The following is a 72,089-nucleotide window of genomic DNA, read 5'->3' on the forward strand; positions in this document are numbered from 1 at the left end:
ATGGGATTGGAATGGCTATTCCAGTTATTAGTCAAGCCCTCAGGCATTGCTAGGGGAAAAGAATTGTTGTTTTAGTTTTCTTCTTCAGAAACTTTCTATTTTGATCACAAAATGTATGAAATTATATATAAGTAGTTTCATTATATAAAGAGATTTAAAGAGTTTTCTTCAACAGTGGCTCCCTCTTCGCCACTCTTCCTTAGAGCTTTGACTGGTGAAAAACCCGGGCGACAGTTGTATGCAGAATCTCTCCATCTCAGCTGCTGAAGCTTGTAACTCCTTCAGAGTAGGTGGCCTCTCTCACTAACCTCCTCCTTGCACTGTCACTCAGTTTGTGAGGATGGGCAGATTTACACACGTGCCATATTATTTCCATTTCTTGAAGATGGATTAACCAAACTCTGGGGGATGTTCAGTTCCATGGAAAATTTTTTGTACCAATTCCCTGACTTGTACTTAATAATAACCTTTTCTCTGAGTTGCTTGGAGTGTTCTTTTGTCTTCATGGTTTTATGGTATCCAGGAATACTGATGAACCAGTGACTTGACCTGATAGACACAGGTGTCTTTATACTACAAGCACTTGAGACACATTCACTGCACTCAGGTGATCCCTATTTCACTAACTGTGAGACTACTAACACCAGTCGGCGGAACCTCTTTTGAATTAGGTCAGTCACTTTAAAGGGGGTGAATACCGTTTATTCTTTAGATGACCAGTCCCCACCATCTACTGTGATTGATCACAGTTACATAGACTGAAGCACTGACTGTTCTTGATTATATGAGGTGGCTTTGTAGTCAGTCGATCAGTGTCTGTCACATTTCTTCTGAGGCTTCAAATGGACAAAAATAAGTAGCCTTAGTGACTTTATCTATGATTTGATAGTAGATGCTGAACCCAACCACATTTATTTTTCACAATTATGAAAGATTTGAAGCAAATAATAAAACAGGAAAAACATTTGGTTTCCTTTTTTGTGCATTAGAGGGGATACTGGAGGCAAATCACAGTCAAATTTAACATTAATGTGAAGAGTGTTTCCTCAGGCGCACCACTTAACAGACAAATCAAAAGGCCTACAAAAGCAGATTTTATTGGCTAGATTTAAAAAGAACCTAATAAACGAGCCATTACAAGAACCTTTCATAAAAGGGCCCTTATCACAGGAAAGCCTGGGTCACATTAAACATCAATAATAAGGCTTATAAATGTAAACCCATTAAATATGGGTTTATTAGGTACAATGAAAACCTAATGGAGAGAAGAGGAAGTGATAAGATGAAAGAAAAGTAAAGACAAGATGGTTGGTTTGGATATGAGATAAAGAAAAGAATGAAGTACCTGAGAGATAAACGACTCTCAGCCTCTTTTTTCCAGACGGTTTTATCCTGATCTGTGATGTAGGATCTTGGTTCTTCTGCAGCTTTTACCAAGTGAGTTTAACTGCTTGATGAGGGATTAGAATGATAGTAAAGTCCATACATCCCACAGGAAACCAGGCTGTTAATCCCCAATTTATACTGAAAGTTTGCACACCATAGGGTTTTCTCTGCAGCACCGGTCACAAGATTATCTGAGAGGATTGGAAGATAATGAACAAGGGGAAAACACTTAAGGATTCTTCTACTTCTACACAAAATTAGACTTTCAAAAACCTTCTCTTGAAATTTCAGCGAAATTATTCATAGATGTGCCACAGTCATGCTTATTTCTGCCGATGCTGATACCAAGCATATGAGTGAGATGCCTATACCCATAGACTGATACACCAGTCATATTTTATGTTGTTATATCAGCTTTTTTAATGGTTGGTTTGTCTACTTTGCTTTGTAGTGTACTGAGACGTCCTACAGATGGCAGCATAACAGGATAAAAGAAGCACTAAAGCCATCCTTATTCACTCAGCAACATGCTTTATTGAAGTTACATCAGGGCAGTGTAAAAACTGACCAAGAAGGAATGCAAGAAGTATCAGTTCTGGATTACAGAATTAATGTGAATTAACGATGTAAATGAAATAAAAGACAGTTAGTCTGAGACCATTAGGTTGCATTATAACCTCTGAAAAACTGATGAGAGGGCCCTGGATGCAGGTGAGAACCTCAAACTCATTCTAGAAGCAGTGGCGGTGGAGGCCGCTTGGTGACGTCGGAATATGCAAATTAGATGAGTGAATTTACTCCCACCACAAACTTTGGGTCATACTGAAGATTTTTCTTATTTACAGTATGCCTTTATCTCTAACCACTTTCAAGCTACTGCCTTTTGAAATCTTGATATCACATTTGTATATTTTCTTGAAAAAACTGTGGTGCCTAAAGGGTTAATACTGGAAATCACTTTAGCTAATATAAGGAGGATATAAGGAAATACAAGTTGTTGAAAAATACAGGAGTTTTCGAACTAAAAAGCACAGCAATTACATATGTAACGGCAGCTTTTCAACGAAAGTCATCCGATTATAAGTTCCTGTTAGGAGCATGTCTAATTCATCAATCAAAATTATTCAACTACTATTAAAATTAGAACAACCTTCGATTGTGTTCTGGATGTGTCTATCCCTTGTTTTTATTGTCTTGTGGTTATATATGCGATGCAAATTTGAAAGGCTGTAAACGTTTGTTGTGTTGCATTAGTCTATCAGACACATCCTCTCCATCCTCACATATTTACCACCTGAAAGCTGTGCAGCCTCACATCTAATCAAAGGATTAAAGAGCATTTTTGTTTCCCCGTTCAAACCCCAGCTGTGAAATGTAATGCTTTCTACCAATGTTTTAATACTCTCTTCTTTCTCCCGCTGCGTCTCCCCTGTCACAGTTTAGTGAGATTTCATAAAATGAAACGACTACCAGTCTGAAGTTTCAGTCCCATGACATGAACAGATTAAATCACTGTAAACAACAATGATGGTTACATTTCTCTTCCCTGCCTTTTCATCTTTCACTCAGGAAAGTTTTCTGTTTACGTCTGTCTTCAAGGACCCGACTAATGCCATGTAAGTTAACTCAGAAGAAGAAGCACCTTAATGTCTCAGAAATAACATGTTTATTAAAACTGACAGGAGAAATGTGTAGAGGCAGATCAGCTTTGAAAAAGTTTTATTTATAAGGTTTGTCAGTATGAATCAAATACAAACAAAAACTTCATGATAAATCGACACATAAGTAGGGAGACCACAGGGCAGTGTACTGGGTCCCTTTGTGTTCACTCTTAATTGTAGTAATCTCAAAACCATAATTCTCAGTTTTATATTAATAATATGTTTCATTGTTTTGTAAGTGTGTCCTTTAGTATTTAGTCTTAATTGCTGTATCTGTATTTTAAAAAACACAGTTCTCTGATTGATATTAATAAACAAATATTTCAAGGTTTTGCTGGTGCAAATAACAGAACAGGGTTTTTGGGGCTCAAACCAAGGTAAACCTGTTACCACTCTGATCATGCACAAACCAAACTTTATATTTTATGTCAATATGCACTAATTTTCAAATTCGCCCATTGCCATATAATCCCTATAATCTTAGAAGTAAGTTTGTTACCTTTAGTTGCAAGCTGTTTTTAGATCAGTGGAGCTGAGATACGTGCTGCTCAGCTAACGCTATGGAGACATCTGGTATTTCCGGCTTTTCCTCATCAAACTCATCAAATACACAATCCAACAACTCCAAAACGCTCCCATAGACAAGTTGTGACCTCAAAACTCAAAAATGAGTTTTAAAGGTTTTGTCAATGTAAATCACACAATGGCAGACAAACTCTTAAAATATTTTAGCTCTTTCCTTTTCTTTACAACATTGGATTACAGAGATACCACAGGGCTGAGAGCTGGCTTCCCGTTGTGTTTAGTCTTATAATAACCTTATTAAAAAACATGATTTTCTGCTCTATATTAATAGAAAAGCCTTATTTCTATGGTTTTGCCAATCACACACTGACAATAAAGCTTTCAGATTATTTATGTTGTTTTCTTCTATTTACAATGTTGGATTACAGAGATACCACAGGGCTGTGGTATGGGTCTGGGGTATGTGGGCCTTTCAAATGAAGATTTTCCAGAGGCAGACCAAGAGTGATGGTAAATCTCCCAGAATGCCTTGCAAATCATCAGGATGACATGAGAATTACAACAACAATCTAGTTTCATAGTTAAATGTAGTTTCAGTGAATTAAGGTCCTTTTATTTTAAAGTATCAGTATGAAAATCTCTTGTTGTAGAAATGTCTAGTTTGGTTGTTTCTTTGTCTGCTTATGTAAATACTGTGACAACTACTGATGACCTATCAGAAATTTGTGGGCTATCCCATTTCAGGAAGGCTTTCAGGGGCAAGGGGGCCCTCGAAATCATAAGTTAGGGGTAAAAGTTAGAAATAGGACTGAGCCTTGAGTTTTAGGTAGAACTGATGAGATTTTGGAGGTCAAAGGTCAATTCAACCTAAAGATCCATGAGGACCAGGCCAGAAACATTAGTGCAACATGTTAAACAAGGTTGAGTTTGTAAAGAAGTTTTCAACTGTGATCATTTAAGGTATTGATTATTGATAAACCAAGCATCAAAAACAAACTGATATATTTTTGTCTTATGTTTAATTTTAAGGTTAAATTTTCATTTTTCACACGATAATTCAAACTCCAAATGATATTCATCTATTTTTATTTGACTGGTTATTGACATGTCAGTTTAAATGCAAAAAATAAGACAGACTCACAGATTTTCAATCTCATCCTGGGTGTCAATGACAATCTCTATTTGGACTTTATCTGGTGAAATGCAGTCTGGCACATGTCATCGCATTAGGCTGTGTGGGGAGAATTAGAGTATATAAACAAGGCCAGAACGGCATTAAATTTGCATCATCGGCTTTGAGTTGAAAATCATTGAAAAGTTCATTTACATGTAGTCAGAGAGAAAATCAATTTCACATGCTGATTCTGTTGATCCCCCTTTTGTGGATACAAATATCCATCAACAGAGAGGCAGGCAAATCATGCCCTGGAGACACGACTGTGCTTAGCAAGCAGCTGTAAGAGGGAGAGGGTCTGCCGAGAAAAACCCACACAGTTTTCAGAGAGGAACACTGCATCGAGCACACTTTTTTATCTGTCATAATGCTCCTGCATTTTTATGTAGCACTGCTGTAAGAAGATCTATTAAAGAAGCTTACAGTAGTGTAACCTAAAACAACCCTGATACTACAGCTACAACTGAAGCTAGAAACCCAAGGATGTGTTTATTTAGGGAAGATTTTCATTTTATGAATGATCTATGATGCCTAAATTCAATGCATTTCAAGCAAAAAGCCTCATATCTTTCACTTCTTACATCCTCAAAAGATAAGAAGCAAAACGGAGTCTCTAATTTCTGGTAGAAGACGTGTGAAACCTTTATAGAATTATATTTATGATTAAATCAGACTTACCAAGTTTGCTCCAGTTAGAATTTCCTAGTTAACGGATCAGTGGCAGATAAAAAGAGGCAGCACAGCCATCAGTAGCGCGTGTGATCAGAGAGGATGCAGATCAAGCAGAGAGCATCAGATAAAGATGCCTCCATTGAGGAATCACATGGAACACTTCCAAACAGACAGTAAGATTGGTTTCCAATTCCCTCCCATCAGACAAATTGAGCCCAGTGGCCAATTATTCCCATTGCCAATTAACCTTGCAACCAGCCCCCTCTCAGCCCCGCGTGAGTCAGCCTGCCAAATTTACTTTTGCCTGTCACATCGACACCACTGATGAAAACAGACAGGGAAATTCTGCGCCGCCGCATAGATTGAGCCAAATATCATTGTGTAATCCATACCGGCTCCTGCAGGAGAGCCACACACACTCAGAGGAAAACACACTGACACGGGCTCGCTGTGAACAGATGGCAGGATGAACCTGACTCAGAGAAACCTTTAAGAAAGCAGCAGAACAATGATTATTTTTGATGTTAAACTCTTACCTATTTATTCTACATTTCCTTCTTATAGTTGTTTTTTAGGTATGGAACAATAAAAGGTCAGCTGACTTTTATTTCTTTGCTATTTTTGGGGTTATGAGACAAACCCAGGCACTCCTTTGTGCCGTCACCATCAGCCCCGACATCATGCATACAGCATACTTGCATTAACTGATTATAAGTTTAGCTAGGCTATTAAGCCATGATTGGCAGCCAAAGGCAGAAGGGCTACTATTTATGACAGAAAGGTGGTGGAAAGAAAAGTAATTGCCCCCCTTGTTGAATCCTAAATTTTTGGAAAGCTGCGTTCAATTTCACTATCCACACATCTATCACTCTAGGACGGTTTTTGGGACTCAGTGAGAGTCATAATCCACAAATGGGGAAAACTTGGAACAGTGGTGAACCTTCCCAGGAGTGGCCAGCCTACCACAATTACTCTAAGAGCGCATTTACGACTCATCCAGGAGGTCACAAAAGAACCCAGCACAACATCTAGACTGGCAGGCCTCATTAGACTCAGTTAAAGTCAGTGGTCATGATTCAACAATAAGAAAGCAAATAGGAAAGCGACTGGGCAAAAATGGGAAAGCGACTGGGCAAAAATGACATCCATGGGAGAGTTCCAAGGCCAAACCACTGGTGACCAACAAGAGCACAAAGTCTCGTCTCACATTTTGTGAAAACATCTTGATGATCCCCAAGACTTTTGGAGAAATATTCTGTCTACTAACAAGACAAAAGTTGAACTTTTTGGAAGGTTTGCATCCTGTTACATCTGGAGTAAAACTAACACAGCATTTCATAAAAAAAACATTATACCAACAGTCAAACAACGTAGAGGTGATAGTGTGATGGTCTGGAGCTGCTTTGCTGCTTCAGGACCTGGACAACTTTCCATAATTCATGAAACCATGAATTCTGCTCTCTACACAAAAATCCTGAAGAAGAATGTCAGGCCTTTAGTTCATGACCTAAAGATCAAACAAGCTTGGGTTTTGCAGCTGTACAAGAATCTGAAACACACTAGTAAGTCCTAACCTTGCAAAGCAGATGGATGCCCCCGTTTCCATGCTTGTCACGGGCGTATCCATCTTGCAAACCGTCTTAACCATTTGGGCCCAGTTAGAAAGTGACAGGACCTTTAGCATTCGGTGCTAGTAACAGAAATGATTGGAGATTTAATGATTGAAAATTGATTAAAAAAAGGATTAAAAAAGAGATGTCTAATACCAGACATACCAGTGTGGATTCAATCTTCAAATACACCAGAAAGTCGCCAAAGTTTCAGGTTCTATAGAAAAGCTTCCATAAGGGCTACAAAGGAATGGATTGCATCACTGGAACAGCATAATGTCGGACCTCAATGGAGAAAAACTAAGTGGCAACAATTTGTGTTCCTCCTATTGTATATGGCAACGTCCATCTATGGGAGTTAAATGAGTCAAGTGAGGCCTGCAGGTCCTTAGATGTTGTTCTGGGTTCTCTTGTGACCTCCTGGATGAGCTGTAAATACACTCTTGGAGTAATTTGGTTGTCCAGCCAATCTGGGGAAGGTCTACCACTGTTCCAAGTTTTCTCCATTTGTGGATAATGTCTCTTACTGGGGTTCGTTGCAGTTCCAAAGCCTTAGAAATGGCTTTGTAACCTTTTTGAGACAGACAGATGTCAGTGAAGTTGTTTCTCATCTGTTCTTGATCTGTTCTATTTTGGATGGTGCCATGATGTGTTGCTTTATGACAGGGGTGTCCACACTTTTTCCACTGAGGGTCACATACAGAAATATATAAGAATGGTGGGGCCACTTTCATATTCCTCACCTTGAGGATATTTAAAACCAATAAAACCAACCTAATGTAGGTTAAGATATGCAAAGTTACTGAGTAGGCCTAAATAGCTTGTTCACTGCTGACAAGACAATCATTTTTAGGATTTTGGAGAGGCCAATCAGATTTCAGAGGGCCCTGTTCAGCTCCAGCAACTACTGGCTCTGCCCCTGAAATGTTACTGATTCTGTTTTTTGTTGCTGTAATCCATCAGGAAGTTATAAATAAAGACATTGCTATTATTTTGGTTGCAAATGTGTTTCCTATTTACAGTGTTGTCCCAATTTAGGCATTAAAAAACACACATACATCCTTGTCAAAATGTTTGTTTACTGAATCAACATTGTAGCACTGCCTTGTGCTGAAACTACCAAGTGCAGTACAGTCAAGCATAATGTAACTGTTCAACCGTGGGCCGTATTTCATTTGATAACAAGAATTTGCTGAGGGCCAGTCAAAAATGGAATGCGGGCCGCATTTGGCCCCCGGGCCAAAGTTTGGACATCCCTGCTTTATGAGATCTTTTAGCCTACTGCACTTTGACAGACAGGTTCTGTTTATGGAATTTCTTGATTCAACAGGTCTGGATGACTGGAAAAGGGTTATACAAGCCCAAATCTGTTTACCATTTTGGTTTGAACCATTAGATCAGGAAGCAAGTGCTTGGACAGCCATTGCAATGAATTTTATTTTCTCTGTTTTAACAAAGCACAGACAATTTCCTTGTACAATGAGCAGTGGCAATAAAGGTAATTTATTCAAAAAAATATAATTTATAATAATAATAATAATAATAATAATAATAATAATAAAAATAAAAATACAATAATAATAAAAATACGAATACTTCAGAGTTATTGCTGTCCAGCACCCTTTACCCTCCTCCTTTTATGGAGCCATAAAGCAGAGCATGTGTCTTTAGACACTCATTGAACACCTTCTCAGTGAAAACCAGTCATTTATATTTCTCAGTGCAGCATGAAATGTATCTCCATCTTCATTAAACCTAGGCTCTGTGTATGTGAGTAAGATCTTCACACCTATGTCTTCCTCCTACACACCAGGGACCTTCTTATATATGCCCTTTCACGGCCCACCTCCTCCTGCTGTGTTCCTCACATTTATATTCACTATCCTCCATTTAGCTTATGCAAACTTACACTAAATGAGTAGGCAGCCTTTGGTGCATTGCTCAAGGGCATAACGGAAGTATTCATGCTTGTTAATGGACAAGTTGGCTGCTGTGGGAATAGACAAGAAAATAAATGGAAGCATAAATGCTAATGCATTATATTTACTTTACATAACTTTAATTATGCTCTATATTCAAATGCATGTAAGAGCTGGGATAGAATAGTATAATGTCACATGGAAGGCTCTGTAGTCATCCATCAGGCAGCCTTGGACTGCAGAAATAAAATATTTGTCAGTGATTTGCATCCTTACTGCTGTACAAACACACATGGATTGTTTCATCGTTTTGAAAGAATGATGCAGTAGAAAGTGAGCAAACAAACACTCAATAATGCTCTAAAGATTTACCCACAGTGGAGCGTTCACACCACAAATGATATTAGATTCTTCTTCTCAGGAGCCTGGCAGAAGCTGCAACTTAACTTGATCTATGGATTTCATTTAACGTTATCTAATACAGCACGGCGAGGCTCATTTGTTCAGACCCTGAACGCTAAGGCTTATTACCGTGAAAGAAGGTGAAAATGGCTGCACAGTCGAACGTGGAAAGCTCCTTTGGTGAGCATTTCAGAGCCTTAATCTTAATTTTCATATTCCTACTTGTGAAGGTGCAAAGACGGAGAGAAGAAATTAAGAATCAAGGATATGCTTGTACCTTCATACATTACTTGTCATTAATCAATGAAGGAGTATTGCTGTAAACCACAGGTGTCAAACTCAAGGCCCAGGGCCCGAATCCGGCCCGTGGAACAGTTAAATCTGGCCTGCAAGATGATCTCTTCAGTCCTCAGTATGAGGTCTGCAGATTTCCTCAAGTACAAAAATGTAAAATTATCCTTGATGATTTAAGATATCCTTGTTAATTAACAAAATCTGAAAAAAATAAGGAGTTAAAATATTTATATAAGAAGTCAGGAATGTGGGAAAAAAAATTAATTTGTGTTTTAATTTCACATTTTCAATTTTGCACATCACAGTTAGGACTCATACTTGGAATTTTGACTTTTATTTCTGTACTTTGAGCATTTCAACTCATAATTTTGACTATTTGTATAATATTTTGAGCTTTAAGATTCATAACTCTATGTTTGAAGTCATATTTTGACCTTTTTAATCAATTATTTTGTATTTTACCTCATATTTTTAACTCTATACTTTGACTTCATAATCCAATAGTTTAACCTTTTAGACTCAATATTAAAATATTGAATCATATTTTGACTTTAATTGCAAATTTTACAAATTGATTACAGATTTTATTTCATATTTTGACCTTTTAAACTCCTTTAGAAAAAAAAAACTTTTTTTTTTTTTAATTGAAATGTCATGTTTTGACCCTATTTTTTTTTAAAGCTGTCTACTTGTTTTATTGCTGAACATTTAAAGTGTCTTTAATCTGTCTCAAAATCCTACTTGTTTGGAAAATCTGCCTTTGTGCTTCATCTGTTAAAAAGAGGAGATCCCTCACTTTTAAACAATTATTGGCCAGTCTCTAAACTGTCTCAGCCAAGATGCATGAATGTCTTGTGTGTGACTAACTAAAGGAATTTTTATTGACCAACACTATATCATTTATTTATTTATTTATAATAGTCAGTTATTTTATTGCGTCTTTGGACAGTAAGGAACACAGTGCTGCTCTTTTTTCGAAAGCCTTCCATTCTGCGGACCATGCCATTTTAAAGACAGACTTGGCCGTATCGGTCTGTCAGAGCTGTTACAGCAGGTCTGCTGGTTTGTAAATTACATATCCAACAGATCACAGTGTGTGCAGGCTGACGGCTTTTATTTCTGCAGTAAATATCTCAAAGAACAAAAGGGAGTGCCTCAGGGCTCAGTCTTGGAACCGCTGTTATTGTCCCAAGTGCAAAATGTCATTTATATGCAGATGACACTGTCATTTACTGCTCTGCATCAGCATCAGGCTCTCTGTTGCTTACAAAAAGCTTTTATTATACAGGGCACTCAGAGTGAGTTAAAATTGGTTCTGAATCAAAAGCAAACTCATGACGTTTCAAAGTCTAGGAGAAAGCCCCTGAACCTGCTTTCTATTACTGCATCTCACAGTGATGTGATTATAAATATTCTCTCTGAGTTTTAAGCTTCATATTGGCCAACTTGTGAAGAAGTTAAAGTTATGTTGGTGATTTTACTTCAGATTGTTTTGCTGCTAAGAAAAATCCTGTTGCTTCCTCTTTGAGTTTACAGGACTTCTTTAACCACTTGAAGGATTACTGGCATGACCTTCAGGCGTTATTAAACAGGAATCATCATACTTGTGTGATTTTTATTGAGGTGGAAAGTTCTGGAAGCTACAGTCTTGCTCTGTGACTCCATCACAAAGTTTACTTTTGCAACCTGTGCCCAAAGTCTGTCTTTAGATAGGAGTAATAGTTAGTAATAGGAGTTTCAGGTACGCTGCTCCTGCAGACTGGAATCTTCTGCAGGAAAGCTTATGTCTTGGAAAGCTGGTCTCCTTAAGCTGCTTTAAAATAAACTGAAGGCACTGGAGTAAGATGCATCAGGTAGATGTTTTGACTGATGACTGATTTGTGACTCACCTCCAATTTCCACATACAGCGACCACGCTGTGGTCCATCGGCGAATCACACTGCGGAGCACATAGCTCCCTCTCTGGTCTATCGGAGCAGTTCCACTGCTCACGCTCCAGTCTGGCAGCGGCGCATTCCTGGAGCACCAATTCCGCTCTGCTTCATTCCAGATACGCTGCAGGTCTATTATCGGCGCTGGCCGCTGCCAAACCCCGTCAATCCCTGTCGATCAGAAAGCTCCAAACAGGAAGTCACAAGCGTAGAATATCAGTTTCTTTCAAAATACAACACAATGCATCATCACTATATCAACATTACATCTCATTCTGCAGCGAGAGCAAAGGGTCACCGAGAGGTCAGTGGGTCACCGAGCTACAATAGCGGCATTGACAAGGAAAAGTTAACGTTTGAGGACATTTAGCAAAGAATTTTACATAAAACCACGGATCCATTAACCTGTTAACTTCTTGATGTACTCACCTTGTGGCGGAAGCAATAATATCATTGGCTTATACAGCAAAGGGTGATAAAGTAATCCCAAAAGGTAAAATCATCCACTGCTGACATACTATTCCTGTGTGAACTCACAGTTCTTCCGTGATCTCTACCTGCTGATCAGGGCTACGGACCGTGGCGCAGCGCTCTAGACACGCTTCCAGTGTGCGAGGTCACTGTGAGCAGCACAGTCATCGTATGTGAAAATTGTGACTCAGGATTTGTTGATCTGTTTGTACTGTTTTTACATTAAGTGCTTCATGTTTGAAATTCTGTTTCATGTGCCACTGCCTGTCTTGTCCAGGACACTTGTTAATAAGATTGTTAATCTCAATGAGGCTTTCCAGGTTAAAGAAAATTAAATAAAAAATCCCCATATACGATCTGGTAATTATAGGAATAATTGCTGTTCTTTGGCAGAGGTTAAGTCTGTAAACTGAGTCAATCACAGGCTAGGAGGTGTGTTTATGCTCAGCAGGGAGCTCAGAATTTGCAGTTGTTTGTTATTCTTATATCAGTGCCATTTTATAATTTCTCTTTAACTGACAATGACATCGACTATTTCTCTGAACAAAGTGAAGTCAAGTCCTCTTGTCTGATTTATGCAAAATAGAACGTCTTTAACAAAGAATATAATACAGGAAGTGTGGTGTTTTATTTTGTTGAAATGTTGTATTTATTAGACTCTGCTTACTAAAAGCCCCCTGAAGGCGCCGTAATCATTAGAGGGTCATGACACCTCTTGAAGTCTGTGTTGTGTCTGTCATAATTGTTGATAAGCAGTAGATGAGGATGTCATACTGGTGAAAAGAGCCTGAATGCTTAGAAAAACACTTCACTCTTCTCCTTCTCTCTGCCGGCTTTGAAAGTGCTCAGGTTTCAGAAAACAGCACCAAATCTTGCCAGCATTTTCTCCTTCCTGTTGGCAAGAACAATGTGGGATTCCTGCCATGGCAGAAAGCATATTGTACAAACACACAGACACCTACACAGGGAGTGGGGTAGATTAGAGACAAGAGGCTTAGGGCATGAAAAGCATAAATAAGATTTGTTGGAGCGTTCCCATACTGCGGCACGTTCACTGTTCTCAGGTTTCTTTATTAGCAGCTTCATATGTTTGCCTGCTGCGCATTTCTGTTTGTTCAGAGTAAAAAGCATAAGCGCTGTGAGCATTCACAAAGAACAAACACTACATAAACAATTCTCACATACTTCAGGGAAGCTTTAAAGCCTCGGCATGTTGAAGTGAGCTTTTGTGTTTGGTTATTAGTCATGTGAAATTGAAGAGCCATGTTCCTCAAGTGGAAGGATGTTGAGGACAGATTAAAACCTTTTCCAACAATGGCAGACCATGGTTCCAGTCTCTGTGGAGCCCCAGTCATTAACTTAATGATGACTCAATAAATCAAATATAATCATGTTAAAGAACAACTGTGTTATTGGCAGTTTCCCATCAGAGCCCTGACATTTTATTATAGTGCTTAAGTAGTGATTAAATTAATTGTAACAGGTCCTTGTACAACCCACTGCTCAAGATAAAAGGTAATAATTATCAAGTCCAAGAAAACTCAAGTATACTCTTCTGTGAAGAACAGGCTTCTAAAGTTGTCAGTCTTCACAATTGTTTTATTTTTATGATGGCCAAAGGGATCTCAGAGCTGTGATTCATTACCTGACCTGCTTTTAGCTTTGCTCTCAGAGTTCAGGACTTTAACATTGAATAAAAAAAAAAGAATAAAACTCACAAAGTATGAGACATTAAAATGTAATTATGTACAAGCTCTTGTTAGGATTTTTTTTCTAGAACGTACAAGTCTGTGCACATCGAAATTATGATTGCAAGAAGTGCAAAGGGTGCAAGGATGCTGACTCAACATGATAAGAAGTATAAAATATGGACGTGGCCAGGTTTATATACGGCAGATAAGATAATTGAAGAAAGTTCATTTGTGTAAATGTGTATGTGAGGTAAGTCATTTTAACCACAGGCATACTTCTTACTGTATTTGAGTTACAGTGAATAAAATAATAACTTACATTTTAGTTTGGGGAATTGATTAAATAAGTAGAAGTGCATTAAAAATAAATGAACTGCAGTGATTTGGTCGCAGTTAATAGATTTATCAGTGCAATGTGCATATGGGATGAGGTATTTACCATTACCTGCGAGGAGGACACAGCGGGCACTGTTTTGAATCATCAGTCGCCCATTTTAATGACGTAGACTGATGTGAAATTTCGCCTAAAATCAGGCCTGTTCCGAAAAAAATATGACAGACAAAGATTTCAGCGTCAGTGTGCAAACATTATTAGAACAACATGACCTCGATTTTCATTTTTAAAGTTGAAAATTTTGAAGAAAAAAACAGACTCAGTGTGCAAAGGCCTTGACTTTGTTTCTGTTTTGTGGTCATCAGAGTGACTCTGTGACTGTTGTGTGGTCATCAGAGTGACTCTGTGACTGTTGTGTGGTCATCAGAGTGACTCTGTGACTGTTGTGTGGTCATCAGAGTGACTCTGTGACTGTTGTGTGGTCATCAGAGTGACTCTGTGACTCTGACTGTTGTGTGGTCATCAGAGTGACTCTGTGACTGTTGTGTGGTCATCAGAGTGACTCTGTGACTCTGACTGTTGTGTGGTCATCAGAGTGACTCTGTTTCTGTTGTGTGGTCATCAGAGTGACTCTGTGACTGTTGTGTGGTCATCAGTGTAACTCTATGACTGAATCCACAGTGACATTAAATATGTCCACCACTGCTCCTTAAAGTCTCATTTCAATAAAAAAAAAAAAAAAAAAAAAAAAAAAGAAGGAAAACTTAGTAAACAATCCAAAAATCCTCTAGTAACCTTTTTTCCAGTTTCAAACTGAAACAAGTTCCTTTACCCATTCTTAATTTCAGGTGAAAGTCTTCAATCTCCCTATAAAAGCAGGTCTGTGCCCTAAAAGGAAGTCTATTACCCTCAAAACTTTAGTAAACCCAAAATGACACCAAAGCAGTTTCATTTGCAAAACAGCAGATTTTTTAAAATCAGATAAAAATGATGCAATTAATTCTGATTAACTACAGAAATTCTGAGATTAACAGTGATTTAAGAAATGTAATATTTTGACAGCCTTACTATTTGCTGACAGATTTGTCAGGGTTAATGTGTGCAGTAGGTGGGTAGGTCGGTAAGTAAATCTAGATGGGTAAATGTGGAATAAATTTTGTGTCATAAAGGCTGAAACAGTACTTCTTTTGTTATCTCTGAAAAACTCACAAGGAGAGTGTTGTCAGAGAAGCTGATTTTCACAAGATCTAATCGGATAAACGAACTTTGCAGGCATCATTCTTCAATCTTATGGTGAAAGTTGTTTCAACTTCATTATAGTCCAGTTATAATAAATCCACTGACTTCTTTGATCTGTATTTTTATAAGAAACACGGCCCGTCTGATGGAACAAGGAACAAGATAGACATCATTCAAGACTTCACTTTCACCAATGACTCATCTCATCATTTACTGAAAGAAGTACAACCAATAGTTTTAAAGACTTCAAGTATTTCAACTCATTTATCATCATATATGTCTAGTTTGACTGTATGATACCACTCATACCCTGCTGTCATGCTTTTGTAAAAGTATGACACTGTGGATCTGCAGCAAAAATGCAATTTGCTCTAACGTGACAGACCAAACTGACGTGGACAAGATTACAAGTTCTCTGACGTTATCTGTGACGCCAGCTTTTATGACAGGCTATTTTTAGTCTTTTTAGCAGGTAGCCAAAACACGATCACAATCCAGCATGGTTTTTGGCACATTTTTACCTTCACCTTGCTTAATGACATGGAGAAGCTCAACCTGTCCGTATGAAGGGGCAATGCTGATTGAAATTACTATAGGCTATTGGCACTATTGCCAAATATCTTGTACATCTCATGTTTAAAAAACAAAAATATCCCTTTAAATCTAAACAGGTATCTCTTGGTGTTTTAGTATTTATTTGTTGTCATTTTTGGGTTGTGGCATGTGATCATTCATGATTCGTTCCTCTCAGTGAATCTCTTTTCACAGACACGTCTCCATGCAGCTGTCGACTACATTTGCCTGTTTCTGTTGGTAGGATATAAACTCAGTTACCCTGCTGGGAAAAATAAAGTTTTTGATGCTTGAATCTGGGATTTTAAAATATTAGATCGAGAGCAATTTTGCAAAAATTCATGATGGAGGAACTCAAAATTCATAACATTTGGCTCTGTTTTTTAATTTACCAACCTGTGGGGGAAAACCGATTTATCTAATTGTTTAATTGCATACAAGATTTGCTCTTCATTTTCTACTTCCAAATAAAGTATTCTCAGTTGGGTGTTTGATTTTCAGAAAATGACTAGTGGTTAGGATATTAAAAGCAGATTTAATGTTTTTCAGGCCATAAAAATTGATTGAACACAAGTTTATAGCCATTTTTATCACCAAGAAACTCGAGCTTCAGCAGAAAGAGGTCATAAATCTAAATGAGAGAGGTGAACTTTACAAAATTGAGAACAATGTTACATCCTTTAAACAACAGAATGCTCTCTTCATTTGAAAGCAAACTCTGTCAGCCTTTATAAGCTAGACTTTGAAATACTTTAAAATTTAAAATTCAAGTCCTAGGATATTTTTAGTGAACACCTTAGTATGTTTTACTTTTGTCACTTGTATGTATTTTTTTCGTTATTATGGTGAAAATCAACATCCCTTTAGTAACCTTATATTGTCTTTTTCATGTTTGTGGGAAAAAGAAAGAACTAATAAATATAAAAACCTAAAAAACAAAATGTTTCATAATGGTGCGCAGATGGTCTGGCAGTCTAAGGCACAATCCATGTACGCTGGCGGCCCAGGGTCGAATCCGGCCCATGGCCCTTTGCAGCATGTCACCTACTCTCGTCCCATTTCCCACTCTATCTATTGTCCTGCTTTGTCAAATAAAGTCACTAAATGGCCCCAAAATAGATCTTTAAAAAAGGTTTAAAATTGTTGTCAACACAGGTTTATCTTATAATTTCGACATAAGACCTAAATAATCACATAAATTGGTAACAAAGCGAATTTTAGCAGTGATGAGGCTTGCAATAAAAAATAAGAACCAATGTATGTCATTTAGGTTTAATTAAACTGTTACCCTGTTGTAAAACTGACAATAATTGCACAGATTTCATTATTTACACCACTTATTTTCTTTATATTTCCACCAGAAAATGTAAAAAAAATCAAAAGTATTAAATGTCTAAATGAATGTAAGAAGAAATAAGGCTCACAGTGAAAATAAAAAATGATATCAACCACACTGATATAATAAAACAGTTGTAAGGTCACAAAAATGATCAAAATCACTCCTATTTTGAGAATTTCCAACTTCACTAAAGAGAACAGTTATCCTACATTATTAAAAGTTATTTGTCAAGAAAATACCCTTAGTATGGTTGCTAGATTGATTGGCCATATGTTTTAATAGACACCAGTTTTCACCCTTAAAGGGGCGTATGTTTAGATATGGTTCCTCTATTTTTCACACTAAAATTTTGGCACTAATATTTACCTTTAAAATGTGTGAGTTTCTTCAACTTAGCACAGTAGTTTGTGTGGACCATAAGAGACGTAAAACTGCATTTTTCAAGTTCTGGGGGAAACAGGAAGTTTGAGACACTTTAGGTCTCTGCTGATTGGTCAGATGGTGTGATGTTGAATCCATGATGTTGACTGATCTCTTCTTATTGGCTGAGAGAAATGATGGTGCTTCAGCGGTACCACAGAGAGATGGGGGGAGGCCACAAAGGAAGTCCACCAAAGTGACCATATATGGTTCCTTTCTCCATAAAAGGTTAAACAGCAAAACAGCTGAAAACACAGAAGTTTCTTATTTCTGGTGCCTTATAGTACTCACAAAATATTAACTTTTTTAGCATTCAAATTAAATGAAAAAGAGTTAATGCCATTGTGATGATTCAATGCCATCCCATTGGTTGCTCACTTCTCTAAGTCAAACTTACAGTATCATACAGTATCCAGTCCAGCTGTTTGTGATGCTTCTGAAAGACTTTTCCATGTGTTTATCTTCGTCTAATGAATCATGAGATCATATTGAGGGCTGGGAGAGATGAATACATAAATGAGTGAAGCTCAGAGGACTGAGCGGCCCCGTTCAGCCAGGGGGCCTTCAAAGGGAGCCATAAAACACTCCACTAAGCATCACACATGATCAAAGGCCCCCCCCCACCCCTCCTCGTGATGTAAAAACACACCACTGGACCGTATTAATCCCCCCGTCAAACCCGCGGTTTGTTTTGGGAGCATAATCACAGAGCAAACAGTGAGCTACTTAAACCATCTTAATGATTACCCCTGTGATTTACACAACTTGACACAAGGCAGTGCATATTAGCTCAGCATGCAGTCAATATTACTTTCTTTTTATGCTGCCTCCCAAATTTGCAGTCTGGCATCTCACATTGGAATAAAACGAGGGAAATTATCCTCAGCCACCTTCAGAGAAGTGCTGCAGCAGTGCTCCTGATTGTCAAAGGTGCCGGGCTTTCACACTGAAACAGGACGAAGGCAGTGAAGTGGTACCTCGCAGGACCAAAAACTTTTATGTAGCTCAAAGCCTGCACCTTTCAGAAAATACTTGAGAGATAATTAGAGATGTGCTGTTTTAGCAGCAGCTCTCTAAGGTCCTCTGCTCACAGTTTGTTGAATGTTCCTTTATCCAGGCTTAAACTTATTAGGACTGTTTCAAAGTTTTCTCCTAAAATTTAGAGCTCTCTCTCTCTTTAGACTTTGCATCAATGGACAGTGTTAAAACAAGACTTTGCTACACCAGTTCCAAAAACATTGAGGCACTGTGTAGAATGTAAATAAAAATTGTAATGCAATGGTTTGCAAAACTTCTAAACCCATTTCACAATACAGTATAAACAACATATAAGATTTTGAAACTGGGATATTCACCATGTCATGAAAACTATTAGCTCATTTTTAATTTGATGGCAGCAACACATCTCAAAAAAAAAACAGAGACAGGGCAACAAAAGGCTGGGAAAGTAAGTGGTAATAATGAAAAACAACTGGGGGAGCATTTTGCAACTAATGGAGCCTTGCATAGTTCATGTAGGATACAGAAGTCATTCGCTCAGCCATGATCTGCTGACAGCTGCTGATCCTGATTATTGCCTCCCAGCTTCCACAGCCAATCACAGCGCTTTCTCTCAATATGGCAGTCCATTTAAATATGCTTGCTGATGCACCAGGCCTCCACCTCCTCCACCCCAGCCTCCTCTTTTATAGCGTAAAGCTTGTTGCACCCTCATTCAGATTTATGCTACTATGGATTATTTGCATCTGAACTAATTTTATTGTATTCATTGCACATTGTTATAACTGTATCTTGCCATATGGGGTTTCTAGCTATGCGCTCACTTGAAAGTAAAAGCAACCCGCGTGACTAACCCAGGCAGCAACTTTTGAGCAAAGACTTTGCTGCCAAGTTAAACTGTATATCTATTTTGCATAAAAAATGTTAAATGTATGACGGGATTGTTCCTGACTGAAATTAGGTTAATTGGCAACAGGTCAGTAACATGACTGGGTATAAAAGGAGCATTTTAGTTAGGCATAGTCTCTTAGAAGTAAATATGGGTAGAGGTTCACCAATCTGCAAAATAAAATTTGTCGGAAAATTGTGGAACAATTTTACAAAATGTTACTCAGTGTAAAATTTTATTGACTTTGACCAACCTACCATCCAAAGTCCATAAAATCATCAAACGATTTAGAGAATCTGGATAAAATCTGTGCACAAAGGACAAGGACAAGGTCAATACTGGCTGGCATCCTTGGGCCCCTAAAAACAGGGATGATTCTGTGCTTGAAATCACTGCAAGGGCTCAGGAACACTTCTGTGTTCATCAGCAGGGGTCACCATGTCATCCACAAATACAAGTTAAAGCTGTATCATACAAAGAAGAAGCCATGTGTGAGCATGATCCAGAAACACTTAACTCTTCTCTGGGTCAAAGCTCATTTAAAATGGACTGGGCCAAAATGGAAAACTGTTCTGTGGTCAGATGTAGCGAAATATGAAATTCTTTTTGAAACCATGAACCATCCAGCTTGTTATCAGTGCACAGTTCAAAAGCCTGCATCTTTCATGGTGTGGGGTTGCATTAGAGCCTGCGGCACAGTCAGCTTCAGTATCTTGAAAGGCACTATCAATACTGAGAAGCATATAGAGGTTTTAGAAAGAAGAAAGGATGCTGCGCAGTGGTAAACATGGCCCTGTCCCAACTTTTTTGAAATCTGTTACCGCCAATAACTTCTATATAAGCTAATGTTTTTTTCATAAAATGGTCAAATGTCTCAGTTTCAATTTCTGTAATGTTTTTATGTTCTATTGTGGGTAAAGTATGGGTGATGTATGAGATTTGGAAAAACAAGAGTAGGTTAAAACCTAGTATATAGCTGACCGCATCTATCTGGGATTCTTGTTGAAATGCCTGACTGAAATGTGTGTCATGGCAGAGTGATGCTGTCATGATTGTTAGTAGTTTATTTATTTATTTTTTTTTTTACGATTTATTTTTGGGCCTTTTCATGCCTTTATTCTATAGAGGAAGGACAGTGGATAGACTCGGAAACAGGGAAGAGAGTGGGTAGAGACATGCAGTAAAGGGCCACAGGCCAGATTTGAACCCAGGCTGCCGTTAGTTGTTTGTTATTTTTAGCCAAAGGTATAGTAAGTGGTTACTGAAATGTAAAAAGCTATATGTTGCCCTCTCTCTCTATCTGGCCCCTTCTGTGTGTGTGGAGATGAATCCTGAGCAGCGTGACCCCTCCCTGCTTTTGTTCTACCGCATCTGATTGGTTAAACACAGACACACATCGGCTCAGCTGACAAGACAAGCTGTCGGTGTGGCTTTGTGCCCTGACAAGAACAGCGCCTAGGTCAGAGTAAACAGCAACGGTCCTACTGCGACACCCAAGCTAACAGCTAACACAGCTAGCGGAGTAAAGGGGACAAGCTCACCGCCATGATCGGAAAAACATGCCAAAATAGACCGGGAGTGGAAAGAGAACTTTTTTTTCTGTCACAGAAAGCTTTCAGTGTTGCTCTTGTTTGGATTTAGACACGCTAAGACAGAACGTTCGGACAGAAGCTCTGCTGGGGCTCAGTCTCAGCTAAAGACGGGCCTGCTAGTCATTAGCTGGGACACAACAACTCATTAGCTGTATACAACAACTAACCCTTTCCCCATAACTATCTCATTGTCATGCCAAAGCGTTGGGGCAGAAGAGCGGCATCTTCACTTCGCACTAGCTGTGATGAAGAAATGTGTTGTTCTGGCTAAGGCCGAGCTAATGTTTGGCTGGTCCACAAGCATTGACACAACAAGTTCCCTTTTCCCTCTCAACTATTACATAGTCATGCCAAAGCAGCTCAGCAGAGGAATAAAAACACCTTTTCCAACATGAAAAGCTTATAGGGTTGTTTTATTCTTTTTACACAGAAATGTGGCCCAGTTCTGGTGAAACAGAGGCTAAAACTATATCTGAGTATTTAGAGCAGTGGAGGCAGCCATGACAGGGCTTTCGGCACAAATAAACCCCGTCCACAAAGCAACTCTGTATGTATGAGCCATACATAATGTTAACTGGAGCCTAGTTAACTCAGTGGTTAATCACTGCCAGTCCAAGCAAACGTAACTCTGTTATGTTAGGCCTTTGGAAGTCGGCTCACTCTACTGAGTCAGTCAGTCAGTATACGGAAAGTGTAGGGCTGACCTCAGCAGTCAGCCAAAAAATGCTTTCTAAATACATTTTATATAGCGCCCCAGCTTTTTGGGGATTTGGGTTCTTATGTGTATTTATGCTGTTTAATCTCTTATTCATGCTGTAAAGAAGTAATGTTACAACATGCTATCTTTAAGGGTTCAGGCAGTTGGGATTCTTTGTTTTTTTTTTTTCTTATCTTCAACAAATAGAATAAGAACACCACCAAGAACGTGTTCGTCCACCTGATAACAAGCTCTGAGTCATCAGTCGTAACTGGAGAGCTCGGCTCACACAGAGGCTGAAAACAAGAACTGAAACAAGTTTCATTTGAAAATAAATGGTTCAGTTTTAAACAACAGGCAGCAAATATTACACAAATGGCAATAAATCATGAATATACATAGGACTGTTTTCAGCGGTGGATCAATAACCCAACTGGTCTGTGGGTGTTTATGAGATTGAGTCAGAATAAAGTGTGTGGCTGTGATTGCACAGTACATCTTTATTTACAATATCACTATATATACATGACCAAAGGCTGCAGCCCATTATTATTGTCATTATTGTTAATCTGCAAACTATACTGGGTCTGTTTTTAAGTCTGAAACAACAAATTTAAAGCACAATACCATTTCAGACTTAAAAACAAAATTAAGAAGTGGTTGAAATAATTGCATACACCATTCTTTTGAGCCGTCATTTGCCAAATTACTCCTCCTAACTGTTAAATGGCTTATAAATAAGTACTGAAGTCACATCTAATTCACTCTGTTTTCACTGAACCACTTGGTGACAGAGGTAAGTGTGGTGGACAAAATATTCTTGAAGGGTTAAACAGCTCTTAAGAAACACACCTCTGCACAGAGATGGAGGGAGATTCAGGGTTTCATTTGTTTGATACAGAAGATGTGCCTCTTTCCAGTCCGCTTTATATCACACCCTTTACCCTCACTAAATATTTAATCCACTGGCCGATAAAGATGTTTGAGGCTTTTCCGTGGCTCATATTAATTTCTGTTACAAGCAGAGGAGAGAGACAGCGATGTCTCCTGTTCCTTAAAGTTTCCCTTTACATCCTGACCTGCAGACTGATCATTTTAATGCCCTGCACAAACACTGACACCTATTAAATGACCTAGAAAAAAACATTACAGACAGAGAGCAGGCTTACTTTATACGTTCTCATGGTTTATTACTATAAGCAGTAGGTTAGACTAGTGGTTCTCAACTAGACTAGACTCAGGACCCACCAATATCTTTAATGACAAATTGGGATCCAACTTTCCAAAAGTGTTCAACAATGCACGTTAGGGCTGGGCAATTAATCGCAAATTAGATTAAATCACAATATAGCCTGCTGCAATTTACAAATCGCAGAAGTTGCAATATTACTTTTAGTTGAAATGTGTCAGGATGCCAGTTTGATAAATCCTTTTTTTTGCAGATGAAGAGATTTATGCACATTATGCAAACATTCAAGTGTCAATTTTTTAATAATCCTCTTTTTTTGTGTTTTATGTATGTTTTTCTTAATCAAAATGAGTGACATAAAAATTATGATGCCCTTAAATAAAGCTAATGACATCACTTTTGCAATATGAGCAAAAATCGTCAGCTCAATCCATCTAAAACTGATAAAGACTAGCATTACTTCACAAAAGTCATACCTCAGCTGCAATATGCTGATAGCCAGCCTCACCTCCCCCACCCCAGCCCCCTCCTTTATAGCTTAAAGCTTGTTGCACCCCCATATTCAGATTCATACTACTGTGTAATAATTGCTTCATAATGTCAGTGTTTTCAATACACATGGTCTTATTTATGGAATTATTTATTGCTTAAATTCAATGAAAAATACATAAGATTAACCCAAGATAAATCACGTATTAAATCACAATCGCAATATTTTTTTGGGGAAAAAAAAATCGCAATTAGATTATTTTTGCAAATCGTTCAGGCCTAATGCACGTGCTCTGTTACCACAGTTTAATTCTCAAGAATTGTCAATGTTAATTCATTGATTTTGATCACACGTACTGGCCCCTTTAAGAAATACAGGAAGTTAGTGACAGGAAATCAGGTTAAGGAAGTAACATGGGAAAGAAAGAGATGCACATGCTAGAGAGAGAACAGCTATCGTCCTACTGTCTGCTTCCATCGGCAAACATCTGCTTACATCTTCTGCCATGCGCAGCATTGTCGGTATGTCATGTCATCTTATATCCTTATGTTCAATTCCTGTTCATTGTTTGCCAAACAAAATGGTTGTTTTGTGTTGTTTGATGTAAAATGCTGCAATGCATTACTCAGTTCATTTGATGACATAGAATGGCTACTAATTTAGTTTAGGCTGATTTAATTACCTCCGCCAAGGAGGTTATGTGATCGGCAGGGTTTGTTAGTTAGTTTGTTTGTTAGCAACATAACTCAAAAAATTATGGACGGCTTTCGATGAAATTTTCAGGAAATGTCAGAAATGACATAAGGAAGAACTGATTAGATTTTGGGATCACCATGTCCTGGATCACCGTCTGGATCCAGGAATTTTTTAAAGGATTCTTTACTATTGGGAGATAGGGCTAATGGTGGAGGTCTGCGCTCTCCCAGTGCTTTTCTAGTTTTTAATGTATTCTTTGTTTATTGTGCAGTACTTATGTGAGCCCCTTTAAAAGGCTTTAAAAGGAATAATATAATTAATGATGAAAGTAAATTTTCAGTGTGTATCCAAGAAACTTACAGCAATTCTTAGTTTCAGCCTTTTTCTAGTCAATAAACCCGTGGACAAGCTGATAACTGTCTCCAGAGTTTTGATGAACAGACGGTGTTTAACTGACTGCCAAGCTGTATTCAGTAAATATATCGAGGGTGGTACAGCACCTTTAGTAAATAAAAATGTGCCACGTAAGATCTTGGATGGAATAGAATTTATGACAGGAAAAAGAAACAGGACAAAACTGACGTGTTGAAATCCCTTTCCCCTGAAATTGTGTACATTTTTCCAATTTTCAAGAGAAATTATCTCATTAACATGGTAATAACAGCTTTTAATTGCAAGAAAAGGAGATCAATGAGTTTATATATTGATTAAACATTAACATTTACCCATTAACATAATAAAACCAAGTAAAATAAAAGGTATGGATGGATGTTCTTCATATAATTTTACTGCCATTTTTTTTAAACAAACATTCACAACCCACTAAAAACAACTCCACAACCCACCAGTTGGGAACCACTGGGTTAGACTATAGGTAGGTACAGCCGCCTGACCATTACACCAACAGGAACTGTAATGACGTTAACTCCTTAAAGCCTATTGTATCATATTTGATACCTGTATGATACCTCTATCTTATCAATTTGACCATAAATGACTTTAAAAAAAAATTCTGAATACAATCTGATAAATGACAAAAATGCCCTCAAGTGGATTATCAGTTACCAAAAACACCTTTCTGGCCATAATTTGTGTTTTCAGGCTTTAAAGGTTTAAATTCAAGTACATGCACTAGCATTAGTGCATGCTGGACAGGGTAGACATACGCCCAGCCGTGATCAGCTGACAGCCAGCTGATCCTAATTACCGCCAGCCAGCTCCAACAGCCAATCCCATCTCTTTACACAGTGGTGTATTTAAATATAACGTACTGCTCACTAATCACTGCTTGCATTAATGCTGATGCACCACACTGCTGCTGGCAAAGCTTCACCTCCTCCACCCCAGCCTCCTCCTTTATAGCATAAAGCTTGTTGCAGCCTCATTCAGACTCATGTGTCTATGGATTAACTGCTTCTGAACTAGTTCTCAATGTGCAGTTGTCATATATGTAGGAGATATCTAGCCATGCACTCCCTGGAAAGCCAAGTCATGATGCCTGACTAACTGTGTATCCATTTTGCAATAACATGGTTAAATGAATGACGAGAGTGCAACTGACTGAAATATTGTTTTGTGGTTTGTCTTTCCACCAACCAACAGAAAAGTATTGACAGTAAGGTATCAGTATCTATGAAAAGTTAATGATCTTCATCCCTAATCTGGAGTCACTAGTCAGTGAACAGCAGTGTATTATGGATGTAACTGGTACAACATGAAGACCAGAACAAATCTCTGCTAGCTCTCTAACGATGTACAGGAGGTGTGTCCACATCCAATTATAGTTCATTGTGGGGGTGGGCAGCAGGCTTACACCTATGCTCATTAATTCACCATGCCTGACACATATTATACAGAGGAGAATATACTCTGGAGCTGTAAAATTAAAGTGCTCATGCATATTTCTTTAGTTTGACTTGGTAGAGTTTTACGCTCCTGGCCCTCCTCTGTTTACACATCATTTCCTGAAAGTATCGTGTGGGCACTGAAGGCTTAAATTAGCATTAGCTCAAGGTTAATTGTGTAGGAAAAAAGGGGATACCTCCATATAAATCAGCTTCTCTGGCATTGTGCTATAATTGTTATGGCTCTACACTACAGTTCATTAAAATTACCTGGAATCTATAAAAAGTGATGCCCGCTCTAAGGCTTGTAAAACAGTCCTGCAGCAGAGAATGTAAAGAAGTAAATATTCTGTATCCAGCACAGCGTGAAGAAAGTGATGAGCCTTTGCAGCCTGCCTCGACACTGTCAGACATCCGTGATAACAGGCGTGAATAACTGCTGAGCACATGACATTTCTGTAAGAGTCTTTTGAAAAGTTTTCCAAACATGTTCCTGCAATCTTAAATAAAAAATGGCTGCAGTCATTGAATCAACAAGCATGATGGGAGGCAGAGAAGGTAGAAAATGGAAATGTTGATTTCATTCCCATCATGTTATTCTCTTTGGGATCCAATTTAAGTTCTGTCAGGCAGTAGATGAGGTGAAATTGACGTTCGTTTTAGAGATGGCTGATATACAGATAGCCAATCAAAAGTGAATGTTGCAGGTTTTCTTTTTTTCTCTTTTATACAGACTGCACTTTTCAACAAATTAAACCCAGTCACATCATTTCTTTGCCTTGTGCAGAGGCCCTTTTTCACTTCCCTTGAACCCTTATAAACTATAAGTCACAGAGACAAGATCAGTCCGACACTTTTATTTGTTCATATACCTTTCCAGCCAACTCATACTGAGATGTTTGAAGAGTAACTAAACCCCAGACCACATTATTCAGCTATAAACCTGTGAACAGTGCTGGAAAGAACGTATTTCCCTTCCTGATTTCTTATTTTTTGCATATTTGCATCACTTCAGTGCTTCAGATCATCAACAGATTTTAATAGTTGACTAAGGTATCCTGAGTAAAAACAAAAGGCAGTTTTTAAATGATCATTTAATTGATTACGGGAAAAAAAAACATCCAAACCTACCTGGCCCTGTGTGAAAAAGCTGTGAGATCATGAATTAATTGGGATTAATCACATTTGAACATTTAAAAATTTGGGCCCAATTTCATTACCCACACGCAGGCCTGATTGCTGTTTAATCAAGAAATCCCTTAAATAGAACCTGTCTGACCAAATGAACTAAGTTAAAAGATATCAAGAGGAAACACATCATGGCACCATCTAAAGAAATTAAAAAAACAGATGAAAAACAAAGTCACTTCCATGTATCATTTCCAGATAGGGGTTACAAAGCCATTCCTGAGTGTTTGTGACTCCAGCGACCCACTGTGAGAGCCATTGTCCACAAATGGAGAAAACTTGGAACAGGGGTGAATCTTGCCAGGAGTGGTCGGCCTACCAAAAGTATTCCAAGAATGCATTAAAGACCCATCCAGGAGGTCACAAAAGAACCCAGAACAACATCTAAAGACCTGCAGGCCTCACTTGACGTAGTTAAGGTCAGTGTTCATGATTCAGCAATAAGAAAGACAAAAAATGGCATCATGGGAGAGCTCCAAGGCCAAAACCACTGCTGACCAAAGAGAACACAAAGAGTTGTCTCACATTTCACAAAAAACATCTCGATTAGACAAAGTCTGGTCTTAAATCTGATGAGATGCTGTGGCATGACCTTAAACAGGCTGCTCAAGCTCCAAAACCCTTCAGTATAGCTGAATTAAAACAAAAAGAGTGGGCCAACATTCCTCCACAGTGATGTGAAAGACTCATGGCCAGTTATCAGAAACGCTTGCTTGAAGTTGTTGCCATCAAGGGTGGCACAACCAGTTTTAGGGAGCAATTACTTCTCTGTGGCAGTGACAGTTTTATAAGAACTGGAGATAATTTTTTTTAAAGACAAGAAAAGACCCTCCCTGAAAGACTTCTTGGTAGGAAAAGTAGTTTTGCTTTTCTTCTAACCAGTTCGTTTCACATATTGGCTTCACAGTTAGCAACGATAGCTGCTACAGTGTTGAGTTTACCCTCTGGAGCTGCATATGCCTGCTAAGCCATATGTTTCGCCACTATGATTGGCCTGTAATAAATGAGACAGAATGTTTGACCAATCAGCCTCCAGGATTTTTTTAACCCCCTTAGACCGGCATTGTTGTATACGCCAGGAAGAGACATGTGTTATTCAAAGTTAAATAACTTTTGAACCATAACTTTCAGGCACCTACTTGTTTTTCCTCTGAGCGCCCTCCATTTGGGACGTTGCACTGACACTATCAATGTTGTCGTAGCTCTCACAGAGCTTTTTATAGCGAGCCTGGAACTTGGCTGACTTTCCGAGGTCTTTAAAGTTGAAATATACACCAGTATCTCCGGTATTGGACATCTTTTTATCTATAAGCCATTTTTCGATCACCTGCAGCTAGTGGGTAAGTCCGCTGCCATATTGTCTGTTTGTGTCCCAGAATGCATTGTGACTGGGCTGTGACAAGCAATGGCAGGCTATCCATCATCACGTCATACTTTGCTGAACAGCATATGTGCAGACTTGAAACTGAAGGAGAGAGCCTGAAGGACTCAAATTAGAGAAAAAAAGACAGAGATGCTGTAATGTGTCCCTCAGAGTCACTGCAGACAGGAACTGCTGTAAATAATTACTCAAATCCACAAAAGCACAAAGACTTGTTTGTAAAAAATTAGTCATTAATGTTTGCTGTGTGAAATACATAAAATTTGTTTAGTTTTAATTTTCCATTTTCATTTCCCTTTGTCTTCATAGTCAATTTTTTTTTTCAAAATTCAAGTGACATTGCTGCAGCACACATATTCATAACCCATAGAGCTCTCAGCTATTTTTGACCATTGTGTCTCGCCTGGACTTTTTGTCTTAAAAATCTTGTAAAACATCAACCCTGTGGTGCACAGTCAAGCTCTAAACATTATTAATTTTTTTATGGAAACCTGGGCTTTAAGAATATGTGTGTTGCAGTAATGTCACATGAGTTTTTCAAAAGATATGGGACTATAAAGACAAAACAAAACAGAAATTAGAAAATATATTTTTATGTATTAAACAGTAAATATTAATGACTAAGGTTTTTGTTTTGTTTTGTTTTGTTTTGTTTTGTTTTGTTTTGTTTTGTTTTGTTTTGTTTTGTTTTGTTTTGTTTTTAACAAACTTGTTCTCCCATCTCTTTGGGACTTAAGAATTAGAAAATAAAAATTTCTGTGAAAAAGTCTTCAAAATATTTGCATTTTTACAACAAAGTCCTTGCGTTTTTGGGAATTTGAGTCATTATTTAAGTGACTCTGAGGGACAAATCACAGCCCCTCTGTGTCTGTTTCTCTCTTTAATCAGCCGTTCAGGCTCTCTTCTTCAGTTTTTAAGTCTGTGCACATGCACAGTTCAGCAAAGCATGATGTGACGATGGAACAGCCTCCAACTGGTTGTCACAGCCCAGTTGCAATGCATTCTGGGATGCAAACAGATAATATGATAGGCAGGCTAACCGGCCAACTGCAGTAATTACTGAAAAATGGATTATAAATGGAAAAAAAGACATCCAATATCGGAGTTACTGGGGTGGATTTAATCTTAAAAGACCCTGGAAACTCAGCCAAGTTCCAGACTCACTATAAAACGTTCTGTAAGAGCTACACAGGTGTGAGGGCTAACAGTTCAAAAGTGATTCAACTTTGAATATGTCTGTTGTTATCGCATACTACAATACTGTCCACAGAGTTAAAAATTATGCAATATATGAAATAAATCATAACTATGACTCAGTAACAATTAAGAAAATGGAGAAATGAAGCCTGAAGATGTGACCTATAAGGTCCAAAGATGTCCATATGAGGTGCTGTGTATTATTCCCGCAGCAATTTACCAAGGTTCTGCCTGCAGCACGTGGGCTTTACGGATTAAAGCCCAGGTTGTCCTGGGAAAAAAGGATGTTCAGAACTTGACTGTGCACCACAGGGTCGAAGTTTTACAAGTGTTTAAGACAAAAAGTCCAGATGAGACACAATGGTTAAAAACATAGTTTAGGGCTCAGAGGGTTAAAGGTTCTGGCCTTCCTGAACACACTATTGTTGGTTGCACAGATGGATGTGAGACTTACAGGATGCTATGCAATGGATATCAGTTTAAGGATGATAACCGACTGTATTACAATATAAAGAGTTTATGATTTTACCTTGCCCATTCAGACCCTGGTGCTCTGCCACGTGACGTTTATTACAGCACATACATCATCGAAGAAATATGATTTCTACCACCCCAGCCCTTCTTCCTGACCTGCCACTGTACTGATCTGATAACTGTATACCTCATTAAGGAATGTAACCTTCAGAAGGTAGTTTTAATTTTAAATTCCAGGGTAATTCCAGCCAAAACTTTAGGATCTAGTTCCCCTTCAAGCTCATCAGCTTTTCCAAACCAATCAGTTCAAGCTTTCATGAAAATGTGAAGCCCTGAAGGTACGCTGATGTGATCTGATTGTCCAGCAAAGGGTTAACTGTCAAACCACTGGATTGGAATAAATTGAAATGATAAAATGTGCATATAGAAAGAGACCAGGTGTACGAGGCACGGAAAGATGTTAACACGAGTCAATTAAGTGTGCCTCCCACCTGTGATGGAGAGCAGATTCATTTCTATTTAACAACAGAGGAAATGAAAGTTCATTGGACAATATTGTTGTGAAGCGCAGCCAGATGGGACTGATTTCAAAAATAGTAACAGGCGAGGAAAAAAGAATCAACAGGGGAAAATTAGTCCATCACTGTGTGACAGTTTCACAGGACATTGTAAAATGAAGCGTCCCTCTGGTGGAACTGTAATGAGTTTGTTAAATTACTCATGTTTAACCTTTCTTTGACTTTGATTTATGAAAATAGACCCATTAAAAGTTAAAATTGTCTTTGTGTTTTTCACATCGTTTTACCGCCAAGAAATTATGACAGACATTAGAAGAATTTCCAACTTTTCAGCCAATTTATTTAACATATTTACTGATTAAATGCAATCTAGCTCTTCATTACAGCTCTGCTTACAGTAAACAGCAGCAGAAGCATTGTGTTAATGTAGAGTCATCCTGCAACAAATCAAGGAGCAAGTACTTCAGTGTCACTACTGGAGCCAACATTTCCCCGATAATGGCTCAGCTCCTTTTTTTTCACTCTATAAAAGACAATTTTTTCTCTCAAATGGCTTGACTGAGTTCATAAGAAGAAGCATAGATGTGACACTTACTGTAAGAGTGAATTTATTTAAACATTAAAACCTAAAAGATAAACTGGATTGGTTAAAGAGTTGACAAGGCGTAATGGTTGCAAATTATTCTGCTGCGAGACTCAGACTAAGCGGTGGGAGATGATGGAAATAAATGAGATTTAGGACCTTTAAAGTTATATTAAAATCACAATGGAAAGAGCACGAAGCAGGATCTGTGCTCAGCTGACTTCATTTGTTACAGCTAACAGAGGGCACAGGCAGAAATTAGTGCTGGGGCAGTTTAAGTTGAAATGTGACAAAAAGGATTGAAATCTAAATCTAAAAACACTGTGGTCAGTGTGGGGTGTCTTACTTCCTTTCCTCTGCATAAAGAGCTGTCTTAGCCCGGACTGATATGAAGAAGCAGAGGAGCATTTCACACTGAAAACAATCGGCAGAAATGAGAAAAGGATGAGATACAGTGCTTAACAAATTTATTAGACAACCTGTCATAAAAACAAGGAAGAAATCTTTCAAAACTTGTTTGAAACTAAAAATGTTATTTATTTGGCAAATAACAAACTGAAACAACGAAATCATCTTTCTTCACACATAAAAACCAAGAAACTTCATATTTTGTATGGCCTCCTTTGGCCTTACATTTTGCCATTGTTTTTATCTACTTTTCCACAGTCTCTTTTGTTATTGAGTTCCAAATAGTTTCTAGCTGTTCCCACAGACTTGCTTTAGATGAAACTTTGGTGCCATCAATCTTTGAATGTACTAAATCCCAAATTTGTTCAATAGGATTCAAATCTGGACTATGACTTGGCCAGTCCATCAGTTCCAGTACTCCAGATTCATTTTTCTTGCTCAAATAGTCTCTGCACAGCTTTGAAGTATGCTTGGGGTCATTGTCTTGTTGGTATATGAACCCACGACCAATCAGATTCAGTCCAGAAGGGATTCCATGATGCACTAAGATGTTGTGGTAGACGTTCTTGTTCATGATACCGTCCATTTTTAACTAATTCGCCCACGCTGTATCCACAAATGGAGCCCCATACCATAATGGAATCTCCACCATGTTTCACTGTGGGTGCAATGCATCTGGCATCAAAACGTTCTCCAGCTTTTCTGCGGACATAAACACCACGATGCTGACCGAAGAGTTCAAACTTGGACTGGTCCGTCCAGAGTACCTTCTTCCAGTCATCAACAGTCCAGTGTTTGTGCTCCCTGGCAAATCTGAGGTGTTTCTGGATGTTTGCAGGCCTCAATAATGGCTTCTTAGCAGCTATTCTTCCCTCTAAGCCTTGTTCCATCAGTTGTCTGCTTATGGTCATTCTGGAGACTTTCTCAGACTCTGATCTAGAAGCATTCATCTCTGTCTGAACATCAGCAGTGGTCTTCCTTCTGTCTCTAGCACTTCAAATCCTGAGGTGTCTGACATCTGCTTCAGTTCACTTTGGTTTCCTGCCTCTTCCTTGGCACATTTTGTAAGTACCAGTCTGAGCAATTGACTACAAAGCATACTTGACCACACTGTGAGTACACTTTATGTCTTTCCCTATTTGCCTCAGAGACCATCCAGCATCATGAAGTGCTTTAATTCGGACTCTTTCATTTTCAGTCAGCTCTCCACATTTTACCATTTTGAACAGGAATGAGGAATTTCAAACTGAATTCATCTTTTTATACCCAAATTTGAGCCGGCTCACTGGGCTTCTCTGAGAAGTCATAGATAAATCAAGCATAACATTCAACCACTAAAACTTATTTTTCTGTTCAGGAATGCAAGTAAATAACTATAATTTGACATGTTAATCAAGAAATATTAATGTGCTTTATTTTTTTTTTTTCAGGTTTTTGTAAATCGGTAAATTTGAAAATTCATGGATAACAGTAATAATTATATTTTAGCATTAAAAATATCATTCCGGTTAAAGAGCTTCTACATATTGGTGTATCAACCATTGCAGAAACATAAAAAATTATTTTGGTAATTACCAATGCTGTTAATTTAGGGCAACTGTGGCATAAACCTTACTTTGGGTGGTGGTCTAATACATTTGTTAAGCACTGTATATACTGTAGAAAAAGTCACTTAAGATGGGATATATTTGGATGTATGGGCAACAAAAGGCTACACAAGTAAGTGGCATTGTGGAAAACAGCTGGAGGAGCATTTTGCAGCTAATTAGGTTAACTGTCAACAGGTCACTTCAACAGGAGTGTTCTTAGGGTTACAGAGTCTGTCTTAGATGTTAGTAGGATGTGCTCCGGGAAAAAAGGTGGAGAACCACTGCATTAGTGCCTATGGTGAGCAGCTTCCACATCTGGAAAGGCACTATCAGCACTGAAAAGCATGAAGACGTTCATTATATGTTCCTATCCAGATGTCTCTGTCATTGAAGCCTTGCTTATTTCAGTAAGACAGTGCTAAACCACATACCACATCTATCACAACAGCATGGCTTCACAGCCGAAGAGTCCAGGTGCTGAACCAGCCTGCACCAATAGAAAACATTTGAGGCTTCATGAAACAAAAAAATGAGGCACAGAAAACCCAGGACTGTTCAGCAGCTAGAATCCTACTTCAAATATGAACTGAACAACATTCATCTCTGAAAGCTCTAGCGACTGGTCTCCCAGATATTTATAACCTGACACGCCAGTTGGATTTGTTTCACATGTCCATCTGGGAAAGCTTCAATAGGAAACGTTTGAGAAAAGGCAGAGGCTTTGAAAAAAACTCAGAGGGTGATTGGGTGAATGTTCTGTCCGTCACATCTCTATGGGCCAATCAGAGCAACAAAACACGTGACATGGCCGCTATCGAGCTGCGTGTGCACAGGTACTGAGGAATAACGCGAAACATGGAGACTATAGACATGTAAGTACTCGACTTTGTTGTTTTGAAAAGAAAACAACTCACTGCTGTTCTTTGTTCTTCTTTTAACAAAGAAATGTGGTCAAGTTCTGATAAAACTGGCGCTTTAGCAGCATCCATGCTAATCCCCTCCTCCATAACTGCACCAGCTCTTGCTGCTGCTTGTTTACATCACGACTCTGCTGCACCTAAAAGTACCGCCCCTCGTCACTGATTGGTCCTGTCACTTTCTAACTGGGCCAAAACGGTTCGGATGGGAGCTTTGCAAGATGGATTCGCCAGTAAAAACAAGGAAACAGGCGTAACCATCTTCTTTGCAAGGTTAAGATGTTTACAGACTGCTATTAAATTCAAAAGGAGCTAATATTTTTCATGAAATGGGAAAATGTCTCAGTCACTAGAACTTGTTGTTGTTTTTGTTCTATGTATGTAACTAAATTAGGGTTTGTGAGATTTGCAAATCCTTGTGGCCTTTTTTTTTAAATTCACATTTTCATAGCGCTCTAACTTTTTTGGAGCTGGGGTTGTGTACACCTGGTGCCTTGGTAGTCAGCATTAGAATTACTAGTCAATTGAGCAGTTCCCAATATTTAAAAATATTTTAGGCCTACAGTGCGAATGCCGAGTCAAACATTAAACCATCACCAGATTGCTCATGGCCATGCCCACCATGGTCTGATCCCGTCTTAAAAAAAAGATTGGATCCCTCAGATGGGAAAAAAATGCTCAGTTCTGACTCTATTACAGAGATTTGCATTCAACCATATTAGAAATAAGTCACCTTAGATTATCACTTATATCTGTAGTAATAAAACCCTGCTGTATTTAAAGAAAGGTTATGATGGGGCCACTGGAAAACTAACTTGTTCTGTTTGATTTTCCAATGTGCAAAAATTAAAAAGCTGATTTAATGAGATTTTTTAAAGAGCAGTCTTGTGTGCACTTTGCTGAATTCAGAGGATATTCTTTCTCAACAAAAAGATCTTAATCAGATAATGATTTGAAATGGTTTAGCTGGGAATTACAAAGCTGTGCAGAAGAATCAGACATCTCAGATACCTCATTTCTACTTTAATTCACTGGATTAGACGGTAATCAGACCTTTTGGTCCCACCGCACACCTTTACTGTGTCCTCCAGGCTCAGTCAGACTGTATCAGTACACTTTAGCACTGCTCAACCATAAAGACGTCTGAAGGAAAAACTTCCACCTTAAAATGTTAGTCTTCATGTTAATTACTCAGTCTCTCTGTGATTTTCACATGTCAGAGAATTAAAAAATGAGTTTAATAAAATATGTGACATGCACTGAAGATCCGCTCTATGAATGTTAAAATAGGACAGACTTCTATTTATATTGTCTTTGTGAGGTGTGTGTGGCCTCTTTAATACAGAAATGGGTCATAAAGTGTCTGTATACTTTTATATAACTATCAGTAAAGAGGAGGTGACTCCAATGCGTTAAAAGTATGGCTCAGAGAGTTTCTTTTATTAGCAGCATTCATTCAGTCTGCGGTTTCTTTGTCCTTTAAAGGAGTAGCCTACTTTAGCCTGAACATGCTAACACATATTCACATTTTACACAAACTCTATGAAAAGTGGAAGTTTCAGAGCGTTGAAGCAGAAACGAACAGAAAAATCAAGTGTTACTATACTACAGACTCAGCCTACATTCACTAACAGTGTCTTGTTTAAAGATTGGTGGCTCATCCATTCCCTTAAGCAGCTCTGTAATGCAAACATGTGAGACATCCCCTCAGCGACCACTGAGTGGGCCCTTCTCTATAAACCAGGACTACCCACAGAATTGGCTGGGCCCCCCGAAAACCCAGAACATGGGTCCTGATCTATTGATTATATGCATGTGTGCTGGATCAGTAGCGCTGAAAATGTGTCAAGCTACCATTGTGTTAATCAAATTACTCATTCATGCCACTTTTTAACCTATATTCACCATTGTTTCCACAATTTTTTTCTAGATTTTTGTCCACATATTTTGTTTATTTATTTCAAGGATAGCCCCTTGAGATGCATCATCTCATTTTCAAGGGGGTCCTTACAAAACAAATACATTCATCAGTAGTACAAAATCATAATTAGAGATAAATCCAAAACACAATACAGAAACATTTAAACGTAAAGACACCCACTCCACACACACACTCACAATCACTCACACTTAATGCATATGACATATGACTCTTTTTTGCCAATTTCAACCAATTTTGCCACTTTTTAACCACATTTCACTGTTTAAGCCACCATTTTTCCCCACTATTACTCATTTTCCCTCTGTAACTCATTGTTGCCACTTGACACCCTTTTTTCCTACCTTTGCCTATTTTTGACACCTTCAACCCATTCTTGCTGCCTTTAACCACTTTTCAGTACTTAAGCTACCCATTTTTGTTACTTCTCCTCTCATTTTTGCCTCTATAACCAATTGTTGCCACCTGACACCCATTTTTTGCTCCTTTTTTGGCTCTGCAATTCATTGTTGCCACTTTTCACATGTTTTTTGCCCTCTTTTTGGCTATTGTTTTCACACCTCCAGATGATTCTTGCCACTTTAAACCACTTTTAACTGCCTAAGCCACCCATTTTTGCAACTTTTTTGCTCATTTTTGCCTCTATAACCCATTGTTGCAACTTGACACCCATTTTCCCACTTTTAGCCCATTTGTGACACCTTCAACCCACTCACGCCCCTTTTAACTGATTTTCACTACTTAAGCTGCCCATTGTTGCCCGTTTTTGCCCATTTTTGCCCCCTTTTTGATGATTTTTTTTAAACCTTCAGCCCAATCTTGACACTTTTAAGTGCTTTTCACCACTAGAGCCACCATTTTTTCACTTCTTAGGCTCATTTTTGTCTCTGTAAACAATTGTTGCCACTTAACACCCATTTTTTCCACTTTTAGCTCATTTTTGGCACCTTTAACCCATTCTTGCCACTTTTTAAAATCTTTTCTGGACCCATTTTTGCTACTTATTTTGCCACGTTTTGCTCATTTATGTCCCTCTAACTCAGGGCTGCCACTTTTCACCAATTTTTGCCCATTTTTGAGACCTTAACCCAGTTTTTGGCCACTGTTTAACTGCTTTTCACCACTTTAGTTAAATAATGTTGACCATTTTTTGCCTCTCTCCACCCATTGTTGCCACTTTTATCCCATTTTCACCTCTCTGTAACCACCCTTCACAGCTTTTTTTGGTTAAAAAGTGGGGAATATCCCAATCAAAAAGCAGGATTCATGCCCAGTGGGTATGGGATTCTAATGATAATTGCAGAATGCATCAGGTACATTTAAACGCAAAATCTGTAAATTGCACCACGAGGAGACCCTGCATCTCTTTGGCGGCTCTTTGGCCTGTGCATGTCCTCAAAATTTCAGAAGTGGGATGCACTGTGCATGTGACCGCATGGGCAGAACAAAGGCAGGGAGGATGTGACAGAGCCAACACAGCAGCAGGGACAACAGGTGTTGAAAGTTTTGAAGACAAACAAATAAAAAAGCATCCACAATTATGTACATCTACAAAGTGTCGCGGACACTTCAGAGTGACAAACATTTCTGTCAAACTAGCTGGTGACAGATCAGATCTATTTAAAAGAAATCAGCGTTGAAACCTGTCATAAAAACAAGATGTACTGGATCAACCAGTGACCCTCTTAACTGGAGAAATGCAGCCAAGTGCTTCATTAGCGTTTGTTTGGTTTCACATTAAAAACATCTTTAATGAGGATGCTTTGACATCACACTGAACAAAGAGGAGAGAACTCTTAATTTTAACAGCTTCTATGACTCCAACATCTATGAAAACATCGGCCAAAACTCACGTTAACAGGGTCACCCATCATCAGAAACACCTGTACTGCTATGTCCATATATGGAAGAAAGTTTTTTCTCCATACATTGCATTTAAAGGCTGGTTTTAGCCTTCTCTTGGGCACCGGCGGTAGCAGCTGGTTGGCAGACTTTAGTGCTTTGGCTGGACTGTGAGCACATAAATAAGATGGTGCCAGACCATGAAGAGCTTTAAAGGCCAACAATAAAATCTTAAATTCGATCCTGTTGTGAACAGGAAGCCATGGAGGGAGAGCAACACAGGAGTAATATGGTCCTATTTTTTCCTGCCTGTTAGGAGGCGAGGAGCTGCATTTTGAATCAGCAGCTAACACTTTATGGATGAATGGTCCAAACCCACATACAAGGGGTTCATCAAGTCATGATGAAATAAACTCATGTATTCCCCTCTATGAATCTTTAGGAGGGAGATAGGCCTTAACTCAAGCTATTGACCTCAGCTGAGAGAAGCTGGACTCACAGAGGAGATCTGCCCCTCTACATAAAAAGTGTCTGACTTTGCTTCCTTTAATATTTCTCCGTGGCTTGTCAGTGCTTGATTCTGATTAGAAAGTGAGTCAGTGACCATCATGTTAAAATGCCAGACTTCTCCATTAGCTATAAGGTGACTTGTAAAAATACAGTCGTGTGCCTACGTTTAAGGCATGTAAGGAACTAAGGATCCAAAACTTGGGGCTGGAGAGGTGGGAGAGGGTAGTCAAGGTCAAGCTCGATGGCATCTCTTTTGTCAAGGTCTTTTCACCTCTGGTAATATGCCCGGAGACCACTGGCAGTTTTCAGGCCCTTGGGAGTCCCAGCCATGTTTGTGCTGATCCTGCCTTCCAGTAATGTTTGCATCCTCTGCCTTGAGCATGAGTCTTATGGCTTGCAGTGCATCTACAGTGTTGTGAAAAAGCATTTTCCTCTTCCTGATTTTTTTTTTCTTTTTTGCACAATTGTCAGTCAGACATTACCAAAGTCAAAACAAAACACAGTTTTTAAACTATTATTTCATTTACTAAGGAAAAAAATCATCCAAACCTAGCTGGCCCTATATGAAAAAGTCATTGCCCTCTTCACCTAATAACTGGCTGTGCCATCCTTGGTGGCAACAACTGCAAGCAAGCATTTGCAATAATTGGCAATGAGTCTTTTATATTATGGAGGAATTTTGATCTTCTCTTCTTTGCAGAATAATTCTAATTCGGCCACATCGGAGAGTTTTGTTTTTGGTGGATTTTCTGGTGAGTTTGGGATCATTGTCCTGCTGCATAACCCAAGTGAGCTTGATTTTAAGGTCACAAATTGATGGCCGAACATTCTCCTTCAGAAGTTTTTGGGAGAGCAGAAGATCAATAGATAGATACTTTATTAATCTGAGTGCAATTTAAGAATTCATGGTTTCAACAATTACAGCAGAGGTAAACTTTTTCTTTCGGTCTCCCTGTGGCAGATTAAGATATTTGAAATATTTGCATGGAACTCCACTCATCATGTACACTTAAACAAATACTGATATATGCCAAACACACAGTCCCACCCTTTGCTTTTTAGGATTTATTTCAAATGTCAGCAAAAAGTTCAGAGCAGCAACTGCAACAGGAAACTTCCAAGCTGAGACAGCCATTGTTAGCTCATTATCAATGTACATCTTTGACCTGTATTTTGTCTTGATTGAAGCAAATGCAGAAAAACCTATCTCACGCTGATAGGACGTCACTAAAGGAAGGATGTGGCTTGTTTCATGTACAGTGAGATCAGGGATCAGATATGACTCATATTTTCTTGTCTTTGTTTTAGTATTCCAGTTGTCTGGTGTAAAGTCGTTGTTATCTTCATGTTTACCTGGGAAGTCCTCTCACACAGTAAGCCACACTCTGGAACCCAAGAGGTTTTTGGCAAATATAAGACGAGCCCTTTTGCTCTTTCTAGTGTTTTGGCCTTGGAAGTCTCCTGTGGATGCCCAATCTCTTTCTTATTATTGAACCATGAACACTGACCTTAACTTACTTAAGTAAAGCATGCAGGCCTTTGGATGTTGTTCTGGATTCTTTTCTGACCTCCTTGATGAGTTGTTGATATTCTTTTGGAGTAATTTGGTAGGCTGGCCACTAGTATTGTAGTACTCAAGAGCGGTCTTGGTCTTGAGACCAGTCTCAAAACCACATTTTGAATGTCTTGGTCTTGTCTCAGACTCAAGAGCATTTTTACTCGGTCTTGTCTCTGTCTTGGACTGGCCGGACTCAGGATTTTCCATCATTATCTGTCTTTAACTGTTTAACCTTGTCATGTTTTTTAAAATTGATTTTTATGGTCTTGGTCCTGTCTTGGTCTCGGCTTGTCTAGGTCTAAACCCCCTAAATGTCTTGGTCTTGTCTTGGTCTTGGTGAACTCTGGTCTCGGGCAAGTCTTGGTTTCGGATAGTGTGGTCTTGAGTACAACACTAAAGGCCACTCCTTGGAAGGTTCATCACTGTTCAAAGTTTTCCCCATGTGTGGATAATGGCTCTTGCCTTGGTCTTTTGAAGTCCCAAAGCTGTGCCTAATGCAATGATTTATTCACATAGGACCAGGTAGGTTTGGATGGTTTTCCTCAATGAATGAAATCATCATTTAAAAACTGCATCATGTATATATACCCAAGTTAATTTTGTATAATGTTAAAATTTGTTGGATGATCTGAGACACTTGAGTATGGGGGGAAATACTTTTTGCAGCACTGTTATGACAAAAACGGGCTTTCTAGGAGGCCTTTTTTTAGACAGTGATTTTTTTGTATTAATCTTTAATTCTTCTTAACAAGTATGTATAGAGAAGATGGGCCATAGTCACAGTGACAAGAAAGACAGTTTTAATTTACCCAGTGTTGTACATCCACAGATGGCCATAGCTTGGCAAACCAATCAGTGACATCACTATTGCTTTAGCACTTATTTCAAATTGCCTGCATTTTCACTTCCAAAGCAGTCTTAGATCACTTCTAAGTGCTTCCTCTTTAAAATCTGTCCAAATTTTGGAGATCTTGTGTTGCTGACTCAAAGCAAACTAATGCTTCTGCAGAAACCAGTAAATATTATGATGCTTCAAGTAAAATTAGACTCCTGTTTTGGAAAGCAACCCTGAAATTTGGATCTGTGAAAAATTGTGAGAAACTGTTCTTTAAAGACTAAAAACGAAAAAAAAACAAAAAACTTTTTTCACGGCTAAAATGTAACACAAGTAGCTTTGATGGACACATATAGAGGCTGAGACTGAACAAAGTGATTGTGTTTAACTTCTCTCTTAATTAGGATTGATATTAGCATGATCACTGTACTCTGCTGCCATTAACCAATCTCTCATCTCCCACAGAGCTTCCTTTCTGCTCGAATTGTCAGATTTCTGACACGATTATTATGTGGTGGATTGCCAACGAAGCCAGCATGGCACCGGGAGCACAAGTAAACGAAATTAATTAAAATCCTGGCAACATGTTCCTTCCTTCCTTGTGAAGTAATGGTAATCTATCGCTCAGTGGGATGCAGTGTAGGGGCGTCTGTCTGCTTCAGTGTGTTTGTGAGAGTGGCTGAGAGGCAGGGAGACATCTGTTTTTCTTTTTTTTTCTCAGCACTGTCTGTTCTTTGAATAACAAAATCCGACATGTTTTCTCTCCTGTATGGATTTTTTTCAGAACATGGCTGTGAAATTTACTTCACGTGAATTGGGGATTTTGGCTGCGTATTTCTGAGTATAACCTGCCCTGATTCAGTGTGAGTTAAAGCTAGAGGAGGGAGATATGACCTGAAATTTATTTCTCAGCCTCTTTTTGCTTCTTGCTTTAAGAGTCTTCTATCTCAGTACTACAAAATTAAACAGAGTCATGTATTAAAATGTGTATTCAAGAACTACAACCCTGCTTCTACCCCTAAAACAAGCCTGCCATGACATGCTCAACTCATGCAAAGGACTTGGACTTGACTGGAAGTCTGACTACTCATAGTGCTTTCCACACTGCAGGTCACACTTACACATTTACATCCACTCACTCTGCATTCACACACTGATGGAGAAGGCTGCTATGTCGAGTCAGTCGCAGCAGTGAGAGCAATTTAAGGCAAAGCGTCTTGCCCAAAGACAGACGGACATGTGACTGAAGGGACTCAAACGGACCACTGACTCTATCTACTGAACCACAATCACCCCCACATCTCTGCATAAGATCACTGAATGATACTTTTATAGGCCTCAAAGTTCTTTGGTTGGCTAGTAGCCACCACAGTTTCTTGATATGGGTTATTCATAATTAAAGCTTCTGAAACAACATTACAACAGGGGACTTTTTATTGTGAAGAACTTGCCAAAGTAACACTTTTATAACTGAATCAAGTGAGTTCAAGCTGAGCAGCTACAGTTAACAGTTAGCACCCAGAGTTACGGTATTTACAGCTGCTTCTTTGACCGCAATCAGAGCCACAGCCTTCTTTTTTTTTTAATCATCCTGGACTTAACACCAGCAAGAAATGAGTTTAAACACACATTTAAGGGGTTAAGTCGTTCTGTCTGTCAAGTAGGCAGTGCAGGTTCCTATCCAACCTTTGGCTCCACTCCCACATGTCATTAAACTCTCTCTTACCCTGATCTCTGCCACTGGGAGGTAGAGTCCACCTTAGACTGGTTTACAGAACTGATATGTAGAGACAAACAACTAATGCTCACATTCACACCTACAGGCACTTTAGAGTCACCAGTGAATCTAACAAGCATGCTTTTTTTGGTGTGGGAGGAAGCTGCAAAATCCACACAGCAAGGTTCTGTCTGATTCAAATCAGCAACCTTCTTCTTCTGAGGCGACAGCGCTAAACACTGCATCGCATGCAGCCTCAAACAGTCCAAGAAAATGAATCTTTAACCCTCCTATGACCTCAGGGGTATTTTTCAGCCCTTTTGGGCTGTTTCTTGTGGATAACTTTGGTTGTATTGGTGTATAAACAGGGGCATAGCTCAGGGAGGGAAAAGGAACTGAACCCACGACCACGGTAGGGAGGGGCCCTTAACCCCTTAAAGCCTGTTGTATCATTTTTCAGAATAAAATCTGATAAATGATAAAAATGCCCTCAAGTGGATTATCAGTTACCAAAAAGACCTAATGTAGCAAATGACATACAAAAAATATATATGTTACATTTTATGGAAATTTTGATTTTTTTTGGATTTCAGTAGAAAGTGAAATAAACATTTCAGTTCCAAAAAATGAGAATTTTCTGGTTATAATTTGTGTTTTCAGGCTTTAAGGGGTTAAGAAGCCTGCAATGAATAGTGTTTTTTATTATTATTATTATTATTGTTATTATTTTGTAATTAGTGTCATTATTGAATCAAAAGCAAGTAAATGAATTGGTCTACAGACTAAAATTCGTATCAGACAGATTGAAATAAAATACTGGGAGTCCCCTGCTGCTCCGCCAAAATGTCCAAATGCAATAGTCCAGCACTGCGAAATAATGCAAATAAATTTAATTTAACTGCTGAAAAAATGTTGCTCATAAATCATGAATGAATATTATGGTTTAAAAGTACATCTAAATGCATAGATATTCGTTAAAGTGACACATTTGTTGTTGGCTAGCTGGTTAAGGGGGGGCATGTGTAATATTCTTTCTGGTGGCCAAAAATCCCTAGCTACACCTCTGTGTATATAGAATACATTTTTCTGAGGGTGTGTGTTTTGGAAGGAATTTTGGCATTTCAGGGAAAAATATGCTGTGTAAAACAAATAGCCAGACTTTTTTTTTTTAAGATTTATTTTTGGGCATTTTTGTGCCTTTATTAGATAGAGGAGGACAGTGGATAGAGTCAGAAACAGGGTCAAAAGTGGGGGAGTGACATACGATAAAGGGCCTCAGGCCGGATTCGAACCGCCTTCTTCAAATCCCACCAGAGATTTTCTATGGGGTTCAAATCAGGTGAATGTGATGGCCATTGTAGAATCTTCCAGCACTTCTTCTGCAGCCAGGCCCTTATTTGGTGACCTCAAACCTGGAAAAAGCACAAGTTTACCTGCTGTTAGTGCTGACACCCACTCTGAAGAGGTGATTCTGTTTGGTCGGTGAGTGTAAGTGTGCCTGGCTCCACTCTTTAAATTTCAGAAGAAAACTTACTGTTGTCCACCTGTTGTTTGTCTTAAATCACAGTTACATGCTCCTTTTATTTACCCAACACCATGGATAGAAGGTTTCACTGTGTCTTATGTGTGTGCTGCAATCGAATGCAATGATGATGGGATTACAAAAATCCATTTCATGGCAGAGGTAATACCAGTGATGGTACCATGGAGCCTAAAAAGAGGAAAAAGATTACTCCCTAAACGTGCACGCCCACTACCTATCTCATCAAGGTTACATTGTGGAGACCCAGCAATCTTGTGCTGTTATAGAAAATGAACTGGGATGGCAGAGCAGCCAAAGTGGGAAATCAGACAGGTCCTGGTACATCGGACAGCTTGTAAAAAAGCAGTGAATCAAAGATCTCTGAGCCTGCAAGAGACAAAAGCCAAGACATGTGATTGCAATCAGAGACAACAATGTTGGGGGTAATAACTGGTTGGATGTCGGCTGCTCCTCAGCATGTCTGTAAGATTTTTCTCTTGGTGACAGTACACTCACCCCCAGAGCTTGATTAGGAGTGTCAGGTGAGGGGCAGAGGAGGTGGGGAAACATCATTTCACCCTAACTGCATCCTAAGCGGCAATGACTCATGACTGTTGTGCTGTCCTGTGTGTAAACAGAGAAACTTTGGGAGATTGATGGTTGCTGCGGTGCTGGGTGGTGGTAATAGCAGGCTATCTTCGGGCCTGTCCAGCTTCTATTCAAACAGATCCCTCCCTCAGGCCTGCAGATAAAAATCCCATCATGGAGCGAGGTGAAAACTGATAGAAACAAATCTGGAGTTTCCACTGCGCCTTTTGTCTGCTCTGTGGGGGTCTATGTAAATCACATTCAGCTTAAAGCCTGCACACTTCTGCATGTACTGCAAGAGTCCATTATGTCTTGCATGGTTCAATTGATTTTGAAGATAATGGCTTATATATCATTTCTCTTGCATTCATCCCAGCATAATTAATGTGTGTAATTAAGATTTCCATTACAACAGAGCAGCTGTTGTTAGCTTCATGCTGATAATGGACTTAGATCGGACTAAGATAAATTTGCTTTGTTGATTAGGTTAGGAATTGCTCAGCTGTTTAGTTTTAACTTTGAGCTCCTTGTTGTTCGTTCTGTAGGCAACCAAACGCAGAGTGACACTTCTTGTCTTTTGGAGTGTCTGCCTGCTGTAAATGAGATCACAGAGATACAGAGAGCCGCTGCTGAAAAATGATTAATGCAAGCTCACTTATGTTCCCCATGTTTGCTTGAAATGGGCTTCGGCTGATGGATTATTGGATGTTTGACTGTTGTGCAAATTGGAGATGGAGTCGTGGGAGGTCATGAAAAGTGCTTCAAACTGTTCCGCCCTGAAATCACCTGTAATTACACTGAATTAAATAATAACCCTTTTTAGGAGAGCAACTCTGAAAGGTGGAACCAGGCGAATGAAGCACCAAATTATTTCATCATACAAATGAGTGGAAAACTGACCAGAAGTTCACCGGGGTCGAAAAGGTCCAACTGTGTTTAAGTCCTACCTGAAGTGCAACAAGTTGCTCCATTTTAAGTCAAAGAGCACATCAATAGAAGATTATTTGCCATGACAACTAATCTTACAAGCTTAGTATTGGTAAGAATTTTTAGTCCTGCATTTTCATCAGGGGAGACTGCCACCTCATGTCTCTAGTTTGAGTTAACATTTCTCACCAGGTGATATTCTCATAGCAGCCATGTTCCTGGCTCCAAAATGAGCTTCTGCAAAGATGTGGATCAATCACAGAGAAGTTAAAGGCCCCACGGAGCACATCCAAGCAGCGATGCATGGAGCGCCATGCTACACCCATCACCTTTGCCAACTTTGCTTTTTTTTTTTTTTTTTTTTTTAATTTGAGGTGTCTTTCTATGAAAAACTGAACTCCATAAAGTGTAGCTACTAAACAGTGAACCAACCTGTCATTTCCATGGATTAATTTCACAAAATTAGTGCAAAAGCTGTTTTAAAAGTACTGACATATAGAGGCACATAAAGCGTTTGGGGAGCCTGTATTGGCCTGTTTAAGGTAATTTTTTGGAAAACTGAGTTGAGTTTCACCAGCTGCACGCAAGCCTGATCACCACCAGACCTGCTGATTCAAGACATCTCTTAAATAGAACCTGTCTGACAAAGGGAAGTAGGCTTAAAGATCTCAAAAAGCAACACATCATGTCACCATCTGAAGAAATTAAAGAACAAATGAGAAACAACCTCACTGACATCTACTCATCTCAAAAGGTTACAAAGCCATTTCTAAGGATTTGGAACTCCAGCGAACCACTGTGAGAGCTATTATGCACAAATAGGGAAAACTTGGAACACCAGTGAACCTTCCCAGGAGTGGCTGGCCTATCAAAATTACTCCAGGATTACTCCAGTCTGATATTGGACATCTTGTTTTTTTTACCCTCCTATAATCAATTTTCAATCATTTCTGCTAACGCTAAATGCCATTTTGTATCCCACAATTCTTTGTGATGGCCTGTGACGACCAATGCCAGGCTGTTCTGTTGTTACATCATGCTTTGTTAAACTGCACAGCTAAGACAGCGAAAATCCTGGTGGAGACTCATAATGAAGAGAAAGAGAGTCTAACACATCTAAAAAAATTAAAGAACAGATAAGTCTGGAAAGGGTTACAAAGCCATTTCTAAGGTTTTGGGACTCTAGTGAACCAGGGTGAGAGCCATTGTCCACAGACAGAAAAATTTTGGAACAGTGGTGAACCTCCTCAGAAGTGGCCAGCCTACTAAAATTACCCAAAGAGCACATCAAAAACTCACCCAGGAGGTCACAAAAGAACCCAGAACATCACCAAAAGACCTGCAGGTCTCACTTGACTCGGTTGCAGCCAGTTATGAACAATTAGAAAGGGACTGGGAAAAAGTGGCACCCATGGGAGAGTTCCAAGGCCAAAACCACTACTGACCAAAAAGAACATGAACTGCCATCAGTTCATGCCCTCAACTCAAGCATTCTTGGGTTATGCAGCAGGACAATGATCCAAAACACACCAGCAAGTCTGCCTCTGAATGGATTAAAATAACAAAATGAAGGTTTGAGTAGTATATTGTAGTTGAATATTAATTTTTTGAAGATTTTCGAAGCTCAAGAGCTTGTACTTTTGAAGGATATTACAGTGGTGGTATGAGAGCGGTTTCCTGTCTAGTATTTTTAATGCTCTTTTATACAGGGATTCAGCAGGTTTAAGAGATGATGTTCCTGTAAGTGACCAGCTAGTTATACAGTAGTCAATGTGTGAGAGTATCATGGCTATGACTTTATAAAAACAAGAAAGATGTGTTTAAAAAATAAGTACAAAACAATTAACTGTTGCGTTGAAAATGTCCTTGGAGAAGGTGCAAATCCTTACCAGGAAAGGACAAAATGGCGGTTTCTCCATGCACATGCTCAGACAGGGCAGTATGTGGTCCTCATTTGAACACATTTTTTTTAATGTTCCTGGTACACAATTAAAATCAACTTGCCTGAACACATTTTTAAGATTACTTTTACACAATAAAATCCCTTTAGTTTAACACAATTCTTTTTATATTTTAACACATTTCAAACCAACTTATTTGAACACAGTTTTGCTATGTTACTTTTGCACAATTAAAATCAACTAACTTGAAATGGAGACAGCACATTTTGAAATTAGTCAAAAAATAAGAAGGATTGAATTACACATTTAAATCAGTGAAACAAACTTAATAATTGTACGTTACAGATACTAAGGGTCAAAATCTGTTTTTTCAGTGTACAAAGAGAAGTGGGCCAAAATTCCTCCATAGTGATGTGAAAGATTGCTGCTACTTAACAAACATCTCCAGTGCTTTTGTACTGGCTGGGGGTTTTCTAGTTGTAGTGATTGGAAATAATTTCTAAAGTCCTGTTCAAGGGTCCAAGGCATTTTAAATTATCTTCAGTTCTTTAAGGTTGTGAAGGAATTTTTGTTTTTGCTGTCCCAGGGCCTGTTTGCCCTCAAGGCCTCTGCACCAATCATGTGACTGAGAGATATGAAGAGTACTTTTTATATCAAAATATGCATTAGAATCACATCTATACCACTGGATTGGCATGTGAAGTGTGCTGCATTTGGAAATAGATGCTACTGCCACTTCGTGTTAAACACTGTAATATGTGGTTCAGCAGTGGTCCTTGGCAGCTGTCTCATTAGTGCAACAGTATCTGCATCTTATTTTCTCCCCTGAAACCCTCTGTGAGTGTACGCTGTCATATCGTAAAGTAGGTGGACTTTCATGTGTTTTCCAGAGTGGACCGTGTTGGTGCAGCGTGTCGACGAACATGCATTTCTCTCTTTTAATGAAGGCGTCTCGTTCTTTCATATTATAATGAGAATCTGTTTTTTGTCATGCAGCATATGTTCATTGTGTGTCCTCCTGAGTGTACCTTCAACGGCGTGTCATATTATTCTGCTGCTTTCAGGTGTTAAACTGCTTTAGTTCCCATCATGCATTATTTGTGTATCCCATCAGGTCTACAGAGCCATAATGCGGTAGCAATTGTTTCCAAGGAGCCACATCAGATTGATTTGAGTTGGTTTAAACTGTGTGTATTCTCATTTTCCACAAGTTTGACTTTGCAGATATAAAAAAAAAAAAAAACACATTCATCACAAGCTTTGGTAAATGTCACATCACATTTCTGTCAGAATTTGAGCCATTCACACCTTCAGTACATGAGGAACTTGTGCGTAGCTGTCACATGCTGTCAGTCCGACTGTCACAGCGGTTTGTGAGTGAACAAACACAAAGATAAATAGGAAATTGTACGTGTGGGGTGAATAACGACGGGTTTGCTGTAGCTGTCACACTCTCACATCATATCACAGCATGCATACAGGAGATTACCACTGGGAAAGTGACATGCTGATGACATGCAAATCTGTACACAATTACTATTACACAGACTTCATGGGGACAGAGGCAGTCAGAAATCCTGGAGAATAAAACCACGTTTAAAAAACAGTTGACTGATATTGTGTTCAGCAACCATTTTTATGTTTTATTCAAAGTTTAATTATTTCAGACAGGAGTTTGTACAAGAAAAGACAAAAATATTATTCTAATACCATGACATGACTCAAAGTGTGAACCAGTATTACAAATCAAGCTGACAGTGTGTCCTGAAATATTATAAATCATTTACTTTAAACTTCTTCCCAGTAATTTCTGATCCTTTTCTAGGAAAAAGCAGCAGGTTTAACCAAATAAAGCTTTACAGTAGCATCAGCTATGGTAGCTGTTGATTGGTGATTGCTAGATAACTGTGTACTAATCTCATACCGTGTCCTTAAGATAGGGAGAATTATCCTATAAATTAAATTAAAACTGAAGAGACATGAGTCAGTGTTGTTGTTCATGCTAAGCTTGCAAAGAAAATCCTTCAGATTGTCATTGAGACATTGCATACACAAGCAAGGGATGTACATGAGTCCCAAACACTGTTGGCGGTTACCATAGCAAAGTAATCCAACAGAATACAACCCCAATTCCAAAAAAGTTGGGGCGTTGCGTAAAATGTAAATATAAACAGAATGAAATGACTCCCAAATCTCATAAACCTACATTTTATTCACAACACACATTTCACCATGTCATGAGAAGATATTAGCTCATTTTGTGTTTGATGGCAGCAACACATTTCAAAAAAGCAGGGATTGAACCACTAAAGGCTGGAAAAGTAAGTGGCATGAATTTAAAAAAAAACAGCTGGAGGTGCATTTTGTAACTAATTAGGTAAATTGACAACAGGTTAATGACATGACTTGGTATAAAAGAAGCATTTTAGAGGCCGAGTCTGTCAGAAGTAAAGGGGTAGAAGTCCACCAATCTGCACAAAACAGCATCTGAAAATAGTGGAACAGTTTTAGAAAATATACATTAGTGTTATATTTCACCATTGATGTGACATAATATCATCAAAAGATCCAGAGAATCATGGAGAAATCTCTGTCAATATTGGATGCTCATGATCTTCAGGAACTATGCTGTAAATCCCTGCATGGACTCAGGAACACTTCCAGAAATCATTGACCATCAACATAGTTCACCAAGTCATCCACAAATGCAAGTTAAAGCTGTATGATGCAAAGAAGAAGCCATAAGCGAGCACAATCCTACCACTGTCTTCTCAAGGTCAAAGCTCATTTAAAATGGACTGAGGCAAAATGGAAAACTGTTCTGTGGCCGGATGAAAAATTTGAAAATTCCTGTGGAAACCATACCAATGTGTTCTGCAGACTAAAGAGGAGATGACCATCCAGCTTGTTATTCTGGCACAGTTCAAAAGCCTGCATCTCTGATGGGGTTGCATTAGAGACTATGGCGTGGGAAGCTTCCACATCTGGAAAGGCACTATCAACGCTGAAAAGTAGATAGAAGTTTTAGAAGCAACATATGCTCCCATCCAGATGTCTCTTTCAGGGAGTGTTTTGCATATTTCAGCAAGAAAATTATAAACTATACTGCATCCATCACAACAGCATGATTCACAGTTGAAGAGTCCGGGTGTTGACCTGGCCTGCCTGCAGTCCAGACCTTTCACCGACAAAAAACATTTGGAGGATCATAAAATAAAAGCCTGCAGAGTAGTCCCAGGACTGTTTAGCAAGAAGGAACCTACATCAGACAAGAATGAGACAACATTCCTCTCCTGAAACACAACCAACTGGTCTCCTCACATCCTAGAAGTTTACAGACTGTATTAAAAGGAAGAGAAGTTGCTACACAATTGCAAATATAGCCCTGTCCCAACTTTTTTGACATGTGGTGCTGCCAAAAAATTCAAAATGAGCTGATTTTTTTTTTTTTTTTTTTTTTTTTATGAAATGGAAAATGTCTCAGTTTAAACATCTGTTAATGTTATGTTAAATAAAATATGGGTTTATGACATTTGCAAATCACTGTATTCTGTTTTTATTTCCATTTTACATAGTGTCCCAACTTTTTTGGAATGGGGGTTGTACTGAAATAATACTTTTGTTTTAGCAGGTAATGCAACACATTAGTATTGCGGTTGAAGAAATAAATTTTTAGATGCTTTTTCAAAAAAATAACCCATACTTGTGGGGCCACAAAAGTGAAAGAAAAAACGAGCCAATGTGCAGCATCTGCACTGTTTCTGTTTCTCTCCTTCATGTCTGGGACTTTGCTGCATGCCAGAGGAAATTTTGTGCTGTTGTAATTAATCTTTTATTGCTTTTCCTATTAAATTTAAGTGCTTTGACATAAATACTGCTGTTTTATAGCTTATAACATCTTTCATCTCCTCTTGAGTTGTTTATCACCAAATCAAATTCCTCATATGTAAGCCTTTTCTTTGAAAGACATCTTGTCATTTTATTAGACTGTACAGCATTTCTCGTTGGTTTGTGGTTTTTTTGTTGGTTGCTTCAAATAGGAGAATCAGAAACAGATTCAGCCTTAAAGTTGACTTGGAAATGAGCAACAGTTGTTGACAGAGTTTACCCTTACAGTATGTAGGTGTTTGTCTTTGTTCACAACGTGTTTACTCCAACTCACTGACATGCTAATTTATGGCTGCATAGTGAGCCATAAATATTAGGGAAGCGTAGGTGTATCAGCACATTATTAGCATAAAAAAGCTTACTTATAACTTCACCCAAAGCATGCAGCTATGATAGAAATGCAAAATCATTCAAATGTGTGTAGCAACTAAATAAGTCCTTTAGCAGAAATCATACTACTCGGCTACAAAGAACGCGACTGACCCCAACTTACAGCTGTACAATAATCAGTAATACAGGAAATGTTGGTGCAACAAATACATAGCAGCTAGCATGCATACAAAGAAACTAACAAGCAAACATGTCAGTGTGCAAGAAATCATTATACCAGCTGACATATATTCCCAGTAACGATATGAAACAGCAGCACGCTGCAGAGAATAAGTGAATACTCAGGGGACGTTCACTGACCCCATACTGTGGGAGTCTCTCCTCTAGATGCAACAACAGGATCCCACTCCTGCTTCAAACACAGCCGGTCCTTCGCATGTTCTCTTCAATGGAATCTGCTCCTAAACTAAATCCTTAGGTTTCATGGAAATGTGTATACAGCTTTTCTAAAATCCTCAAATCTCTCACACAAGTGGAGACAAACCAGGACAATTTTACCTTAAGGGAAAACATCATTATCATTTTATCTTCGGCTAGAGTGTTTATTTTAGTGATATGTGAATGTGTCTCAAGTGATTATAGCGTAAAAACGCCTGTGTCTGGACAGTTAAGTCACTGGTTAATCAGTATTCCTGGCTACGATTACACCACGAGGACAAAAGAACACTCCAAGCAACTAATACGTTTCAACGATGTTGAAAAGTAGAAGTCAAAGCATGGATACAAAACATTTCCAAGGCACTGAACATCCCCCAGAGTTCAGTTAAATCCATAATCAGGACACGGAGGGAATATTGCACGTGTGTAACTCTGCCTAGATCAGACCGTCCTCTCAATCTGAGTGACCGTGCAAAAGACTCCAAGGTTAAGTGGAAGAAAGTTCTTTGGTCTGATGAGACCAGAATGGTGCTTTTGGCCATCAGACAAGACGCTACACCAAACACTGCACATCACCAGAAACACACACTGTAAAGCAGTGGTGGCAGCATCATGCTGTGGGGATGCTTCTTGGCAGACAGCCCTGGAAGGCTTGTGAAGGTAGAGGGTAAAATTAATGCAGGAAAATAATCTTATTCAGTCTGCAAGAGGCTGGAAAGAAGATTCATTTTCCAGCAAGACATTGGCACGAAGCATACAGCAAAAGCTTCATGGAAATGGTTTAAAGACAACAAGATGAATTTTCTGGAGTGGCCCATACCTCAGAGAATTTGTGGCTGGACTTGAAAAAGGCTCACTGTAAGCATTTGGAGCATCGGCCATCAGATTTGCAGGTCCCATAAGCCAATAGGCATACTAGCTTGATAGCGCATGTTGCTAATGCAGGATTGTACTGTGGCTGTTTTATTAAGGGGCTTAGCAAAGGGTCAGTTCAATGAATGAAACAGCTCAGATACAATGTTAGGTATTTTATCAATAGATTTATTGAAAGAAATGCAAAAATTGGAGTTTAACTGAAGTGACAACAGTCGAGTCTTTTGCACTGATTCACTTTTGAGCATTGACTTTATCAGGCAGCTGTCATCAGATCAGCAGATTAGCATTGAGTCGTTTGCAAACAATAACTGATTCAGAGCAGATTTTAAAACAATACATTTTTTCTCCCCAGCATCGTCTCTTTATTTGCATGTTTAATCAAGCCTGTGAGAACAGGAGTTCATCTTTTGTTGTTGATTTCTTGAGCTTCAGATTTTATATCTAAGGATGTGGATTAAATCACAACACCTCACTTTGCTTTATCTAATCAGAGTGCAGATGAAGAAGTCACGTTTAAGTTTGATTTCACTCATCACCGTCTTCCTGCTTCAGAAGCAGCAGTGTGAGACCCCCCGCCTCTCCTCTCTGTGGTCGTTTCATTTTTCCGCAGACAGCTCTGTGAGCGTGCACACTGTGACATTTTGGGGACAGGATTATACAGGCGCACTGACGCCTTCAGTCGTGGCCTTGAGTATCGTCGTCACAAATGGAGACAAGTGTCAGACATGTATAAATTTATCATCAATTAGCGCTCTGACATCGAGCGTTCTGCCGCTGTGCCCGTGTGTACATATTGTGGAACTGAAAAGGGAGAAATGAGGCATGTATTCACTATTGACTTCCCATGACCCTCAGCTGCTGTGAGCTGCTTCAGAGCTTTCACTTGACTGAAATGATTGTCCTCACTGGAGAGAGAGCGAGATCAGTCATGGTTCCTTTAGAGCCTCCAGAGGAGAACGGCCCTGTTTCCTTAACAGGACAGAATCTATCATTCATTGTCATCTTTAAGACATGTAGGTCATGTTAATCATCTTTTGTTTTAACCACACTGAGCTCTTGAGTGATATTTTAATGTTAATAACACACCTGTCATATATTAATGGAAGTAACTGATCAGATTTCATGTATATCAAACTCAGTCTCTATTTACGGATTCTAGACCAGGAGTGGATCCCCCTGCCCTTCCAAAAGCCTTTTGGAAAGCATAAAGCCGGAAGAGCACACGTTCCTTCTCTTCCTATGCCGATAAGGAAAGCCTAAGACAGGAAGAGAAGCAGCAAAAGCCCAGAGCAGAGCAGACATCAGTGACAACTCATTTACCCAGAAAAAGAATGAAGGAGGAAAAGGGTGCAAAGGGTCAAAAATGAGAACAAGTGGAAAAAATGAGTGTGAAGTGACCAAAAAAATGAGTTACAGGTGACAAAAATGGTCAAAAAGGGAACAAAACGTAGCAAAAAAAAAGGGTTAAGAGTGACTGAAATGGGCAAAAAGCAGCAAAGAGTGGCAAAAATGGGGAAAAAGTGGCATTTAATGGCAAAAGGCAGCTCAAATAGGCAAAAAATTGAGTGGGGGAAAAATTCAAATTAGAAAAGGTGGATAAAAGAGGCAAAAACTGGTGAAAAGGGGCAAAAAACAGATAAAAATGCCAAAAATCAGCAAAGGTTGGCAAAACATGGCGAAAAATAAGAAAAAAGCAACTAAAATGGGCAAAAAAATGCAAAAATTGGCAAAAATGGGAAAAAATTGGTATTGAATGGCAAAAGCCTGCTTAAATGGGCAAAAAGCGACAAAAATGGCAAAAAAAAAAAAAAAAACCCAGAAAGTGCAAAAAGCAGGATAAAAGAGGTAAAACTGGTAAAAAAGGGCAGAAACAGGATAAAAGTCCCCAAAATGGGTAGAAAGTAGCAAAAATTGATTAAATGTGGCCAAAAAAAAGGAATAAAAGGGGCAAAAATGTAAATAAGGGCAATGAAAATATACACTCAAAAACTAATGGTTGACAGTTAAGTTTGACTATTAATAACTTCTGTACAAGTGTGGGAAAGTGGCTGATTAATGTGACATGCAGTGATTAATTTCTGAGGTCAGAGTTTCCGTTTTTAAGGTTTCCCAGGGGAATAATATTTGAAATTTAGACATAAAGGAGACACACATCATCACAAGAGAGCCACATGTGGCTCAAGAGCCATGTGTTTCAGTGGTCTGAAGTGACAAAAATTTACAGGTTAAATTTATATCTTTGTATTCCTGTGGTTGACATTTCACCTGAACAAGCATTGTTTTGAAAAGATAAAGAACTAAGATGCCTGGTGCTGCAGCTCCACATGGTCAACGGTAGCCACCACTTTTCCGACTCTTTCTGCAGCCATATCCAATCTACTCGATGCTGTGTTGTTAAAACCAGGAAGCGTTTGAATTCCCTCACTAACCAGAAATGTTTAAACCAGCCTCCATTATAAATGCAATTTAAAAGTTGTTTCCTTCAGACCTGGAAAATCTTAACTTTTTACTTAAAAAAAAAAAAAATGCACCATGATGCCATTTTATCAAACTTTAATCCCCTTAACTGAGTGAAAATGTTGAGCTTAGTTTTATTTTCTGTCTCACACCACTGACATGAGTTTGAGTAAAGCCACCGAGGCTCAAAAGGTTAACACTACTGACGTGTAACATGGAAAGAAATGACAGAGCGTCCGCTGCAGACACAAACACCACGTGGAAAACGACATTTGCCTCGAAGCCATTTAGTACTATCCACTGGCTTCATACAAACAAATTCATGTTGGTTCCCAGAGGAGTAAACTGTCAGATGATTATAGACAATGATTGCTGCTGCATTCCTGGACTAAAGAAATGTGCTCTATTATACAGTCAAACCCGACCAGTTTTCCAAGGCATAAGAATAATCCCTCTGTGTCAAAATGGCAAAAAGTTGTTTAAAGTTGCTATCATAAGTTTTGGAGTTTAATTGCTATGTCTGATGAAAGTTGTGCACAACAACAGATAATCCGAGTTTTTCTGTGTTTTTACTTTCTGAAGTGAAGCACACCATGCTAAAGATGGCTGAAATCCCAAAGTGTCTCACTATAATGGATTTTAGACATGGTGTATGAATTGTTTCCATCCCTTCTTCAGTCTTTTGTGTAGCCTCATCTGTGTGTAATTGCATCTAACTAAAACGAGACACTCAGAGCTTTTACACTAGGGATGTTAAAAAACTTAGGTATGTTTTAGCTGCTGTTTTATATTTTTACGTTTAATGGCAAGGCAAAGCCATTTTGATGCTCAATTCAGCAAAAAGGCGATTCAAAGTGTTTCACAAGAGATTTTTAAAGGAGAAAAACATCATCTAAAAAAAAAAAAATTCTAAAGGTTGTTTAACAGCCAATAAAACCCTCAAAGTACATGGAATAAAGATAAAGCAAGGAAAAAGACTGAAAGAAAGAGAAAAAGGTGAGTTTTTAGCCTTGATGCTCCGGTATTTTGAATGAGTTTGCTGTAACGTCAGAAACCTGCAAAGGTGAAAACTTTACCTGTCTTACTTTTCCAAAACAAACAAAAAAAAAGAAAGTCGCAGAACAAGACAGATCGGAGACTTTTCTTATTCTTTATTCATTTATTTTTGACAGACATGCACTGGTGTGCAGGAGACAGTAGTTCTCGCTCTCAAAGGACAAAACCGTTTTCTTTTCCTACTGTAAAATACAAAAAAAGCCCAAACCTGCAAACACTGCATGTGGATATTTTTAGACTCCATTTACCCTTCAGTCTTCAGTGGGTTTAAATGAACAAGAAGGAGAGATACTGCTGAGATTGTTAGTCTCATCATTTATTCATCTGTAAATATTTTAATTTATATTGAAGCCTATTTTAAAACAAAGTCCATGAATAATCAAAACATTTAGTATGAAATTAAAAAAGGCAAGTTTGCAGGAGCGCTGGGCCTAATTCACTAATCTCCCCTTAAATGTTGCACTGATCTCCTCTGATTGGCTGAGAAAATCATTCTGGTTCCACTGTATGACAGGGAGTTGGTGGTGGGGGGGGGCAAAAAGGAAGTCGACCAAAATGGTTCCTTGCCCCAAAATCTGTTAATCTGGATTTTGTAGAGTCAAACTTTATTTTATGAAAATTATTTACAAAATATTCAAATTCTGTATTTGTTTTCTACACATGAAATAATGTCAAACTAAACCGTCTCAGGAAGCCAGAGTCAGACAAACAACAATATAACTTGGTTGAATAATTAGTCCCACATAAATGTGATTTCAAAAGAATGCTTCTAAGAAAATGCTGGTCACAGACAGACAAAGCACAGGCCTGATAACATTAGCTCCTGATGGAGGTACAAAATGATGAATCACATCCTTCGGATGCTGCCGTTTGTCTTAGCTGCTTTTGACTAGTATTGCAGGAAACAACCTCAGCCAGTCACAAACAGGAAAGACAAACCTGCAGGAGAGGAGACAGTACGAGCAGCTGGACTGTGAAAATGTGCTTCAATAAACGCCCACAACAAACAGGTACACGTGTTGCCCTGCAAATGATGCAGAGGGGTAATGGGGCAAGAAGTGAAGGATGTTTCCCTGCATGGAGAAAAGAGTCATTCAGCACAGGCAGCAAAATGTGATGACGCACTTTTTTGGACAATCAGTGAAAAATGAAGTCTCATCGGCAGTGTCCTAGATTTTGTATGTGAGTGAGTGACAGATAGATCCGCAGCTCTCACCTGATTTTATCATGGGGGAAGTTATAAAAGGAGCTGCTACAGTTCTGGTGCTGCTGTCGATCTGTCATGGTCAGCACTGAACCAGAAACCAGAGCAGCTGCCCCTCCTCTGAGGACCGATAACTTCCTGTTGTTTACTGGAAGGAGACGACAGTGAAGTTTGTGTTGTCTGAAACAATGACACCGCAGCAGATCAGTGATTAGCTTCCCACTGATCTCATTTACAAACTGATTGGTTTTGTGTGATGTCTGCGTGTCCTGCTGTTACTCACAGACTGAGGCACACCCAGGAGTGTCCCCCTCTTTGTCTCGCCCTCCTCATCCTCATCCATCCTCTGTGCTTGGCAATCACACGATAACAGGATTCTCACCCAAAGGTGTCGCTCAAAGAATGGGTGAGGTTTAGTGTCTGACACTGAGCCATCAGTGCTCTTCATGCTGCAGTCTGGAGAGCACAAAGTGGATTATTGGATGCAGAAAGCTTGTTGATCTTTTATTAGAGTCAGACACAGAGAGGCTGCTGTAGGAATACTTGCATGTGGAGGTTTAAAAGACTTAAGCTGTTACTTTCATTTCCTTTATTATTATTGAACACCTCTACAAAGACAGTTAGGCATTTGTACCAGTGTCTTATTTGATTGGTAGAGTTCAAAGATAAATGGTCGACATTCAAGAGCCAAGAAATATATAATGGAAAATAAGTGACTGCATAAATATTCACCCCCACAAGTCAGTATTTAGTAGATGCACCTTTATCAGTCACAGCACTGACTCTGTGTGGATAGGTCTCAATCAGGTTTGCACATCTGGACACTGCAATTTTACTCCATTCTTCTTTGCAAAACTGCTCAAGTTCTGTCTAGACAGAAACAGTCCTGATCTTGTCCAGACCCAAATTCTTTAGTGGATTGAGTTCTGGGCTTAAACTCACCCACTCCAGAACATTCACTTTGTTGTCTTTAAACCATTTCTGTGTAGCTTGGGTCATGGGCGTAGCACAGGGGGGGGGACAAGGGGACTGATTTTTCAGGCCCACAGTAGGGAGAGGCGCTTGAGAATCCTGCAATGAAAATTGTGTTTTTATTTTATTTATTTTTTCTTAGTAATTAGTGTCATTATTGAATCAAAAGTGACGGGATGAATTGTATAACAGACTGAAATTTATATCAGAGTAAAACACAATACTGAGGGGCCCCTGCTCCTCCCTTAAAAATGTCCAAATGACCAATGCTGCAGAATAATGCAAGTAAATTAAATTTAACCATAGTAAAATTATTGCTCATAAATGGGGAAATTATGATTAAAAAATTCAGAGATATTTGTAAAAATGACGCAACATTTTTTGCTTGGCTAGCCAGTTAAGGGTGGCCCTGTGTTATATTCTTTCTGGGGGCCCAAAATGCCTAGCTATGCCCCTGGCCTGGGTCATTGTCTTGTGGAAAAATAAATCTCCCAAACCTTCCAGTGCCAGCTGCTGAGAACCATCCCCACAGCATGATGCTGCCACCACCATGCTTCACAGTGGGAATGTTGTGTTTGTGGTGATGTGCAGTGTTTTAGCATCTTGTCTGACAGCAATAATGCAAAATTCTTCCACTTTCTCTCACTTGACCATGAAGTCTCCCACATGCCTTTTGGTGAACTCTAGTCCAGATTTGATGAGTCTTCTTCAATAGTGGCTTTCTCTTTGCCACTCTCCCATTAAACTTTTACTGGTGAAGAACACTGCCAACAGTTGTTCTGTGCAGAGTCTCCCCCATCTCAGCAGCTGAAGCTTGTAACTCCAGAGTAGCCATAGTGTCTCGGTGGCCTCCCTCACTAGTTTCCTTCTTGCATAGTCTCTAAGTTCGTGAGGACGGCCTGATCAAAGCAGATTTACACATGTCTTAATGATGGATTTAAGTGATGTCCAGGGTATATTCAGTTCCTTAAATTTTTTTCCTTTCCATCCCTTGACTTATTAACCTGACACGCCAGATGGATTTGTTTCACACGTCCATCTGGGAAAGCTTCAATAGGAAACACTTGAGAAAAGGCAGAGATTTGAAAAAACCTCGGAGGGTGATTGAGTGAACGTTCTGTCTGTCACATCTCTATGGGCCAATCAGAGCAACAAAACACGTGACATGGCCGCTATCAAGCTGCGCAGGTACTGAGGAATAACGCGAAACATGGAGACTATAGACATGTAAGTACTCGACTTTTGTTGTTTTTGAAAAGAAAACAACTTACTGCTGTTCTTTGTTCTTCTTTTAACAAAGAAATGTGGTCAAGTTCTGATAAAACTGGCGCTTTAGCAGCATCCACACTAATCTCTTCCTCCATAACTGCACCAGCCCTTGCTGCTGCTTGTTTACATCATGACTCTGCTGCGCCTGAAAGTACTGCTCCTCGTTGCTGATTGGTCCTTTCACTTTCTAACCGGGCCCAAACGGTTCAGATGGGACCTTTGCAAGATGGATTCACCAGTGAAAATAAGGGAATGTCTGCTTTGCAAGGTTATTGACTTATACTTTCCAATAACATTTCTCCTGAGTTGCTTGGAGTGTTCTTTTGTCTTCATGGTGTAATGGTAGTCAGGTGTACTGATTAACCACTGACTGGACCTTCCAGAAACAGGTGTCTTTATACTACAATCACTTAATACATGCTTACTGCACTCAAAGTAATGCCCAATTTTGTAAATGTGAGACTACTGGCACTGGTTGTCTGGACCTCTGCTAAATTAGGCCAGTCACCTTGGGGTGGTGAATATTTATGCAGTCACTTATTTACCCTAAATATTTTCATTAAAATGGCATTCACTTAGATATTGAAGGGGTTTTTTTGGTCAAAAAAGGCAAATTATATTGTCCTTGATTGATTTATAAAGACAATAGAAGTGTAAAACCCAAGGGGGTGAATACTTTTATGGGCACTTTATTCTTTAGGATCCTTCCCTCTCTGCTACCAATCATCAGCTGATACAATCATATGTTGTATTTTAAAACATACGGCATGTTTAGTGGTTGGTCGCTCTACTTAGCTCTACTGTTACCTCCTTTAGGTGGCAGTGTGAAATGGAAAAAGTACCACAAATGTCCTCCTTATTTAGTCAACAACATACTTTTACTGACTTGATCAGCAGAGCAGGAAAAAAAATTCCCAAGGTTCAATTACAATGTGATGATTCATTAATTTCATGTCTTAATTTATGTGAATAAATTATCACAATTATCATCAGAGTGAAAATAATCATTTAGCCCATTATACAGGATAAACGTTGCAAATTGCAAATCATGGTGATGTTTAATTTATCTTCATCTAAATGTCTTTTTTCCAACCCTAAGCATCCTGATGTACCAAGAGGTGGTTTTTCCAAATCAAATACTTCTGTACTTTGTACTTCTGAGTCAGAATCTACACAATTCACACTGATGAGATTACATGCAGTGCACTACTGTTGCCCAAAACTATACAAGAATTGAGTGTAGAACAAATGATACTTATCACCCTTAATGATTGCCATCGTGGAAAACATTTACAGACCATATGGACAAAAGTGGCCACCATTGCTACTTATTGAATTCAGGTGTTTCAATCACACCTGTTGCCACAGGTGTATAAAACTAAGCACCTAGTCATACAGTCTCCATTTGCAAACATCTGCTTTGAGGGATCCCACCTTTGCAATAAGACGGTTTGTGAAGTTTCATCCCTGCTGGATATTCCACAGTCAACTGTCAGTGATAGTATTAGGAAGTGGAAGCATTTAGGAGCAACAGCAACTCAGCAACAAAGAGGAAGACCATGTCATGTCACACAGCAGGGTCAACGACTGCTAAGGCGCATGGTGCAAGGTCACCAATGCTGTGCTAATTCCATAGCTAAAGAGTTCTGAACCTCCACTGGAATTAATGAAACACAGAAACTGTGCCACGAGAGCTTCAAGAATGGGTTTCCATTGCCGAGGACAGCTGCTTTCAAGCCTCACACCATTAAGTCCAATACCAAGAGTCAGATGGAGTGGTGCTGAGCCCCCGCAGCTCCCAGGACCCACACGAAATAAAGGGGATATATTACTGTAAACAATACACACTTTTGAAGCAGAATAATTTAACCCAAAACACAAATGTTCTTACCTAAATGCCTTTATATGAGTTATTCATTCAACTATTTTATCATGATTGTAGATAGTATGAGTGAACCCAATTTTAACAACCTCAGATCAGACAGACCCTGGCGCCACCCCTTAAATCTGTAGTACCCCCCAAGGGGGTTCCAGACCCCAAGCTGGATGTCGGGAGAACATTGCCTGGCAGTCATCAACTAAAACTATGACTAAAAATCTTAGTCTGCATCCTTTTTCCCACGAGAAAGACTCGACTAAGACTAACCAAAAAAAAAAAGTACTGATGACTAAAACTGACAGAAAGTAAGTTTGATTTTTAACAAGATGACTAAACTAGACGAAAATATTATTTAGTTATCGTCTGGACATTCAAAATCCGTGATATTTCTCCATTGTGGGTAAATCTGTCAAAATACAAGCATCTGTAGCTATTCTGCTTCTCAGCTGTAGAAAGCAGGGACCCCAGGTTTGGCAGAGTGCAGAGAACACACTACCATGATTTAGTGCTAAATAGGCAAGAAAATAAATGCTTGGACTAAAAGGGTAGAAATGACTAAAATATGACTAAAATGAAAAGGCATTTAATTTAAAGACTAAGACTGAGATGTCCTGAGTACCAGGACACTTTGGATAATGCTAATGCTTCCAAATGTGTAGCAGCCGTTTGGGGAAGGCTCTTTTCTATTCCAACAGGACTGTGCCCCACTGCACAAAGTTTGATACGTTTGGTGTGGTAGAACTTGACCAGTATTAATTTTGGCAGCTATTTTTAATTTTAGTTTTAGTCTTTAAATGAAATGCATTTTAATTTTTGTCCCATTTCAGTCATTTCTGACCTTTTTAGTTTTAGTCTAGTTTTAGTCAACGAAAACTCTAAAACATTTCTGTCTAGTTTTAGTCCATAAAAAGTTATCACATTTTAGTCTTTACTTTTAGTCCAAGCATTTATTTTCTTGCATAAATTTGGTACCAAATAATGGTAGTGTTATCTATGCACCCTGCCAAACTTGGGGTCCCTACCTTCTACAGCTGAGAGGCAGAAGAGCTACGGATGCATTGCATTTTGACAGATTTACCTACAGTGGAGAAATCTCATGGATTTTGAATGTGTAACGAAAACTAAATTATATTTTAGTCTAGTTTTAGTCATTTTGACAAAAACTAAACTTAGTTTTTCAGTTTTAGTCATCCCAGATCTATTTTTGTTAGTCTTAGTCTAGTTTTTGGCTGTGGACTAATAGTTTTAGTCATGGTTTTAGTCGACGAAATTAACGCTGAACTTGACTGGCCCACACAGAGCCCTGACCTCAACCCCATCGAGAACCTTTGGGATGGATTAAAATGGAGATTTGAACCAGGTCTCCTCGTCCAACATCAGTGCCTGACCCACAGACTGGATGGGCACAAACTCCCACAGAAACACTCCAAAATCTTGTGGAAAGAGTGGATGATGTTACAGCTGCAAACAGGGGGCCAACTTCATATTAAAGTCATGTATTTGAATATAATTATTCCAGTCCCTGCTGGTCAGGCAGCTTTTGTCCAGATAGTGTGGGTATACCTCCACGTAAAGCTGACTTAAACCTCTATGATTAGGAAGATAATTATTTAATTAACAACAATACATTACAGGAAAATGCGATCCAACTACAACAAGAACAGGAAGATCCTTTCACTGGAGTGAAAATGTCTCTTTCCTATTGTGATTCAGATATTAGACTCTGATCAAAGTAACTCATCGTGGTTTTGATCACTGGCTTAGAAAAACATGCAAATAAGTCCTCTTGTGTTTCCTCTCAATAATTTATCTTCACATTTCTGCCTCTTATCTTCCCTTGTCTGATGTCGACTAACTCTTGTGTTATTTCTTGATTTTTTTTTCACTTCAGTTGACAGAAAGTTTGTCTAATCTCTGCTTCCAGTGAAACAACACATTTCTATCCCCTATTTTCTGATAGATCATTCTGACAGAAATGAAAACAGCAGCTTGTTGTTCATTTGTTTGAATCAAAGTGACTTTTTAAAAACAGAGGTAGCACGGCTGCACCGCCGTCCTCTGTCAGAGTCTTATCTGTGACCTTTTCCAAAGGCTCTGAGATTCTATCTGCTTCATGAAAAAGGGACAAATGGGCAGTTTAAATTTGGACTGAAATTGCCTTGATATTGTCTTAGCCTGTGGAAGGGTCAGGCAGCCGGGCAGTGGAGTTGTTTTCTCTTCACCCATTTCTCCTGGGTATCTTTCTTTTTTTTAACCAGGCCATTTTTCATTTTGCTATCACTGCTTCTGCAACATTTTGTTTTTAGTGTCCTTGACATTTTTTGTACTTTGCATTTCAGCGGACTGTTTGTTGCAGGTTAATCAGTGTTAGCCAGAAATACCGAGCTGGTGGTTGTGGTGCAACAGTTTTGGGTAAGATATTGTTTTTATTAATCACAATCTCTTAAAAGGATAGGAATAGTGGGAGCCTACGTGCACAGGAGGCAGAAAACGTTAGCCGAGCTAGAGGAACAAACAGAGGCAGGAGGATGAAGGACTGTGCAGAGTAAACAGGGAAACAGCAGATGAAAGCCTGACGATGTTGAGGGATTTTCTGGAAGTGATTGGCTGTCTTTGTGGCCTCAGGTTTTTATAATCCCGTCCTGTGATGCTCTAATCTCCCCTTTCTTTTGTAGAGAGTAAATACCCTGATTACATGGGGCATAGCTGAAGACTTGTTATAAAAATGGAAATGAAGAGCAGAGAGAAGCCCTTTTTATTAAATTCTTGCATTCCTATACATCCTCTGTCAGGCCACATGGCACCCACACGATTAGCGTGGAGATCATCTCTGCGCAGTGCGTGGGACCTAAAGGCTCATTCAGGAACTTTGAGGCACCCATGAAGCAGCAAAGCTAACAATAATGGCTCTGGATTTTCTCACCCCAGCTTCCTGTCAAGATGTTTTTAGTGGGCTGTAATTAAATGGAAGAATTAACACTGATTGTACATTTCATCCTTCCTACACTCCCGGATACTTCTTCTTTTTGCTCCATTTTTAAGACACTGTCATTCGCAGTTTCTTTTTTTCCTTTAAAAGCTCTTTATACTAAACCATTTCCACATGAAAATGAGAGTGAAAGGCTCTGCAGGATGAAGGTCAGAGGCTCCTGCTTAAAGGGAGAGACGGGCTCATTTGCATCTTTCATCTCCCAGCATACAACATGAATAGTGAGTGTTAAAGCTCACCACCTGTGGCCACAAATGTAGATGAGAGTGTGCATGATTATTGATTTCCCTCTCTTTCATATCTTATTAGACAGCTGAAATGCAGCACGACTGTCTAAGGTCAGCTTTCATGGCATAAATATTTCCATTAATCTCTGTCAAGAGGAGCGATGAATTGATCAAATATTGGTATGAGATTATATGATTCAGATTCATATGTTTTTTTGAGGAAGATGTCAGTATATAACAAGCTGTTAGTTTATTAAATACATCATATATAGAGCCAACGCAGCATGAGACAGCATGTCTGTAATCAAGTCTACCTTAAAGAAGCCCTAAACAAGGCCACAGGCAGAAACATACGAGGACATCCAGGATGTAACTTATGTATCAAAGTTAGCCAAACGACAGCAGAGTAGGATAGGATGTGTGAAGAAAACAAATCAGCACATCACAGCTGTCTACATCGCGTTCCACATTATTATGCAAATGATATTTTTCTCTGATTTTCCTAAATATTAATGCAAATGACAGTCAGAATATTTTTCAAGTCATCAGCCGTTAGAGCATAATTCAAATGTTTTCAAACAAACTTCATAATGATAAAAAATATTTTTTTAAAAATAAAAACCTCAAAATGCACTGTTCCACATTATTAAGCACAATAGCTTTTTAAAACATTTTATAGGTTGTAAAGAACTGACAATGGTCATTTGTAGAAATTGCAGCATCAGGGGGTCATATTTACTGAAATCAAAGCTATTTCAATCAAAAACATCTTAACAGGACAAGTTCCATGTTAACATAGGAGCCCCTCTTTGATATCACCCTCACTATTCTTGCATCCATTAAACTTGTGAGTTTTTGGAGAGTTTCTGCTTGAATTTCTTTTCAGGATATCAGAATATCCTCCCAGAGCTGCTGGTTAGATGTGAACTGCCTCCCACCCTCATAGATCTTTAGCTTGAGGATGCTCCAAAGGTTCTCAGTAGGGTTGAGGTCAGGGGAGGATGGGGGCCACACTATGAGTTTCTCTCCTTTTATGCCCATAGCAGCCAATGACACAGAGGGATTCTTTGCAGCATGAGATGGAGCATTGTCATGCTTGAAGAAAATTTAGCTACAGGAGGCACGATTCTCTTTTTGTACCATGGAAGAAAGTGGTCAGTCAGAAACTCTATATACTTTGTCAAGGTCATTTTCACACCTTCAGGGACCCTAAAGGGGCCTATCAGCTCTCTCCTCATGAATCTGGCCCAAACATGACTCCGCCCCCTCCTTGTTGACGTCCCGGCCTCATTGGAACATGGTGGCCATCCACCAACCATCCACTACTCCTCCATCTGGACCATCCAGGGTTGCACAGCACTCATCAGTCAACAAGACTGTTTGAAAATGAGTCTTCATGTATTTCTGGGCCCACTGCAACCATTGGTTGGGGGGGGTGCTGAATAGTAGGTTTATGCATGACTGCAAGCCTCTGGAGGATCCTACACCTTGAGGTTGGTGGGACTCCAGAGGCACCAGCAGCTTCAAATACTTGTTTGCTGCTTTGTAATGACATTTTAGCACCTGCTCTCTTAATCTGATGAATTTGTCCATCAGAAACCTTCCTCATTATGCCTTTATCTGCACAAACCCGTCTGTGCTCTGAATCAGCCACAAATTTCTTCACAGTATGATGATCATGCTTAATTTTTCCTGAAATATCGAATGTTTTCATATCTTGTCCAAGGCATTTCACTATTTGACACTTTTCAGCAGCAGAGAGATCCTTTTTCTTTCCCATATTGCTGAAACCTGTGGCCTGCTTAATAATGTGGAACATGTGGAAAGTTGCATTTAGAGGTTTTTATTTTTAAAAAAATAATAGTTATCATTATGAAGTTTGTTCAAAAACATTTGAATTATACTCTAACTGTTGATGACTTGAAAAATATTCTGTCATTTGCATTGATATTTAGAAAATCAGAGAAAGACGTTGTTTGCATAATAATGTGGAACGCGGTGTAGTAATGGTTGACAAGGCAAAACCTTTATCAAAATGTTAAAGGGCTATTTCCCTATTTTTTAAGTTGAGTCTTATGAGGTTAGCCTCCAGTGATTTCAGTGAGCACTGCTCCCTCAAGAAGGGCACGCTGGTTTTACTGGCGAGGAAGCCAGGCTATACAGTCTAACAGATGGGTACAGTTTCTCCCCAGAATTTAACAAGATTTTGGTAAAAATGGTCCACAAAATAAAAATTTTGAAGCATTTTATTTTTTATCCAGAAAGCCTCTGTGTGATAATAAAATACTAATAATAATAATAATAATAAATAATAATAATAAATAAATAATTAGATTAATAATGAAAATAGTAATGATTAGATTAATAATAATAATATTAATAATAATAATAATAATAATAATAATAATAATAATAATTAGATTAATAATGATAATAATGTTAATAACTCAACTGGTGGGTCGGGACCCAAAAGTGGGTCACGGAGCAGTTTTCAGTGGGTCGCAACTATGAGTCTAAAAAAAAAAATATTGTGGCAAGAAGTCCTGAGGTCCTTATTGGATATGCATTGATACCTTTTATTTCACCCTATTTTACTGTGAAATATGGCAAATTTAAATGTTTGATCAATATTTCAACTAATTTATCTCATTTTCTTGCAATAAATGGCTACTTTTCCCATGATAATGAAATACTTTCTCAAATTCTCTGGAAAATTGGCGAAAATTTTACACATGATGGGGAAAAAAGGTATAAAATTTTTCAGTTTTGTCCCCTTTCTCTTTTATATCAGGTGTTTTGGTCCAATCATGCTCCAAACGGCAACATATTCAATTAACTAAATGTGCATTGTTGAATATTTTGGGGGACATTTGGGTCACAATTTGTTGTGAGACAGACTGGTCCTGAAGCTGGACCAGTTGAGAACCACTGCTATACAGTATATTTATCTTATAATAATAATAATAATAATAATAATAATAATAATCTGTATACAGTGACATTGTTTATTTGGATACTTTCTTCTTTCTCTATGATACGTTTTACATCAAATCTTAGTTTACTGACAGCGATCGAGTCATCCTTGTCAAAGCTAGCTTAACCACGGCTATTAATCCACTTAACAACAACGTTAGGGAAAATGACTCTGAACGTGTTGTTATTCTAGCCAAGTACAGCAAAAAAAAAAACTGTGTAACTTACTCATGAAATGTTATTCCATGCATTTGTCTCTTCTGTGCATCTATTAGTGCAGCCCCACGCAGCACAGGAGGGAGGCATCTTGCCCAGGAATGCCTCTAGCAAAATAGCTGCTGCGTTGACATACAGCCTCCTGGCCAATGCAGCGTCTACATATATTATGTCCATGAATACGACCAGTGAGTCCATCTCAAAGGAGCAATGCTCACTGAAATCACTGGAGGCTAATGCTAGGCTAATGCTACCGCATGGATGGATGGATGGAAAACTGTCCTAATGTCTGTGGGATCTGACATTTTTAAAACTGGTTAAGATCTGAAAATCCTCTCAAGTATACAGTCAGGGATCTAAAATAGCCACGATATCTTCTTATTCCAGTCAGTTTCTTGTATTCAGTATGGTGCTGCTAAGCAACAAATGGAGTTCATATGCAATAGTAATAAGTGTATTTCTCTAATAAGGCCGAACTTCTCCTTTAAGGCTTCATTACCTTTAGGTCAGAATCATCAGAGCTTATCAAAGTCAGCGACCTACCTCAGCTCCGAGAGCTTCATAATGAATTTAAGCTCATCGTTTAACTGTCAAACCATCTCTGCTCTCATGATGTTTCACTTTGAGCTGAAAGAGTAAGACTTTTTAGACTCAAAATTCATTAAAGTTTGAAACGTCATAACTTGTGAACATAAATAGGAATACAGCAGTAAGGGGGCTGGATATTTCCCTCAGGAGTTGGAGGAGACCAAACGTGGAGCTAGAAGAGAGACAGGCGTCTGTTCATCAAGATTCTAAAACAGGAGTTTGAATTAGAACAGAACTGCGGGATATGTGAGTAAACAACTGTTGCCAACATTCTCTTTGAACTCTATTTTCATTTTGACATTTGGTTAATATAAAAAAGTTTATTTTACCTCAATACAGGCTTTTGGGTGTGTTTCCGGGCAATATATCACATATTATAATTAAGTATTTGGCTTTTTGGATGTATGATTTAAACTCCAGTAATCCAGTTTATCCTCTTTAGCCATTCAAGGTGTCTATTTCTGACATCTTACATTTAAATACGAGCAGCAAGTGTCTGAAAGTGTCTCTGATTTCAGTTCATGAAACCTCTCCAACAACGTTCTGCCTGGGGTGTTTTGGTAGATGCTGCTTCATATTATCCCCTCTATATTCATGATTGAACGGCAAAATATTTTCATTCATGAAAACGCTCCCCGGGAGGAAAAATACACTTTTTAAGGCTATGATAGCTGCTTTAGTCCATGGTGGTAGAAAAGGAAGTGATATGCTGACTCTAACTCAGGTGTTCTGGATTTTTGACTTCAAGTTTGCTGATTTAAACAAAGTCATAAAGTGTTTTACTCTGATGATTTATCATAAGGGAAAGTTAGGCCATTGTTGGGGGCCTCATGCACCAAGGGGCCTCAAGGCAAAGGTAACGATGTTCGTAAATGTGACATTTACAGTGCTTAACAAATTTATTAGACCACCTGACATAAAAAACGAGAAAACATAAATATTTTAGAAATCTTTCAAAAACTTGTTTAAAACTAATAATGTTATTGTTATTTATTTGGCAAATGACAAACTGAAACAACTAAATAACCCTTTTTCACACATAATAACCAAAAAACTTTATATTTTGTATGGCCTCCTTTGGCCTTACATTTTGCCATTGTTTTTATCTACTTTTCCACAGTCTCTTTTGTTATTGAGTTCCACATAGTTTCTAGCTGTTCCCACAGACTTGCTTTAGATTAAACTTTTGTGTCATCAATCTTTGAATGTACTAAATCCCAAATTTGTTCAATAGGATTCAAATCTGGACTATGACTTGGCCAGTCCATCAGTTCCAGTACTCCAGATTCATTTTTCTTGCTCAAATAGTCTCTGCACAGCTTTGAAGTATGCTTGGGGTCATTGTCTTGTTGGTATATGAACCCACGACCAATCAGATTCAGTCCAGAAGGGATTCCATGATGCACTAAGATGTTGTGGTAGACGTTCTTGTTCATGATACCGTCCATTTTCACTCATTTGCCCACACCGTATCCACAAATGGAGCCCCATACCATAATGGAATCTCCACCGTGTTTCACTGTGGGTGCAATGCATCTGGCATCAAAACGTTCTCCAGCTTTTCTGCAGACATAAACACCATGATGCTGACCGAAGAGTTCAAACTTGGACTGGTCTGTCCAGAGTACCTTCTTCCAGTCATCAACAGTCCAGTGTTTGTGCTCCCTGGCAAATCTGAGGCGTTTCTGGATGTTTGCAGGCCTCAATAGTGGCTTCTTAGCAGCTATTCTTCCCTCTAAGCCTTGTTCCATCAGTCGCCTGCTTATGGTCATTCTGGAGACTTTCTCAGACTCTGATCTAGAAGCATTCATCTCTGCCTGAAGATCAGCAGTGGTCTACCTTCTGTCTCTAGTACTTCAAATCTTGAGGTGTCTGACCTCTGCTTCAGTTAACTTTGGTTACCTGCCTCTTCCTTGGTGCATTTTGTAAGTACCAGTCTGAGCAATTGACTACAAAGCATACTTGACCACACTGTGAGAACACTTTATGTCTTTCCCTATTTGCCTCAGAGACCATCCAGCATCATGAAGTGCTTTAATGCAGACTCTTTCATTTTCAGTCAGCTCTTTTCAGTGACCTTTTTATACCCAAATTTGAGGCGGCTCACTGGGCTTCTCTGAGAAGTCAGAAATGAATCAAGCATAACATTCAACCACTAAAACTCATTTTTCTGTTCAGGAATGCAAGTAAATAACTATAATTTGACATGTTAATCAAGAAATATTAATGTGCTTTACTATTTTTTCAGTTTTTTTGCAAATCAGTAAATTTGAAAATTCATGGATAACAATAATAATTCTATTTTAGCATTAAAAATATCATTCTGGTTGAAGAGCTTCTACATATTGGTGTACTAACCATTGCAGAAACATAAAAATGGTTTTAGTAATTACCAATGCTGTTAATTTAGGGCAGCTGTGGCATAAACCTTACTTTGGGTGGTGGTCTAATAAATTTGTTAAGCACTGTACAATCTAACTTGTTTCAGTATTCAGGGTGAGTATTTATAACACAAGTAAAGTACCCAGAGTATTTAAAAAAAAATCAATCCAAAGAATTCAGTGGGAAGGACTCCAAGACCCCTACTGAGGTTAAGACCACTCAGAAAGCTCCACTTTATCTTCAGATGAAGCAAATTATATCAAAATAGATCCATACAGAAATGTCAAATCCATAACAAATTTGATTACTGCAGAAGTACTGAGATATTACAACTTTGGGTCATATTTACACTCATGAGTTGATGTGATGATTAAGTTGGCAAGGTTTTGCTGAAACCTGGGTTTGTTCTTTAGTTATGTACAAACTGATATTCCAAAAAAGTTGGGACATGGTGTGAAATGCACATACAGACTCCAGTGATTTGCCAGATATTTTCAACCAGTATTCAGTTAAATGCTGCAGAAAAACAAGATATTTAATGTTTAAACTGATAAAATATTTTGACCTTTTGAACTCCTTTGGCTGTTTAATACCATATTTTTAAAACATGATTTCAATTTTTTTACTCTTATTTTGACATTTTAAATGACTATTTTTCACTTTTTATATCATGTTTTGACCTTTTACACTTACATTTTTGAATTTAAGTCAAAT

Source organism: Cheilinus undulatus, linkage group 2 (genome assembly GCF_018320785.1).
Source record: "Cheilinus undulatus linkage group 2, ASM1832078v1, whole genome shotgun sequence".
Taxonomy (NCBI): Eukaryota; Metazoa; Chordata; class Actinopteri; order Labriformes; family Labridae; genus Cheilinus; species Cheilinus undulatus.